The sequence below is a fragment of the Thermobia domestica genome, chromosome 1 (assembly GCF_964235325.1).
Source record: "Thermobia domestica chromosome 1, izTheDome1.hap1.1, whole genome shotgun sequence".
Taxonomy (NCBI): domain Eukaryota; kingdom Metazoa; phylum Arthropoda; class Insecta; order Zygentoma; family Lepismatidae; genus Thermobia; species Thermobia domestica.
In genome coordinates this window covers 157870488-157942576 of record NC_137454.1, presented here as the reverse complement: position 1 = coordinate 157942576, position 72089 = coordinate 157870488, and the positions used below count along the sequence as shown (strand labels likewise).

The following is a 72089-nucleotide window of genomic DNA, read 5'->3' as shown; positions in this document are numbered from 1 at the left end:
AAAATGGCGGCCGGTCAAAACGTACATCCTCATTTCGGTTCTTCGAGCGCATTCGCTTTCCATTTTCCAATAGGCACTTGTTGTCATTGTGAGACACTTGCAGGTATTCGCTCTTCCTGATACAAGAAAATTTTTGTTGGAATCATTTTATACTTGATAATCCAGACAACGAGCATAAGTAGTCTACCACTATAGTACATTTGTCCAAACTATCGATCACTGCACCTCGGTTCGGCTATTGGAGAAACGAATACATAGTCTAGTTTATATTAATAGCCGCTAGATGTCAGTTGTCTTCTGTTTTGCTTGGTAACCGTCATATGTTTAAAATGGCTACTCCGCAGCAGAAATCATTTTGAGTTCTCGAGTTTGCGAAGTGCAATTCCGTGATTACAGTGCAAAGACGTTTCAGGTTGAGGTACCAAATTGATCCTCCGAATGGGTGGAACGTTCGCAGATGGTATCGACAGTTTGTAGATACAGGATGTGCATGTAAAGGAAAGAGTCCTGGCCACCCTCGTGTTCCTGAAGAAAATGTTGCACGAATTCAAACTGCTTTCCAACGTAGTCCTTCAAAATCAACTCGTCATACCAGTCAGGAGTTACAAGTGCCGACAACAGCAATTTGGCGTGTTTTGAGACGTCGGTTGGTTATGAAGCCGTACAAGTTACAGCTGTTACAAGCTCTGCGTCCTGATGACAAACGCAAACGTATGGCATTTTGTAACGAGATTCTGGATGCTATTGGCAATGATAACACTTTTGCACAACGCTTCGTGTTCAGTGATGAAGCGACTTTCCGTGTTAGTGGTCAGGTAAACAAACAAAATGTTAGAATTTGAGGCCTACAGAACCCACATGCAGTCATTGAACATGTACGAGATTCGCCCAAAGTCAATGTGTTTTGTGCGATATCCCGATCATCTGTGTACGGCCCATTCTTCTTTTAATGGAAACACGGTTAACAGTCAGCAGTATATCGCTATGTTACAAAACTGGTTGTTCACGAGGCTGCACGAAGACAACTTCATTTTTCAACAAGACGGGGCATCCCCTCACTTGTGTCGCCAAGTGCGTGAATATCTTAATGAAACTCTACCGAACCGTTGGATTGGTCGTCAAGGAGCTGGCGACTTAGCATGTCTCAGCTGGCCTCCACGGTCACCTGATTTGACACTCTGTGACTTCTTCCTGTGGGGTTTCGTTGAAGACAACGTTTATGTACCACCACTTCCACAAAACCTGGAAGAGTTGAAGAACCGGATCCGTACTGCCATAACATGAGTGACGCAGGACATGCTTGTCCGAGTATGGGAGGAATTTGAGTATCGATGTGATATTGTTCGTGTCGCTGATGGAGGACATATTGAACATCTATAATTTGAACTTTGAACTGTAATTTGAACTTGAGAGGTTCATAAATATGTGTGTAAAATTTCATATTCGTATGTCTTTAAGTTTAATAAATATATGCATTCGAAGTACGTATATTCTTTTTGAAACAAGGTGTACATTATATGTTAACTAGTCAGTTCCATACTTAAAGATGTCAAAGTTATTTCTTTTCTGTTCTTTTCTTTATTTCTTATTTTGTTTTATTTTATTATACTTTTTTTTTTATTTATTTAGACATTATTGGGCCCAAAGAGCAGAATCTCACAGTAGGGGCGTTTTCTTTCTTTCAGTTGAGTACATTATTTAAAGTAAAAACAAACTAAAACCTGACTACAGACAGAATAAAAAGCAAGATGCTTGCACAGTGTTATTGTAGAGCGTCCAGACTTGTTCCATCTGCTTTCATGCAATAACAGCTTTCAAACTATATGCTACTTGATCCCCCTTGCCATTAGAAAATTTTGAGGACCCTGTCTGGGACCCTGCGGAGAACCCTAGGACAAATATTTTTACTTTAAATTGTTGTACTGTTGAAATGATGACAAACGTGTTTTCTTGTTTTGATATCTGTCTCACTTTTTCAGTTTTTTGGGGGGTGGTCATAGACTTTACAATGACGTTTTTGCACAAATTTTAACCGGCCGCGTTTTTGCACAGGGTAATTTTAGAGACTCGAGACTTGTTTCGTTTTCTTTCATTTCTCAACAGCTTTTCAATTCCCTGTGATGTCCGTTATGTTACTACATCCCCTTACCATTTGTAAATTTTGAGTTGGATCCCACCTGGGACCCTGCGGGTGGCCCTGGGACAACACTTTTTGCTTTGGTGCGTTGTACTTTGAAAATGATCAAACATGTGTTTTCCTGTTTTCTCATCTGTCTCACTGTTTGCGATTTCTAGGGGTGATAACGGATTTTCTGGACATCCTGTATATTCATATAACTAGCACAGTTAGGGATGCGTACGAGACGAGTCGAGACAGTATTTTCCTGACAAAATTCGAGTCGAGACAGCTCTTCCAATAGAAAAATATACATTTTTCGAGTCGAGACATCACTTTCACAGCACATTTTCGAGACGAGACAGCCACAAATCTTGTCTCGTGAGCATCCCTAAGCACAGTACGGTATATGCATTCGGGAAATTTTTATTACAATTTCGTGATAGGCGTCATTCGTGCTTTCGATTGGTGTATAAATCATCTTCCACTTCGATATATAATCTCCCTCTCTATCCTTGTTAATTCATTATTGACTATAGAACTATTGTAAAGCGAATATTCTTTCGTGGCTAACTTGCTAATGGTCCTGCTTTCTTTGTATGTGTTTGTAGGTTCAAGAACGAAACCCAAATGATGATTAACATCGCACTTTAAACAATAGCTTTTGTACAATTTACTCCTGATACCGAAAAGGGACAATAAACTCTAATCAATCAACAGGAGTACTCTACATTGTCTACCGGCTAGAGCACGCACTTTTGGTACAAGAGGTCGCGGGTTTGATTCCCGTTGAGAGGACTTTGATTTAAAAATTTGGACTCGCAATAGTAATTTGGATTCCATATTAAACTGTGGATCCACGTCTCTCAAAGCCTCGGAGGTGAAAGGGACGTTAAAATTCAATCTAATAAATGAATCAAATTTATATTACTTTATATCTTGATATTTGTAGTCAATTCTTAGATGCTTTCCCCTCTCCATGATCTTGAAGTCTCCTATTCTGGAATTCCTACTCCTACTCTCTCCCAATCTTAAAATTTTATCCTCAGTTTCAGAAAAAAAAAAGTTGGTATATACTATTTTAACTCCCAATATTTTCTTCTATGAGCTGAAAATCGAGAAACATGGAAGAAACATTTCCAGGTCCAAACTGAAAATAAAGAAGAAAAGAAATAAGATAAAAAGAAGAAAAAAACCTCGCTAGTCCCAGGACCTGCCAAAAGGCAGACTAGCTAATAATAATAATAATAATAATAATAATAATAATAATAATAATAATAATATTAATATACTGTTTATTACACGAGCAATTGAAGTAAAACAACACGAAATTTTTAAACATGACTTTCCCAGGAGAATTCGTAAACTATGAGGAAAAATAATATTGGGAAGTTAAAACATCATAATATGTTTGCTTTATAAAATTAAGTTTCAGAACAATTTGGCAACATTGTCTGAGTAATTTAAATGATTAGAAAGATAATAAAATACATTGAATTTCAACTCAAAATTAGGCACTGTTTGAAACCTTTTCGATGCACCTAAGCACCAAGTGATCAGTTGTGACATTCGCTCTCCTTTCTCCTGTGTATACGCATATAACTGTGACCATTCAAGGGCAATGATTCCAGCATCTTACGTATAATATAGCATGCAAAAGGATTTTGAGTAATGTAATTTCAGTAATTTCGAAACTTTCGAGGCTGGATTTGGTATCGTCTCGAATAACAAGTGTCTGTGTCAGTCTCGTCTCGATCTCGGTAAATACTTTGGTAACAAAGGAACATACACACTGTCCTTATGGAAAAACGACTTCGGTTATGATTATTTTTTGTAAGGATATTTTGATTCTTCAAATATGACTGATCAAAAACTATGATAGGCACCACCTCTGGAAAGACCTAAATCCTGTACTCAATTATTCGGATCACGCAAGTAAGATTATGCTGTTAGTACATTATTCAGCACGGTAACTCTTGAATGAAACCGAAGTTTGAATTCTGTTTTTATTTTTATTAATTTATTTTAGCTAGAGAAATTGTCTCTGCAGTTTGCTAATTGTGTCAATCTCGTTTAGATTAAGGAAATGAGCCCCCACCTTTTTTTTTTTTTTTTTTTTTTTTTTTTACGTCCGTTAATTCATATGGTAACTCTCGACCGAAAGCGAATTTTTCAATTCTGTTGTTTGCAAAAGATAAGTAGAGTAATTATTTCTGCTGAGTTCGTTAATGGAATTAATCCTGTTCAGGTTCAAAACATGGAGACCACTTCTTTACTTCCACGGCGACTTTTTGAATATTTATTGTCTTTCTTACTATCTTCACCACAGTTTATTTATTGCTTTCTCCTATTATTTTGTTAATATGAAGTGGAGAAAGCTTATAGGAATAGATATATAGGCTTGTATTTTGTTGCTATTTTGAAATAATGTTAAACAATTGAATATTTTTTGTTTTCTCGTATTCTTTTTAGAAGAGAGAAAAATATATTTCGTAAAGAATCATACATTAAGGCAATGGTTCCCAATCGGTATCGTGACATCCTACTGTGCCACGTAGTCCCATTGGATGTGTCGCGAAATTTTAGAATTTCAAAATCGTTAATTGCTTAATAACACAGGTCTGCAAAAATAAAATAATGCTAAGCTGTTTCGGTTTAGTTAACTGATTCGTATGTGTTGGGGTGCGCTGAATCCAGGAATGACAACCGTTTTGTCCTGGGACGTCTGGGTTTCGAACAAAGAGGGTAATTGTTTAACAAAAATATGACCACAAATATGCGATTTACAGAATCACCATTAACAGCGTAACACAAATTAATGTACAGAAACACGCACACACGTCAAGACAAAAAAGTAATACCACCCTGAATCAGATTGCTTGTGAAATCGTCTTTTATTAAAGGTCAAACTTCGTTTGGAGCTTGTCCTTTTGTAGGTGGCTGCTGGAAGATCCCTAAACAACATCCAGCAGTAGTCTGCCGTCATCGTAATACTCCAGTTTCCCTGATACTTAATTGGGAGCCCAAACTTTATCTTGGTCACAAAGTTTCATGTTAAAATAACTGAAATATACTTTCCTAACAAAGTCTGTAATATTCAACTGCTGCTTTTTTATCATGAATTCTCCACAGATGTAACAGAAACTGCCAGGCGAATGTCTACACTTTCTTTGAGGCATTGCACTTATTTTGCACCACACAGATAAGTGGGTGACAGGCCTATCAAGCAGATTCAACACTGCAGGGCTTTATTTAGTCCGTGCCCCTATAGTTTATTCTAGATTTCACATAGACTCGATGCCCTATCAAAATGACACTGTGCAATCTAGAAAGTTTACACTAGACACTACGTTCAACAACCGATTCACCACAGTAAAAACAAGTATTTAACGCAAACAACGTCCAGAATCAATGTTTTGTTTACCTCATTTGCCTTCACGACATTACATGACGTTCTTTTGCTCAGTTATTACCACCAGCGAATCGAGCACTACAATAAATCGTGTCGCGTACTAGTTGTATTTGAGCAACAAACAGTGTAGCCAGAACTACTTACCAATGTTTTACAAATCTAAGATGTAATCTTATTAAATTTGTTTTATGAACAGATTTATTGTTTCTGATTTTTCTTTGTAATCTCGTATTCTTATTCATGACACATTATGATATGTGTCAGTGATCCCCATCCGGACCAATATACATGTATTTTCATGTTTCGGGGAACACAAATACATTTAATCTTCCATGTTCATTTTTATTTTCGTGTGATGCATTTGCAGTTTAGCGATTTACAGCTACCTGTTTGACCACGTTACATGTCGATTGTGCAAAAGCTTGACACCCCAGGAAGAAACGGGGATGATTTTCGACTTCGGTGCACCCAGAAGCGTAAAAATCAGCTAAACTTATGCAAACAGCTTTTTGGTTCAGACCTTGTAATTAGTTAAAAATATTTTGAGACAAACTGTCCCAGTCACCGCCTCCAGGGGAAGGAACAATGGTCAGTTCTAAATAGTGCCACTTTCTAATAGGACATTTACCAGTTCCTCATTCCAGTACTACTGTACTGGTTGTTTTGAACCATTTGATTTGTAGCTCTTTCAGCAATGGGCACGAGGTGAACATATAAAAAAAAATACCACAGTTTGCAGATTAGTCACGATAACCAAGGAGGTAGTCCAAGTGGAGATCCAAACTCATCAATATCTTTACCTTGATAATTGTAAAGAGTCTCCCATTCACGAAAGATTTGAATTTTGCGCCATTTGCGCTGTGAGGTGCTACCAACAAAAAAGGAACACAGTGTGACAGTTGACAGTTCAGGATTATTAAAAATAGAGCGCTCCACGAGAGAAATGCGTTTTCTTTAATGAGCAATATTTTTTAAAAAAATAATGAAGGTTTGGCAGGCACATTTCGCAGTTTTCGTACAAAATATGGTCGAAATAGTGATTTAACTTTACCTTCTGTGAAGAGATTAATTGACAAAATTGTCGCATTTGAGGTTCAGAAAATCCACGAATGATTGTTGAGAAACAAATGCAGCTACAACATGTCACTGTTTGCTGCGGAGTTTGGACTGGAGGCATCATCGGACTATTCTTCGAAAATGAGGCTTTTCAGGCAATAACAGTTAATTGTGCTCGCTATTGCGACCAGTATTTTTGTGCCTAAATTGCAAGATATGGATGTGGATGATATGTGATTTCAGCAAGACGGTGCTACATGCCAAGCAACCCAAGAAACAATTCAATTACTGTATGAATCATTTTTATACAAAGTAGAAACTGGATCCAATTAGCTAAGGATAGAAGTCAGTGGAGAGCTTTTGTGAACGCGGCACTGAACCTCCGGGTTCCATAGGCCATAGAGTTAGTTAGTTAGTTATGAATCATTTTTTGGTCGTGTAACTGCCCGTTTTGGTGGTCGAAATTGGCTGCTCAGATCATGCGATTTAACGCCGTTGGACTTCTATCTTTGTTTGCTTTCTTTCTTTTTGAAGTCTAAGGTTTATGCCAACACGACCTGGCATGCCTTGAGGGAGAAAACTGAGCGCTGCATCAACGAAATTCAGGAGCATTTATGCAAAATGGTTATAGAAAATTTCAACAAAAGAGTGTGTATGCTCCAGCAAAGCTGTAGAGGCCGTTTACCCGAATGCTATTCCATACATAATCCTACACTGTATACTTTATGAATCAATGAAAAATTTACAATGCTTAATTATAAACCCGTGTTTTCTATCAAAATTACTTCTTGCGTGAATTTTGGGACACTCGGTATATGGCATATTAGAATAAATCACATGAACTAAATGTCCAAATTTTGAATCTAAAAAGAATGGATTTTTCCTTTATAAAAACTTTACATGACTCATCACACGATGGCCATAGTAGGAAATCAGTGAATCGTCGACGAAAAGTCTATATTGCAGGAAATTGTACAATGGCGAAATTTTCTCAAGTTTCTCTCCTTGCTTCAACTCGGCATTATCCATAACGTGGAAATGTCTTTGCATAGCGAAACTTTTGCATGGGCATTGAAGTTGATGCAATTTATACATTTAGGCCTATATCTTTCACATTCAACCAGCACTTATCTCCTCTTGAGATGCTGTGAAAGTTATTGACTATACGGGATGACTGAAGATTCTTTTTGTGTGTTCCTTCGGTATTAGTTTCATTACAGAGTTTGTTTCGATTGTTCATACGAGATTCCAATGTTCCAATTTGAGAACATAATCTTTCTATTCCTATTTTGAACTAAAAACAACCATAACAGGTCTTAAAGTGGTTTAATATTATTACTTAGAGCCTTATAAAATAGTTCAGCTAAGTTATAAAGTCCTTATCCTATTTAGGTAATGTATAATGTAATAATATTTAAAGTTCGTATTTAGGTACCAAATTACATGTCTTTAAATGAAATCAGAAGGCTCCACATTCACTTGAAGTATATTAAATGTTCTTATAATTGACTTTAGACCTTTATAAAGCATAAATGAAAGATAAACCGCCTTGTTTTTCATTGCATGAGATTCTTGAACATATTATATATACTGTTTCCAACCGGAACATTGGTTCTTTATGAGGGTAAATCACACATCACCCAATCATCTCATTAGGCCATCACCTGGTCATCCTTTATCCATTATTCAATTTTGCAATCATCTACCATTCGAACATCCAATTATATTTTATTCAATTATCCATAATGCAATCGTCTACTTCACACATCAATTAATTTAAACTTTTCCTTAACGTATTGTAACTTTTTGCGAAAGGCACTTTTTTCTCTTCTAAAAAGAATACAAGGAAACAAGAGTATTCAATTCTTTAATATTATTACAAAATAGCAATATATATTCCCATAACCTCTCTTCACTTTATATTAACAAAATAATAGGTAAATAAATAAATAAAATAAACTTTGGAAAATACAGTAAGAATGATGACGCAAAACGTAAATAAGTCGTCAATATATTCTTAATTTTTATAGGACTGACTTCATCAGCAAACTTAACCGAGATAAACGCTCTAATGGAATAAACAAAATTCAAAAATTTGCTTTCGTTCAAGCTATCGGGTGGAGTAATGTTCTAACAGCACAATCACAAGTGTCACTAGTGTGATCCTAACAATTGAGGGCTCGATTAGAGGGCTTAGGAGGTTTTTCCAGACGTTGTGTCCATTATGACTTTTATTCAGTCAGGTGTAAAGAATTGAAATATCACAACTTGTAGTAAACAAATGAATAAAATAGCCGAAGTCGATTTTCATAAGGAAAGTACAGTTCCTTTCCTTCTTGTGTCAAACAGAAGCAAGTCTTTACTGTTAAGGTATCTTGTATGGATTACTTTTGTCTAGGTAAGAACAATGAAGTCCATTCATTAAGGTATCGGATTGGAAATCTCAAATAGTTCTAGCCAAATAGTTCAAAACGTTATTGATTACCATCTTTTTAATATTGCGAGGGATATGGTTTCCAATCAATATTCTAATCAAATACACCTCCTAATTAATTTTATACGAGTTTTTGTGTACTTTCATTGCCATAGAAATGGTAAACCTTAAATTATACAAACAACATTAATTCGTCGACAAGAGCTCTCAAAAGTGTACATTCACAGTTATATTGCCAAGGGCCCCAGAAGGTAGACGTTGACCAATATGTGTAATAGGAAGTACTCGTCACACCCTAACTAGAGATACTGTTATCTTGACCGTAAAGCCTCAGGAAGTTGATCAAAAAGAACAGCAAAGGTAAGGGGGTCATTGGTAATTTAGAGAAACTGAGAGGTTTGAGGAATGAAATCAATATAAGAATAAGATCAGTATGCAACCGCATTTAGCATATGTAAGAAGCATCCATAGAGGATAGCGCTAAGCTGAAATATCGGCATAGGTGAGGGGTCGAAGATTATATCAAAACTAGGTATCTCGAAAGAAAACAAAAGTAGACGAAAAAACAGTATGTGTAGTATAGAACCTTCCAAGAGCTTGCATATGCCATACAATTTGTTTCAAAGAAACTTCGGCAACAGGATAAAACTAATGAGAAATCATTCATCACCATGTAAAAATGCTCCCAAAAGATCCAAATGACGTCGTTATGATGTATAAAAATGTTTTCCTTTATGAGATTGTATTCAAAACTGGATAGACAACACTAACACTGAAAACGAGTGATATTGTATCTATTCCGGGAATAATGTTAACTAATCTGTTCCCCCTGTATCAGTTCAGGAGAAGCAATAACACCATTTAGGAGAAAACAATCCAAAAATGCGACAGGTTCACGAATTTCCGGAAGATGGCGAGCATAGCCAAGAAACCAGACAATACATAACGGGTGCACGCACGTATCTGTGGTGCAGCTACCAGCTTTACAGCTACAGTACTTGGCTTGAATTGACGCATCACTGGTCAAGACACGATCAACGAGCATAAAATTCTAGTGAACTTTGCTCTTGGAGAAGTGAGAAGGCACTCTGGCTCGGACAAGTAACGGTGATTAAAGATTATTGAAGCCTGCATTTGAGTAATCTAAACGAATGTGATCGCGGAGAATCTCAAATCTTCTTTCAACAGTCTGACTTCTGCATAATATAAGGCAATTTGATTGATGTGATATGAGCCGGCGAGATTAGTAATCTCCCGAGGGCGAAGCTCAGGAAGTCCATCTGAGGTTAGAGATTCCATAGAAATGAAAGAACCACCTCGCTGTTTTGTGAGAGGCGCAACCAAGGGCTGAAGAAAATTCCCCTGCGATACCTTGCTCAAAAATCTATGGGTCACTTCAGATTGATCATAAAATGCATAAAGACCCGATCCAAACTCGTTGTTAATAACGCAAACAACTTGAAGATCTTAAGCAAGATATGGGGCATCTATTGTAGGCCTGCAATGTGCAAGATATTTCAATCTCTTGATTTGTGCATTTACAGTCTCTACAACCCAATGTACCATGGTGCAAAGCCCACATTCATTGGCTTCTAAGGCTGAAAGTTGAGACTGCTTGGGGTTCAAAGATGATGGCATATAAACTCGAAATTGTGCTCGTTCTAATGCAGCCCTGTCATCACGAAATCGTTGATCAAGAACAAAGATATCGCCCGGTTTAAATAGCTTCTTGAACCAATCAGACTCTATCAACTCGAATAAGATTTTGTTATCATTTGTGCCTGAGGCCAAAACGGAAATGATTGCATGATCAATCCATTTGTTGAGGTAATCATCATTGGTTTCATGAGTTAGACTTTTCTGCTTGTCCCACGTTTTTCTCTGGAAGAATTACCAGGTTTCTCTAGGTAAATATATGTCCCGTTCCAGAGTGTAATGATTTCTTCGCTCTAAACACTACAGAGAGTGCGTGATCTGTAAAGTATTTTGTCTAATGACATCGCGAGTGATTTTGTCCATGCCAATATGATAGGGGACACAGTGGGATACAATGAACTCTCTAGTTTCTCCAATTCAACGGTTGGGAGATGTGCCATTCAGATGCCAGGTCCTCTTGCGATTGATTGGTATACAATTGAGACAGATATAAACATGTCTTGTCTATCATTTCACATGCAGCATCTGGTTCGGGAGCAATTGTTTCAATATATTGTCGAGAAAGCCCTGTTTGATTTCAAATTCGACGGTCACTCATTGCCTTACAGGACAAATTCCTGCTGCTTGATTCGATAGCACTGTCTCTAAGCGTAAAAATCGGCGGTTCCAACTCTGATGCTGCAAAAGTAGAGGTGACGGCGTGTACAGTTTGAGGCAAAGACTGGAGTGATGCTGAACACAAGAGTTGATCTGGAGTGAGATGATTGCTGCAGCACCGAGTCTTTTCAGGAATGAGAATCTTTGTGATTATGAATGCATGAGTTCATCCTTTGGAACACAGACGAAGAATTGAGAATTTTCGCAGTGAAAACCACAAGAGTGATGTGACTTACCGATGCGCAAATTCCCAATGCAAGTGAGGTTTTTGCGTCGTTGGATAATGATTCTAGATTAGAAGAGGCAGATGAAGGTGACCTTGATTGCTGACATTGCTTGTATCGATTGTTCCAGCGATACCCGTCCGATACTTTATGATACTATCCACTAGTCAATTTGGTGAGGTCTTTGGAGCAGTAAAAGCACAACCTTTTGGCAGGTGGTTCCACTTTGACTAATTGGGAAGCGTGCCTAATTAGAAAGCTTTCAAGCGAAGACTTGATTAGTGGATAATTTAAAGAAAGTTGAACCTATACTAACCTATGCAAACAAATGTCAACAAACCGCTTTCTGGAAAATGCACACAACTGTAAACAAAGTATTTTTTTTTTTTTTTTAATCAGAGCAACGAACCTCTTTCATTGAAAGTCTACTGAAGGCAACCTTTCTTTGATCCATCTTGGGGTACACTATCACGCAAGCACCGCAAAGGACATGCACTGCCATCGCTACGAAGGTGGAAATGCCCTCCCTGCTGGTCTAGTGGCTAGCATTCGCGCCTTTGATATAAAGGGTCCCGGGTTCGATTCCCCGTGGGAGAGCATATTGCAAGGGTAGTTCCGAATTTACTTTAAGCTGTAGTTCCATGTTTCATATAGCCTCGCTGCTGAAAAGGGAAGTTAAACCATTGTCAATCAAGTGAGCAACGAACATGGAAATATGAATAAATTTTTAAAATAATTTGTCAGCAGTTTTCATATGGTGAAAAATGATCTCTCACTAGTTGCACCCTGTTACTGAAGTTTCCTTGAAATAAATTGCATGCCATATGCAAACTCTTGGAAGGTTCTATACTAGACATACCTTTTTCTTGTCTACCTTTCTTTTCTTTCGAGATATCTAGGTTTGAAATAATCTTCGACCCATCACCTGTGCCAATATTTCAGCTTAGCGCTATCCTCTATGGATGCTTCTCACATATGCTAAATGCGGTTGCATACTGATCTTATTCTTATATTGATTTCATTCCTCAAACCTCTCAGTTTCTCTAAATTACCAATGACCCCCCTACCTTTGCTGTTCTTTTTGATTAACTTCCTGAGGCTTTAGGTCAAAATAACAATGCTCCTAGATAGGGCTTGACGAGTACTTCCTATACACCTATTGGTCAACGCCTACTTTCTGAAGCACTTGGCAACAGAACTGTGAATTAACTTAGACAATCTAATTTATAAATAGGTTCCAACTTTGATCCTATAGTGTATATTTAGTACATCACTTAATAATTTTAATAGAAAGAATAGAATGCTAAGTTTAAAATATGCAAATAATCATACTGCAGTGATGATAACTATTAAAACTTGTATGAATAAAGAGAAAAGAGCAATCGGGGGTGTTTTCAAGTCATATTAATCATTGATTAATATTTTTATTATCGAATTTAACTCTTACGGAAATATCTTATCGTGATTTAAAAGTTAAGTTAATCATAAGCTCATCTTGAGATCAACCAATTTAGTCTGGTCCAAAATTGGCGATTATTTGCTCGAAATCTGTAAAGTTAATCTTATTTACTGACTGGTCTTCATTCAAAATGTTTAAGTACTGCAATTTTCTAGAAATCTTGTTTGGGCACTGCAAAACATACGAGCGTTAGATTATGCAACTATATCAGTGATTATTTATTTTCATTTTTCTTCTAACTAAATATTACAAACTGCGGTGGCTCAGTAAGAGAGTACTGACCTTTGGTGCGTGGGGTGCTTGGTTTGACCCCGCCAAGTGGACTTTGTGGTGGACAAACACTGTGTAAGTGGGTTTTCTCGGGATTCTGCCGTTTCCTCCCACTGTCTTCATTCTCATCCATATCATTGTCACAGTCTCCCTTTGCTGCCGAGCATAATCCTCGGACGTTAAACTGAAATACGTTAGACATGAATGTGGATTATTGATTATATCCGTAAACGTATAGTGGCAATACTAATCACAATAATAATAATAATAATAATAATAATAATAATAATAATAATAATAATAATAATAATAATAATAAAGTACCTATAGTTCCAAAACATGAGTACGTAATGGACATCAGCAGGGTCCACATCACGTAATCAACAGCTGTACTATTTCCAAAGTGATGTCAGAGAAGGGAATGGACAGTTGTTACCCAAATTACGTAAAAGAATGCGTCCACACTATCTATTAATGTAACTCTGTATGCAAGAAATGTACGACAGTTCTCTCGAAGACTTAATTGTGATCTTCCTTATTTTCCGTTGGCGCAGCAGCAAATGTTACTTCTTATGCTGTAAACCTTTAACAGGATCACAAGCTTTGGTTGCAAGAAAACATCAATTTCATTTTCAATGTACAGGGTGTCCTGGAAGGAAGTAGCATTATTTTGGAAAATGGTAGTATGAGTGATTCTAAGCAAGAAAGTAAGAATATAAACATGGGTCCTATTCTCAACGGTTTGAAAGCTATATGTTGTAAACCATTTTTGACCTAATATTGCTTATTGTTCACCTTGTAGTTACTCTACAGAGGTGAGATAGAGCACATTTGAAAGGTTGTGGAATGTCCTTCCCAACAGTATTTGGAAGAAAAGTTATTAAGGAAAATGTAGGAATTAATGTTGCCCATCTAATTTCTTTAATTAATCTTCACTTTCCCAAATTTCCTTACAGGTTAACTACAGGGTAGGCAATAAACAACATGTCAAAAATGGTTCACAACCTGCAGCTCAAACCGTTGAGATTAGGCCCAAGTTCATATAAAGTTTTTTGCTTTAGAATCACCTATATTACCATTTCTCAAACCGTTGCTACTTCCTCTGAGAACATCCTGTAGCGTTTGCTCATTAAATTGGAAATGTGTTTACATCATGTGCAGCTTTAAATCATGGATGTAACATGTCTGCAACAGAAATTTTGTAATGTGTCAATATAAAAGTACAACGATATTGTATATCTGACATCTGTGAATTACTTCCATTTCTAATTGTAGCTATTTTGGGCAATGGTGCTTAAAAGTGCACAATATGTTATGAAGAAGAAGAAGAAAAAGTGTAGAATATATGAGGCGTATAGTTTCTAAATCCGCCATCTCCAATTTTCAAAAAAAATGAGATAAGTAGATTTACTGGTATTCCTTTCCATGCCCGACAGGATGAGAGAGATTTTTATCATTTGGTAGTTATAATGAATGTCCAGAAAGCAGGAAAGTCTTTCTAAAAAGAAAATTTTATCTCACATAATCTCTGAGTTATCAGTTTTTCCTGTTTTTCTCGAAACATTTTATGAAGGAGATGGCGGATTTAGAAACTATACGCCTCAATGTTAAGATAGATCGATGTTCATGTAATGGTAGTTGCTGTAACTAGAGATAGTTATTTGTTTCGTGTTGCTATGGCAACAGAAAGATTATTCATGAAATTTTGAAAATAAAAAGTTAGTTGTGCTATGCATTTGATGTGCCTAGCTTTGAAGGTATGCAGTTATTAGAATTTGCAATTACTTATAAAAATTAAAGTGCTGAATCGTGTTGACTTATCTAGTGATTCGAATTGTGGGCAATATATGTAACATAAAGATAACTAAAAGTAAATAAACAACGTTACAAAAGACATCTCTGTTAAAGAATGTTAAGGGTCAATAAGGAAAATGAAAGCATCTAAATCTAGTAAACCCGATGGCATTCCTTCTTACATTTTTAAAGGTTGTGACGATATTCTTTAATATCCAGTAACTTTAATATATAGTATCATATTAACTACTGGTATTTATCCTTATGTCCGTGATTTTTGGAAGGAGAGAACTATCGTTTCTTCACATATTCTGACTCCACCAATTCTTCCATAATCACTAACTTCCATTAACAACCTGTCTCCTTTTAGTCCACAAAGCATGGTTCTGGGACGTTAAAAAATATCTTATTTAATTTAATTCTATATGCTACAGTTACCACTTTTCAACTATGCACAAAACACCAAAAATATTTTGCCATGTTAATCATGTTCAAAATATCAATATTTTGTCAACGAATTTTTGTTATGTGCTTGGACATCATTCCACCTTTCCTGAATGAATATTCGGGAATTTCTTACTTCCTTAGGGGAATTCCTTGCGCCGCCACTAAAAGATTTTAAATCATATATATATATATATATATATATATATATATATATATATATATATATATATATATATATATATATATATATATATATATATATTGGATAGAACAGATTATAACTCTAACTGTAAGACAATAACATGCCATTTCAGCTGAATGGTTAGTAGTTTTCGAGATATCCAATTCCCCCATATTTTTTTTTCGGCAGCCTGTAACTATGAAGCAAAACGATTTCGAACAAATATTTACTGGATTGTTTTCATATTTATATGAGAAGAATTGCCTGCCATGTGTTGTAATAGTATTTTGCAGCACCCTGTATCCAAAGAGAAGTCAGAAAGTACGGTTCCCTAATGACTACATTTTGCACTATCGCAGGTAAGAAGTTGCTATTTGGCCGGGCTGAAGTTCAGATCTTGACAGTTTTGTGGCAGAAGAATAAGACGTATACAAAATATTTCTCTGTAGGGTATTATCTACGGACATTTAGAATGCAGGAAAGTGTGCAGCAGGTGGGTTCTGCGACAAACTACAGACGATCACAAGAAAATCCATAGGAGCATCCCTCTCACACATTCTCGGCTTTAATGAGCATGGAGAGTATTTTCCGAGCTAAATCATTACTAGGGAAGGAACCTTGGTGTAGCAATGTTACCTGGAGTCAAAAACGCAATAATATGAAAACATCCAGAATATCCAACAGTAAAGAAGCTCAAGTCATAATCAATCCTTAGAAAACGATGGCAATTGTCTTTTGGGATATTCATGATGTGCTTCTGGTGGATTCTTGTGCCTCTAATATGTAGCGAATGCTATTACGCATCAGATAGCATCCTGGAACTTGAAGAGATCTGTTCAACGCACGTACGTAAACTGTTAGGCAAAATGGTGCAGTTACTCTAGAACAACGCGCACCCGTAAACATTTCATGCGACAAGGAATATCTTGCTACTTTGGGGATAGGAGATTCTTTTGTTCCCACTCTCGTAAAGCGGGAGTGTAAAGCAGGAATCTGGTCCAGGCCGATTTACATCTTTTCTCCAAACTGAAACAAGATCTGCGTGGGAAAAGATTCAAACCATACGGTGACATCAAACATGAGATCCAAGCATGGCTTCGTCTTTAGGATCCCATCTTCTATCACCAGAGTTTTGACAGATGGATATTCCGCTTAGTCACGTGCCTCAACAGAAAAGGTAACTACCTCGAAAAATAGGGGAAGGATGTATAATATGTTGTATTTTCATTCTACATGTAAATATTTCCGTTTATACTTAGTATCAATAGTATACCAGAGTTTGAAAGCTTATTTTCTGGTTTCCTCTTGAATGTCTCTTAATAGACATAAGTGAGCAAAAGAAATTGGCATAATACCACTGCTCATAGTTACTTGTCAATGCACAAGATAAACACCTAAATTTGAATAGACCAATTTCAAATTAAATGTTTTCTGACGTCAAAGTTTTCTTCTCCAATTCTCAGTGAACCATGTGGAAAGGAGAAGGAGCTGACAGGTAAGTTGATGCTTTTTGAGGTCAAAGTTTTCTGCTCCAATTATCAGTAAATCATATGGAGAGGAGAAGGAGTTGACAGGTAAGATTATGCTTTCTAAAGTCCAAGTTTTCTTCTCCAATTCTCAGTGAACCATGTGGAAAGGAGAAGGAGCTGACAGGTAAGTTGATGCTTTCTGACGTCAAACTTTACTGCTTCAATTCTCAGTAAACCATATGCAGAGGAGCTGACAGGTAAGATTATGCTTTCTAATGTCGAAGTTTACTGTTCCAATTCTCAGTAAATTATATGGAGAGGAGAAGGAGTTGACAGATAAACTGATGCTTTCTGACGTCAAAGTCTTCTGCGCCAATTCTTAGTAAACCATAAAGGAAACGAGAAGGAGCTGACAGGTAAGCTGATGCTTTCTAATGTCAAAGTTTTCTGTTCCAATTCTCAGTGAAGCATATGGAGATGAGAAGGAGCTGACAGGTAAGCTGATGTTAATGGATGCCAGTGACGATAGACAAAGAAGATCGCCGATAATGTAGTTGATGACACTGCAGGCGAACTAGTCGTGTGTGCAGCGCCGAACACTTATTTCATTTCATTACTCTTCATCGTTCCTTCCATTCCGTTCCTCATTGCAAGTATTTCTACTTTTCTCAGATCGTAAAAACGTGCTCATATGTCAAACATCGATCAGTTGGAACTGACTAGAATAGACAAACATGATTACGACTCTCGACACAAATTTCCAAAATTTAGTAGCAATACATTACTAAGCTCAGTAAGATAGCTGATGTTACTTACCCTAAGGACACCACCACCATTTTTGATGCTCAGTTCCACAAAGGACTCGAGCTTCAGGCAAGGACCAGACAATCACATCCAGACCGTGTACCCTAGTGTCCAGCGTCATCAGAAGCTGAGCAAGTGGATCTTTACAAACATATCGCATGACTTCAGGAAATGAAAATGTCTTCGCCATCTGCGAGAGGAATACTTGAATGTTGAATACCGAAGATATGTGCTTGGGACAATACAAACAAGAGGATATAGAAACCATCCAAAAATTTAGTAAAAACCAAGAACAAATTTGGAGGATGGAGTATAAAGGAGTGGATTGGAGAACAAGGATCGAGACCGATGCGACAACAATAGGACCTTCTGCGGGTGCAGTGCTGCTTCCCTAGAGAATTTCTATGAGCACTGTTTTGTAGATACCGTAATAAAATTAAGATCTTGATTCATTATTGTTCTTGATTATAGTGGAAAATCTCAAGTTTTGCTTGTAAAATAGTTGGGGCACCCAGATTTTCAGACTAAAAGCTAGGTTCCGGACGCTCCATGAAAGTTTACATGAAAACAGGAACACACTATGAATAATTACTTACTTCGTTTTTGCTGAAAAATCAAAGCCAACAATCACCAAACGTGAGTGGCAGAGTAAATTATTCCTAATAGTTAAATATAAATGACTAATGAAACCGGAATATTTTGAAATATCGCAGGAATGATATTAACTTATATTTTCCAGAAAAAACGGGATATTTGGAGTTTTAAACAATTATTGGGAAAACAGATTATATAAATTCAGAATTGTTTCGGCTAAACTGAAATATCTGGGTCAATAGTATCAAAATTGAACACACTACCTCTCATATCAGGGTTTCACGTTTTTCATTAGAGTATTACTACAAGAATAAATCTTAAATCTTGCAATATTATAACATACAATATATCTATATTTATAACAGGACAATGAAAGCAGATTAACATTTAAAGCAGGGGCGTCATTTGGGGGAAGGAGGGGGCAATTCCCCCCCCCCCCCAAGAGTTTGAGGAATACATATACTTTAATAGATTGCAGTGGCGGCCGGTGGTTTGTGGTTTCGGGTGTTGCAGTACGAACGATCGGAGACAGAAGATATAAAGTGGACTCATTGACTAATCAGCATAAATTTAGATGCAAATGCTATGTGACATGTTAAATTAAATAAAAATCTGCTTTTAAAAAATAAAAAATGCAGAACATTTAATCCGATTAATCACCTTATTTAATTAGTAAGTTCATTCTTCTCTCTTTGATTGGAACAAATCTGTCTAATACGTGCTGGTTGAAGTCTAGTATTCTTATTGTCAGGTCTTTTTCGATGGAAAGCATAACCAATGGTGATAACCTTTCTTGGGACATTCAATTCCTTGAAAGTGTCAATTCTTTCTCATGTGGAAAAAAACTTTTCGTCTTTTGCTGACGCCATACGTACAGTTAATATTAATTGCAGAAGCTTTGTAGATTCACTAAATATTTTTTCTAGATTTTTGTGAACAATTCATTCTAGCAAACTCAGTCCCTGACAGTGATCCGAATTCCTCTTCAGTGTAGACTGAAGAGAGTTCGTAGCAGAGATTAATGTTTTTAAAAAAAAATGTACATTGAACACGCTTTATTCACAATTTACCTAAGAAAATTTCAAATAAATTGTGGAAATGTACCTAGTGCATACAACATTACTGCCATAAAGTGTCCTGTAAACTTAAACCTTTTTTTTTTTTTTTTTTTTTTTTTTGCAAACTCTCTCCTGAATTGCACTTTGCTTGTTTCGTCTAAGACTTAATTGTAAGTTTTTCCTCAGTTGAAAGCTGGGCAATTTTTTGTGTAAGTTATTTACAGAAGTCATGATATGCAATTCATTCAGAATTTGTAGGTTATGTACAGAATTAAAGCACACACAATAAAATTAAATCTAATAACTAATAACCAAAACAGCTGATACAAGAGAGATACTAGTATATGAGTTGCGAATGTCACATATCCATACATAGGGCTGTAAACTGGCCGGCTTTTCATTGGCCTGGCCGGAAAAATTGATGTTCTTTTGATTCAAGCCGGTGACGGGTACAAACTTCTCACCAGCTCCTTTATAACCGTTTTTTTTTTTTTTTTTTTTTTTCAAATTTGTATCTAGTTCAAAGTATAGATATTAAAAAGTAGCTGTCATTCTGTAAACTCAAAACTGTTACCTTTCACCATGTATCAACGATTAATATATTTTGTTCACCTGTTTGGAAAAATTTTAGAGATGACAGGGACTGTATCAGGGAAAATTTGAAATTTACTTTCAAGGAATTTTATACATTTATTAAGAGTGGAAAAGGACTTCTTAAAGCAATTTGCCATAGTTGAAGTAGAGACTATATGTTTAAAGAGTGAATTTCATTTTCCAAATCCAAAATTGTCACGTAAAGATTATTATACTTTTGTAAATCTGTTTCGATAATTTTAAAGGAATGGTAGTTACTGGTAAATACAATAAATTGATCAATTTCAGTTTCTCATTTATAGCACAATGTATCTATTAAGGTTATTAGTGAATGTTCTAAGGACATACAGAATATATGTGTTAATGCACTTTCGTTCACGATAGTACATTTCCTTTCCATGGATAGATCCGAACAGAGATACTTCACGCTGAGACCTATATCACAGAGAATTTTGAGGAAGTGTCGGTTCTTTTTATTTTACAGAGTTGGCAACCCTATTCATATATCCACACACACACACACCCACACACCCACACACACACACACACACACACACACACACACACACACACACACACACACACACACACACTTGTGCGAAAAGAAAAAAAGAACTACATTCCAAATCATCCGTCTTGGTTGTTACGCAATGCACGATGAACACAATATACTTCCACATGAGGCGAAACAATGTTTATCAACGTTCTGGAAAGCAACCTTGAAACCCGCCAGATATAGGAACAACATGTTAGCTGGGAGGGGTCCAAAGTATTTGAGGAAGGTCCAATACGTCTACGTAATAACGAACCTGTCTTTTACTGTACCCGGAAAGATAAATAATTCTTAATTACTGTCACCTATATTTTTAGAAAAAATGATAGAACGATTATTTCTATAAGAAAAGAAAGTACATGATGAGGCGTAAAATAAAATATTTAGCTTACATAAATAATTTCTCTGTTAAACAAGTATAGTTCGTTAAAGTCTACAAATGCTAGTCGAGTTTCGAAATTTTGGGGAGGTCCGGACCCGGTGGACCCCCCTCGTGGCTACGCCTCTGAGCATTGCTAACTAGTCCCAAATTCAATGTGGCGTTCCCCACCATACAGTTCTATCAAGAGTATAAAATATACTTATTTCATAAAAGAAATATGTATATACTAAAATACTATCCACAGAAGGGGGGGGGGGGTTTCTGCATATTGACTTATTAATATTTGGTTCACAAATTACTGTAGAAGAAATTTTCATTATCTATATAAGCTAGAATTAACTTGTAAATGCGGATCTACTTTCGTTTGATTTCTGCTCTACTATATATATTTTCTTTTTTATTTTGTAATTCTGCTATCACTTCTTTAAAATTGTCATTATATTGATTTGCTTCAGTATTAGTACCGTAATATAAAAATATGAATGCATAAAAACAAATTCCATTTGTTAACTGCTAGTGAAATAAAATTTAGAAATCTTATTTAGCGCGAAAAACTTTCTCGTTCACTGGAAACCGTGCTGTGTTGCAGAAGCACTGCAACGACCAGACCCTTTAACTTCTGAGATAGGGGAAAGGAGACTTAACATTTGCTCCAATTCCCGCGCTGAAGGAATCTGGTCGTTGCATGCTCGCTGCAACACAATATAAATTAGAGACTCTGTGACGGATTATTTTTCGCTTTTTAAAACGGATTAACGAAACGGACAGTTAGAGAAGTAAAAAAATATGTTATTTAAAGTATATATGGGAGTATTAGAAAGTATTTTTTCTGTTTTTTACTACTATTGCTAATAATATTTTTTTCTTGAAATACTTTGGTCGTTGCGCAACGCTGCAACACTAACATTAGCCGCCACTGATAGATCGCCTACTAATATACTAGTACAAAACGTGAAAGTCTTATGTCGGTGGTGTTCTTTCCCCTCCCCCCAAGCGAAGTCAAATGACGCCCCTGATTTAAAGTATCCCCTCGTGATCGACTGTCTGCTGCCACCTTCTTGCCAGCTCCTTGTTTCCCTGTGTATACCACAATTTGTTCTGAGAGGCAAGGAAGTCAGTCACTACTGGTCCCACCTCCTGGTTGCTGAAGCATTGTGGTTTCAGGAAGTGCACCATGGACTGAAACAGGTAGCAATCCGAATTAATACGGCCAGGACTATATTTCGGGTGTGGCATCAGTTGGATGTCATACCTCATTCTCTTCAGAATAGAACAGCCTTTGAAACGGTAACATTCACATTTCCCTATCATGTCCCTGAAGCGGGGAATTTTGAGAGAAAATGGGACTTTTCTGATTTTTTTTTTTTTTTTTTTTCAAATTTGATCCCCTCTAGACTTCCTTGTGTTAACGCACATATCACAAAATCAACTGGGAAATACTAAGGGGTGTACTAAATGTGTGTATAAAAATTCAAGCTATCTTGAATAGTAAGGGCGGGGAAAATATTTAACAATGAGCTAAGAACATCACCCACAATGCCCCAGATAACCCGCATGTAATATACAAATTTACTCAGACATCCTTATTTATCCTAGGGTCGTGATTTGTACATTATTCTCTTCAGAATAAAAGATTTTCAATCGTACCATTCAAATGTCTCCATCGTGTATCTGGGGCGGAAAAATCTCTCTCTCACACACACACACACAAAAAAAAGAGATTTTCTGTTAAAAATATCCTTTTTTACTTTTTACCCCACTGGACCAACCCGCTGTTTTAAGGAAGAGATCTGAAACACTGAAAAATACTAAGGGGTGTATTGAATAAATGTGCAAAATTTCATTCATCTAGGTGCAAAGGCGCGAAATATAATATCCCCCAAATACCCCAGATTCCCGTATAAAACAGGATCTCAGGTAACAGTTTCCTGAAACATTCCTATTTATCCTAGGATTATGGTTCGTACATTATTCTCTTCAGAATCAGTGATGCCAATTTAGCCTATTTGGATAGTCATTTAGCCATACAAATCTACGAAATGCTTATAGCCTTAAATATACCTTATTTTATGAAAATCTTTTGCCATTTTTGGCTTTTTTATTAGCCGTTAAATTAATTCTAAAATACTTTTTCTTCGAAAATACAGTGATTTTTTAAAATTATTCTATTTGCCAATATATATTATCGTATTAATTGATTTCTCTAAAGAGAGGGTGTTTTATTATGCAACAAACACTTGTTTCCCATTCTTCTTTCTCCCCACCCACAGATTTACAACTATTTAACAATACTTATGGACTCAGAATTTTAATGTCGTTCCAGTAACAGTCCTGTGTTATTTTAATTTTGCATTTCTTTGCAAGAATGCGTTTGCTAATACAAATTTAGTAAACTGTTCGGTTCTTCAAAACACAGATAGTTTTTGTTTATTAAAGGAAACAAATAGAATATCTAATTAGCTTTAAAACTCTCAATGCAATCATGATGATTCATGTGGGTGTACGGAAAAATAAGATGTGTTTGTAAGAACTATGATCTACCGAAAGAAGTACTACTGATAGAGAGTAACAGTCTACACAAACACAACCAATTCACAATCCAACTTAAATTCAAATGACTTATTTCAATTCAACTGATGATACGGCTGTTGACTTTCACAAATCAGATGAGTTGCTAATGGATTTTATTATAATTTAAAGTGATGTATGTTCCTCGTTACTCTTCAGCGAATAAAATTCAACGTTTCAAATTTTACTACAACTCACTTTAAAACTCTACACACAAAAAAGGTTTTTAAATCTACAATGTGTGTTATAGGTTAGCAATTCAAAATCTAGCTATTTTTTGCCTATTTTCTTCAGAGGCTCTTGGCAACATTGTTCAGAATAGAACCGCCTTTCGAACGGTACAATTCATATGTCTCCATCTGAATTGCGAAAAAAGCTATTTTGTTAAAAATATCCTCTTTTACATTTTCCCCTCTGGACTACCCTGTTTTTACACAGAGATCTGAAAACATCTGAAAAATACTAAGGGGTGCACTGAACGAAAAAATAAAAATAATAGGCATAACAAAAATATCTTTTTTTAATTTATGATACACACTATGTCTCGACGCAGAAAGGCGTGAAAACATATTTAACATGTTCTGCAATGCCTCCAAGTCTTGAACAAACAAACAAAAAACCGTAGTACAAAGGTTATTAGTACTTTTTTATTCGAATAATGAAGATTCGATTTTTAATAGAATAAAAATAGGTAATGTAATTTAAAAGGTTAAGCATTAAGGAAAATGTATAGCAACGTTTATCAAAATGACATTTTTTTTTCACAAGTTACTGATATTTGGTAGGGGCACATTTTTTAAAAAATTGGAACTAGCTTGAGGTATGAAATACTTAAATTTCGCCTAAAGTTATAAATCTTATATATATATATATATATATATATATATATATATATATATATATAAAATCGGAGAGGGGATGGGACCCCTCTAAATACGCCCTATTATCTGGGAACAAACAAGCAGACGCGCACACAAAAGAATTAAGAATTTTCGTCTTGAATGGCGATGGTGATTTCCTTGTTGCAATAGTTAACGATTTAAAAACCCAAACCCATTGTTACGAAGAGAAGAAAGCAGGATTGCTCAGTTACCCGTTCAAAACGGGATTTTCCCTAATCATCCTGTGTATGCTATCATCATCCTTGTTTTCATACATGCTGTATATACTGTACATTTGAGTCTCATGGTATTATGATTAACTTCCGTAACCGAAATAACAGAACAGGAACGGATTTTACTTATGTTCACTTTAAATTATTTTATTTTGGAATTTGATTTAAATCAACGATTTTTATTAAAAAATCAAGTGATTTAAATCAGACTGATTTAAATCAATTCACCCTGGTTTCCACTGAAGAAGATGGCACCTACTATATTAAAAATGTTTTGCTTACAGTTTATCAATTACCAGAAGAGGAAAATGGTATGAAGGCACTTAATTTAAGAGCTAAGTGTTGAAGAAAAATAGCTGCAGGTGCGAGGGAGAATTTTTCTTATTGATTACATACCCAAAGCATCAATTAATAATTTTAAATGCTGAAGTAATCCTCTCAAAATAAATAAATAAATAAATAAAAATAAATGAATGAATGCAGTCCAGCAGTCCAGAGAAATAAACCTCCTGGATAAACCATACTGAAGTTTGTGAAGCATTGCAGCAAAATACAAGTAAACGACGCATCACACACGTGACAATGTTTGCTGTTATGCAGTGCGTTCGGAAAGTATTTATGCACTTGCACGACTGCAAAATGAACACGATTATACGATGAGATATTTATCCAACTTTCCAAACTGGTATTCATGACTTCAGTAAGAACATTCCACTGGCACAACTTGTCAGCGTCTTCGAGTACATGAAGAGGCGTGTGAACACACCAACAATTACTGTGAGGGTGCATAGTTACTTTCCGAACGCACTGTATAATTTAGTGTGTTAAAATGCTTATGTTAAGCTATTGTTTAAATTGTCGGATGGACTGAAGTAATTCACTGCTAATACAAAACAAATACCATACAACAGTAATTCATGTAAATAAATAATCTACTTACGTCAGAGGTACTTCAATATTACGAAATATTAAGAATTGGATACAAAAACAATTTCTCAGAAAATAATTTTCATATTTTGTTTTTACTTTTGAACTAAAAAAAAAAAGTACACATTTACTTTAACAACAGTTCATCTTAGAAATTGTTGTAAAACATTTTTTGCAACACAAAATAATCACTTTGGTAATCTATAAAAACTACTCGATACTTTAAAACGAGAAATAATAATAATCCATTTTTATTAGTTTTGGCATTATTTAACAACTGTTTATACACCAACTGGGAAATATGAAAAATAATATACAACCCTGTGCAAACGTAGCTGACGGGTACTTACAGCTGTGCTTGTAAGATATCAACAATTTTTTTAAATTAATATTTTCAATTATATTTTTACACATTAAACTAACACAGTGTTGAATAATTCAAATAGTTGGTCCATTCACCATATAACTGGTACGTGGACATTCGTCTGGCACGAACTTGTTTAGACTTGAATTTTTTTTTTTTTCTTTTTTGACTTGTTCTATTCGAAGAACGGAGGATGCATACTACGAAGTGCACCGCAGAGTGGAATGCACATCCTTTTATTTTATGCACCTACAAAACAAAAATATCCTTTTCGACGTACGCTAAACTACAATCATTCTCAATCTCATTCGCACTATTCTGCACGCGTTAAAAGAAAAAAAAATCCACGTTCCTCGACACTAATCACACGTTAGACAAAATATATGTATGCATCCAACTCATTCATGCAAGTCACTTGAACAACAAACTATACATACACCTAAGGAATCACTATTACACGTGTTCAGTTCTTTTCTTTTCGCTCTTGCTTCTCCCTTTCTTCCTCTGTTTGGCCAGTCTCGCTACTAGTACTTGAGGCGCCACTAGCACCTTGGTCACGCTCGGCTGCCATCTACGGAGAAAAAACATACATAGATTGTAATTTTATTTTCAATAATAATAAATATGAAATATATTAGATGTAAAGTATCCATTTGGAATTGTAAATATAAATAATTTACTATTCTCAAAATACAAAAATTGCTATGGACACGAGTGCTAACAACTGTTAACAAAATACTGGAAAAAAGCTTATTTTGATTTCTTGGGTTTATATACATCCTTGATACTTTCAACGAACTTGCAGAAGGAAATTTTAATGGAACAAAATTAAAACTATGAGGAAAGCTAAACAACTATAAAATCCATATAATGTATTGAACTTTGAAAACAAAACTATTCCAGTCATAACTACTAGGCCAAAATAAGTTTTTCAGATTTTTCTAGACTCTACAAGGTGATAAGCAGCATAGTGTTGATTACTTTCCTCAAAAGCTCATTAAAGTTCCCTTTGAAGTTCTCCATTCAGATCAATACACACATGGAGATGAAGATAAATGTAGAACAATTTGACATAAATGCACTAGCGTTATATTACAACAGTAACTATCTTGTGGGTAACCAACGTTTTGTTTCAATGTGTCTGATTTCTCTGACATTACATACGAAAACTAGTAGAGAGTACTAAGCATTACTGTTCAAGTTCTTGACAAGAGTGTGGGCAACCGCTAACAAAAATCAAAGCTCTCCTTCAAAATATATAGCAACTTATTACTTAGTATACACGAAGTTACATGCTCTGTGTATTTTCTGGAATACCTAGCCTGTATGATAACTGCTGACTTCCAGAAAGTAGGAAATAATCTAATGTGTAGAAAATACACACATATACATTTATGATTATCAAAATAATGGAAACGTATCGTGGGTCATAAATACTGATACTCTTAGCAGCCTTTAAAGTACATAGTCTCTCACATTTATCATGAATATATTTACCAACGTTTTTGGATATTATATTCGTTCTCTGAAACAGCGTTCATTAATACTGAATACTATTTTTTGTTTGTTTTTTTACAGGTTAAAATGAACAAGCAAAATAGTCTAACTGCTGTTTTATGAATTACGTTGAGCTATATGCGGCAAAAGCTACTAGAAATGCAAAAGGACAGGGTGTTATGAGTCATGTTACGACAAAAAGAATGGTTCTCAAACTTTAGATTTCAAAGGTAAGGCATTGTGCGTCACCTTCAGTTGCTAGCAAACACGAACTGAAGGTCCTGAGTTCTACAGCATGCTTTGATTCCACACAACCCCAGCGACGTGTGGATGTTTTTCGTTTGCTGCTACAAAACCCTTGTGATAATAAGTTTTTACGTAGGCTTTTACCTCAGATGAAAAATTTTCTACCGTAATCCAGAAAAAATATTAAAATCGTCAGATCATACTCAGGTATCCGGAACCAGTAGCCAAAGGTAGAAGGTTTGAATACAAAGCGAAGGTATGCGTAGGTGGAACTGTGAAGGAATACTAGATCATGAATTCGTTCCAAATGGCCGTGATATCACAGCTGAGCTTTATTTTGAACAATTCCAGAGAATCAACGTTACATTGTCATAGAAACATCCAATTTTGATAAACTTTTTTTTTTTTTTTTTTTTCTTCTGTGTTACATTACACGTGGCACAATCAGCCCTTTCAAAAATACAGGAACTTGATTGTGTGGAACTTTTATCTAACACCCGGCTTATAGCCTCGGTTTTGCTCCTAATGGGTTTCGGAAATGAGGAGATGGAAATGGGTGAGTTCTTTTCCTTCGAACTGAAGGCCTGGTATCAATACCAGAAGTTTGTTCAACGTTGATTACATACCATTGAACATGACTAATTTGAAGATTGATAATCTTTGCCTGTTTAGATATTTTCTAATAAAGCAGAATATATACCACAGGAAGTATCAACATTTACGGCTCATTCTTTCTGGTTTGCACTAAGGTAATGACACCAATGTGAATTGTAGCGCCTGGCCGTTATTATTGGTGTACTACGTGATCGTCTGTAGTGTGTCAGGCAGGGCAAAATTGAGGTGTGTTGAAGTAAGCAGATGGTGACGATGCAAAATGTAAGACTTCTTTCAATTTCAAAGAGGCCAAGTTGTTAGTGCGTGGTTGGTTAGCGCAACTATCTACGATGCCTGGAGTGTTCGAGTAGTTCAGAACTGAAGGCGAAACATCGTCGAGAAGTACTAATGGATGAAAGGGAAGCTTCAGTGACCAGCGCTTAGCATCACCACAGGACTTCCCACTCTACCCCACCTCATGTACGAAAGATATCACTTTCCCATGTGCCGCACATTCTCAGTGTTACTCCTAACACATCTTACATGTTGCAAACTACAAGTGTTTCCACTATTTTGATTCGAAATGAGTGCTTTACAGGGACTGCATATACATGAACAACAGAACCTTGTAAGCAAGAATAAGTATACCCTGGGACATAGGTGAGGTGATCCAGTGACTCATCGGGACTCAAAAATTTCAAATGTAAACACTATTAAGCGAAATTCCAAACGAAAGTTTGAAACACGTAAAACAAGTAGTATTATGGCTTAATTTGATCCCAACTGAGACTGGTGGTGAAAATTTTATTTCCTGTAGCAAATATTTATCCAAAGTGCTTGAAATTGAATGTTACAGAGGGACTGCATAGACATACACGATCTGTGGATGTCTCACGTAATTTCAAATACTCTTAATCTGGTGCTCTCATCTGAAATTTCAGATTTATGGTGGGCCACTAGACGAATGAGGCCCTAGACCCTACCTGTTCTTGCGGGCAAAATAAGGGATTTTTGTTACTGCATATTGACTCAAAACTTCAATTTCTCTTGCTGTTCTTACTTTGCAATCAGCATGAAATATTAAATTTCTAGTAACCGGGAGAAACGAATTGCTATAGGAGATACACTTTTTGTAGCCAGTTACAATAGGACCAAACAGCAAAAATACTGCTTAATTGTTTCTTCCGATATGGCAAGCTTTTGTTTGAAATATTACTCATCTAGAGCACTTATTTGAAATCTTTGAATTTCAGTGGAATACCGGGTCATCAGGACTTATCTTTAGTAGCTAGAAAAATAGAGCATTTTAATTAATCCATTTTAGTGCTCGAGAGAAATTTGTTACCAGTTTTACCCGAATGGGTACTTAGAATGTATTTATTTATTTACAACATACATTTCGGATCACCAGTTCCAAATGCGCCCAAAATAATGACACGTAAACTCTTTCCATGTGTGCACAGGCTTTAGTTTGAGCTAGGTGAGTCACTAGGCCACCGGGGCCCTACTTGTTCTTGCGTTAAAATATGTGCCATTTGTGATAATCCATATTGGTACTCCGACACGATTTTTACTGTTATCCATGTCTGTGTAATCCCTTCGAAACATTCTATCTGAATTACTCCAGTATTTCAACCTTAAAGACACTCATTGACTGCTTTGATATTTTCCTAGTTTAACCGTATTAACGGATCCTGGTGAACTATACCTGTGGTTCTTAACCGATGTGACATGACACTGGTGTGTCACACAGCCCCCTAAGGAGTGTCGCGAAATTCTGGAATTTAAAAATCATGAAGAATTCAATAATAATTAGTTAAAATCCAAACAGACTGTAGCAGTCCAGTGGTAGCAATGCTCAATGCTATATAGTCATTATAAAAATTAACAGGTTTCACTATTATAATACAGGCTGTTCAGTATACAATGCAACCTGGAAAAAAATAAAATGAAATCTTCGAGTTTTACGTCCCACAGTTATGCCGGTTAGGCTAAAGGAGACTGTGATTATGAGAAATGAATGAAATGGTGGAATGAAGAAAGTGGGAGGAAAAGGAAGAACCCCGAGAAAACCACGAGCACAGTGTTTGTCCACCACAAAGTCCACACGGCGCGAGCTGGGTTCGAACCAGGGACCCCAAACACCGGAGGTGAACGCTCTACCACTGAGCCACTGTGCCCGCAATGCAACCTGGAGTTTGGGATAGTATAACTTTTGAACCTGAAGCAATACACAAATAATGGTTATATCAAAATAAAACTTTGTTCATGCATATATTTTTAAACTAGGAAGCAACGATTGAAGTACCCTAGAAACTACACAGTATTGCCAGATGTAACCGAAGATGTATTTTTTTTTTCTGCAGAACATGTAAATTGACTCATATGTATGGGTTTTCTGTTAATTTTCAGTTTGTTTAGTTGGAGTAGCTTGGAAACTATGGAGCAGAGAAAAGAATTTTTCATTTCCACCGATAATCGGATGAGGCCTCTGTAAGGGGGAACTAGGAAAATCGTAGTTTACATAAATTAACACTGAATTGGCAACACTGTTCATGTTTCAGTGCATCAAAAGGTGTGTTAAGGAACTGTCTACATTATGCAATTCCTGAAAACAACGAAAAAGAAACTTTGAAATTATCATGATAAAACTTTTACTTACATGCATCCGGCAACACTGCTACTATCACGAAATGAGTTATCAGCTCTACAGCAGATGCTGGAAGTGCCCTTGTTTTGATTCAAACACTGGTTTACACGTTTCACCATGTTCGCAGCAACTTTACGAAAAACAGAAATGTAAATCTTCTCAATAGCACTGCGAACGTTCGTTTCCAGGTCTTGTCTAGTCCGAGAATTGTTCTTGTATTGCTTTAAGTAGCCCCATAAAAATGAATAGCAGTATTGCCGGGTGTAAGTAAAGGTTTTATCATGATAACTTCAAAGTTTCTTTCTCGTTGTTTTCAGGAATTGCATAATGTAGACAGATCCTTAACACACCTTTTGATGCACTGAAACATCAGCAGCGTTGCCAATTCAGAGTATTAATTTATGAAAACTGCAATTTTCCTAGTTTCCCCTTACAGAGGCCTCATCCATTTAATTATCGGCGGAAATGAAGAATGCTTTTCTCTGCCCCATAGTTTCCAAGCTACTCCAACTAAACTGAAAATTAACGACAGAACACCCATACATACGAGTTATGAGTTAATTTACGTATTTTGCAAAAAAAGATTTACAACTTCGGTTGCATCTGGCAACACTGTGTGGTTCCTAGTGTACTTCAATCGTTGTTTCCTTGTTTAAAAATATGTACACGAACAAAGCTTCATTTTGGTATAACCATTATTTGTGTATCGCTTCAGGTTCAAAAGTACTACTATTCCAAAGCCGAGGTTGCATTGTATATTGGATACTCTGTAGATACTATTTATAATAAAAATATTATGCAAGTGTGTCCTGTACATTCAGTAAAGTATGGCGTGCTGAGAACCACTACTACAGACTATGGTCAAAACGTTGGTGGTGGACAGTTAAATATTACGGAAAAAATATTGGCAGAAAGCAGTTATATATTACACAGAACATAAGTGTAAGCTGCTAACGATTTGTAAAATAACTAAACAGCAAGCATCAGTAACACTGTACCATTACAATGACAAATCCGTTTTCTTGCAAGGAATGATGATCGAAAAAAAAAAAAAAAAAAAAAAAAATGAAAGCGGTTAAGAAAGTTACATTCATACCTTCTTGTAAGCCATTTCGAATAACTTAAGGGATGCCTGTTGAAGCTGATTTGTTACTTTTCTAATTTCTTCTGGATCCTTCTCATCCTTTTGTGCCAAAACATCACGAACCTCGCTGATCTGTTTCTTCAAATTGTCACACTAAAAAAAGAAAGAAAGCAATTATTAACGAAGAAATTTTTAATAATAATAATAATAATAATAATAATAATAATAATAATGAAATACGTTTGAAATATACAACTTCTATCAAACACAAGTCAACGAAATTAATTAGCTATAAATTGCTTTTGCATATTTTGCATCACATAATTTATTCTTGAAAGTATCTTAATTGTTAAAACATTCTTTTATAGCGCATTCAAAATGTCAAGCAACTTTATTTCGAAGCATTAGCGCAGACTACATGGTAAGAAACGTACCTCATTGTGCTGAAAGCAAATCTATTAATGAAAAAATTGCTGCATCAACGAAGTAATATCATTCTTCATTTAATGAATTGAGGTTGAAAATGTTACCAGAGTTGGAAAGCAAACATTCTTTTTAAAAAGTGAGTATATTTTTTATGTAAAACCATGTATGAATTTATTACAACATTTCGAAATATAACTGAAGAGCCTGGTTGATCATAATATATATATATATATATATATATATATAAAAGCTGAACCTGCGCTCTCTACACAGCGCATCATTCGCATATGAGCATAAATCTCCTCATTCCTCACAACATATGTGCATGTCCCTTTACAGACACAAGTGAAAGAAGTCTTTATTTTAAAAAATCGGCAAGGGGTATCATAAAGTGGAGATTTTTTCGATTATTTTTTCTCAATATCTCGCACCGTTTGCAAGATTTGAGCCTACTTCCGGTTGGAGTTTCTAATTTATGTATAACCAGTGTTTTATTTCTTCTTGCATGCAGTATGTAATAAGCAAATACATTACATATACAATTAGTTATAATGTCAGTTATATATGGTGTTCATTGGACAAAACACTCAAAAAATAAAGATTTATCTTAAGACTCAAGAAATGGTTATCCTTCCATTTTCACTATTATTTGGCCATGGAACAAACGCCTGAGACATACACAACCCCAATATACAACATTGTGGTGTTGGGATGTATAACGCATAGGATATGATGCTTTAGTTTTTTTTTTTTTTTTTTAATTTCAGCACTTCCACTGTACCCTAAAAAAATGTAATAAAGAAATAATGGCCGTTTTTTTTTTAAATATTCAATTAGAACTGGACAATCTACGCAAAATTTCCAATCGATCAGTTAAAACGTCATCTTTCTAGAGCCTGTAGTTTCCGAGATCTCATTGTCGAAAGGATTGACCACAAACATATAAATATAGTTTAAAAGAACTCGGAAGATGGAAGCACAATTTAGATGCATTGATTTTAGAGAAGGCTTATTAAAATACAAAGGCTTTGAACAATAATTTTATATCATAAACTTTATGAAAAAGATATAGTTAATTAATTTGGACTATTTTAAGTACACATACTTAAAATGTTTGTCTCTGTTAAACGTGAAATCACACACAACCACAAATGAAAGACTTGAAAGCCAAAGTTATAGGTTGGAGCTCAGGTGCTCTTAATTGCTATTATAGCATTTTAATAGATAGATATATATAACATACTGTAAGCTCTCTCTATATAAAAATCAGAATTATAAGAACATGTAGTGCGAAAATCCATGTTTTCCAGTGAGAAAGAACACCGCTAACATCGCTGCTGCTAGGTGTCACTAACTGATGCGTTCCATTTCTGGCTACATAATTATGACATGTTTAAAGATAAAGGACAAGCTGGAAACATTTTTTCACGTACGTACATTTGGCAATTCTAAATGTCAAGTGTGATTCGAATACCAAAGTACAGCTGGATAAGGTGGTGAAAATGGACCTTTCATCGAATTTGCAGTGTCACATTCTGCTCTTTATTAGAGCTTTTAACCATGACATTTAAACTCTTGATATATTCAAATTGAAAGCAACTACAAAGGCAACTACCCTCATAAACTTTCTTCATTCCCGCCGAGTTTTCACTAAGCGCTCCGAGACTATATTTTTTGTGTCTTATTGTCTAAACAGTGAATATGTATCAGAACAAGTCAAAATTTAGCCGCGCCATGCGCTACATTGGCAACCAACCGAGCTGGAAATTTCTACACTTGTTCCCACAGTTACACGCAATATCCATCACCACCAAAATCTTCCGTGCCCAAACTAACTTCGTATCAAGAAAATCAGTATCACTCTTGCCCGATACCGGAGATTCTTTTATTAAATTTATAACGAATCTCAATTTTTAAGGTGGGGAAAATTCATCCCCCTCCTTTTGACCAATTTCAACACCAAGTAAAGGACGATTATGACAAAGAAAGTACGTCATTAAATTATTTCTAATAATTTTTACTCGAGTTATCACAGAAAATTTAACACATTTACGAATCTCCAACTTGAGATTAATTTTATCTCTTTACACTTCACGGATTTCAAATCTCCTTACCTTCATTACAGATTATTCTATTTTCAAAGCTTGAAAGAAATAATTTAAAATTCACTCAGTAGATCATACACAGAAAACGGAAGAAAGACGGAATAATGAACCGTATATGCTATTACCAGCCAGCGACAGAATTCTAATTAAGTTAATACGTTCAATACAACAGTGGCTCTTCGTAATTAACGAATAAACAAACAAAAACAAACAAACAAACAAACAAACTTGCCTCCTCTTGTGGTAGTTGAGCCTTAAACTCTTCCATTTTGGATTCAGTGTCGTGAATAATTCCTTCAGCTTGATTTACAGCTTCTACACGGTCCTTCTTAATTCTGTCTTGAGCTGCATACTGCTCAGCATTACGAACCATATTTTCTATTTCATCCTTGCTCAGACCTCCTGATGATTGGATTACAACTGCAGAGAAAACAAACGTTAAACTATAGCGTTATTATACTAAAAAGTGCTAATTAGCTTTGCCCATACACACATTTTTAGTATCGAGGGATAGCTTCATTTTTATCTAGTAATTTCTTTTCCAATCCCGCTCTGAAAATGGTTTCTTCAGACAACTATCTGAAGACTTTTTCAAATCTACTTACCTACCACAGATAGGGCTTCCACTTAATTGGCGAGCACGAATTCTTGTCACGATTTACAAATTTCCTGGCTACATATAATGTAAAAAAGCAAGTATGTTTTCCCGACCATGGGGTTCCTCATTACTGTGCACGACCACGTATACATAGTGTATACAGGTGGAGAAATTCTGCAATACAATTTTATAAAAAATTCCCTATCAAATAAATGGGTACGGCAGAAAGAGAAATGGGTTTCGAGAAGTAAAAATTCGTACCTAAAATAGTAAATAATTCCTAAAATAAAATAATAAATTCGTAAAGTTTAAAAAGCTTTTCATGAAATTCCTTGACTTTTCAGGCTTTCCAGGTTGGTGTGATCTTTGACAAAACAGTGAATCCTTTCTTCAAACAACTACTTATTTGAGGGCTTCTAAGTTTAATTATTTACTACCCTCGTAAAATAGTGAACACATTATAATGCAACAGTGTATTAGCGTTCTACAAGAGCTTTTACTAAGCGCTTAATCAAATAACAACGAACAGAGAGGTAGATATAAAGCTTACAATTTCTAAAGAATTAGATTTAAGAAAAAATGCCTTGATGAAGTTTTATTATAACATTTAAAGGATAAGGTATTACTATCATCTATCTGAATAAAATAAAATTAAAAAGCAAATTAAAATCAAGGTTTGTGACAATGCGGGAAGCGCATTGTTTCCATACATTAACGAACACTTACTTTGTTGTTCCTTTCCGGTTCCCTTGTCCCTCGCTGATACATGAACTATACCGTTGGCGTCAATGTCGAAAGTAACTTCGATTTGAGGTACTCCGCGCGGCGCTGGTGGAATTCCAACCAATGTAAACTGGCCTAATAATTTATTATCGGCTGCCATCTCTCGTTCTCCTTGGTGAACTTTGATTTCTACCTGGGTCTGACCATCAGCAGCAGTTGAAAATACCTATTTCAAAAATAATTAGATTTAAGAAATGATATTCACATTATTCCGAATTATTATTAACCATCAATTTCAGTCTATGGATACCGGTACTAAACCATATACTTCATTTTCATGATACTAGCATTCAATTGCTCAATTCTTTCCTGTTCAATATTCTGCTACCTAAGCATTCAAACTACATAAGACGAGCAGCGATCAGTAAGTTTTTCTATATGTATAATAAATGTGCCCATAACTTGAGATGCTAATGTGAATTTTTATATTTTAGGTACAAAAGGTTTGAAGGTATGAAGTCTAAAATGAGTCAAATTGTTCAGTTGTATTTTTTATTTTTTAAAAATTTATTTACTTATTTATTTTTATTTATCTTTGAAACAAGTTAAATTGTGCAATCAGTGTTGACCCTCTTTGTATCCAACGAGAATGATTTCTTCGATCATTATGTGACTATGGACAAATGCTGGATATATATATATATATATATATATATTACCATAATCCAGAGACTAAAGTTACAAGTACAGTTGCAACATTCCCACTCACCACTACTAAAGGCTTCTGTACAGCCGTTTGCTGTCAGTTTTCTGGGGTTGCAAGGGCGTGCCTCTTTCTGACTAACCTATGGTCACGTCGTAATTGGGACTATTACACGGATCTATTGCAATAACTCCATGATGCTCTGAAGAGAAAGCACTGTGGCATAGTCAACGAAGATATCCTCTCGGTATTCGACAATGCTTCCGCTCTCGGAACTTTGAATGTTGTGTTAAGCTTCTGCTACTAGTTACTTCCCATCCGCTAATTTCCTCTGACCTCGTACCGTTAGACTACTTTTTGTTTCTAAAAATAAAGTAGTCCCTTAAAGTAAGGCCTTTTACTTCGGATACTGAGGTCGTTTCACTGTTGAGCTCTGGTTTGCTAGCCAATGTGACACCTTCTATAAAGTTGAAGGTCTGTAGAAGTTGAAAGACCGTTTTGAAAAATGTGTTACGTTGCGCGGTGACTATGTAAAAAACGATAAAAAATTATTTATAGTCCCTCGAATTTCATAAAATCGGATTATTCAGTGCAAATGAGCAATTTAAAAACAAATACCATTGAAGAACTATCGAATTTTTCGGATAAAGTGTCGAAAATAATTTCTCTGCTACAACAAGACCCCATTGTATATTATTTCACCAGTACTATAATAATTTCATCATATACTTTTCTCTGTTTCCATTAGTCTACGTATCAGAACTTACGAAAGTTATGGTTAAACTCTCTACAGTACCAAAGCTATATGAAACATTAGCCTAATGCTTGAGATAAGATCTATATTGAACCAAACATGCGACAAGAGGAAGTAGAAAAATTGTCTAAAGAATATTCCAGTCATTTTATTCTAAATTTGGTACCTTGCATTACAGTTTTGTAACGGGGAGTGTTTTATTTCTTTCTTGTCAATTTGCAATTATGAAACTGGAAAACTTATTGCAGTCAAATCAACTGACGTTTCCAAGTAATTAGTACACATATGCCGGTTTCAGTTAGAAGAAGCCTGTATTTCCGGTAACAGTCAAAATTGTGGTCCAAATGTCCTTAATTTTAAATATTTTCCTTAACCACGCCTGCATTTCTTGAATAGTAAGTTCATATTCACACCAATTCACTTTACTTGAAACCTTACGAGAACGGCTAGAAATCTTAAGTTATCTTTCATAATTCTGACCTAATCTTATTTATTAATTTAAAGTAACATTAATTAACCGTAAGTTGAAACAATAGAAAATAAATAAGCTCACCTGACTCTTCTTCGTAGGAATGGTAGTGTTTCTAGCTATTAACCTAGTAAACACTCCTCCCAAGGTCTCAATACCCAAAGATAGAGGAGTCACATCCAACAACAAAACATCTGTAACGTCACCAGCGAGAACACCACCTTGAACAGCAGCACCAACAGCAACCGCTTCATCTGGATTCACAGATCTGCTAGGTTGACGACCGAATATCTCCTGTACTGTGCTTTGGACCTGGAATTAAGAGAAAAAGATTATAAGAGTGAATCCGTAAAATAGAGAATAGATTCATATCTTATAGTCTTCAATGCACTTCAGCTTCTGATATTGAGTGACAAAGCTCTTTCATCTTCTGTATTTATTTACGTATTCAAAACAAGAGGTGTTCGCAAGAAAATGTACAATTGCCAGGAGAAATATACCTAGTTATATCATAAATATTATCACAAGTTTGAATGTGAAAAACACAGAGAGTATTAACACCAAGGAAATTTATTTTGGGCATGTTTTATATTGATATGTTGTACACCTGACGCACGAATCATGTTTCGAAATGTTCCCCCTTGCAGGCACGAAGTCTGTCCAGCCACTGGCATTACACACCACGTCCATGGGAAAATTGTTCACTGCTCGGGTCAAGGATTGTTTCAGACTGTCGACAGATGGATGCCGTTTATGGCAGAACTTTGCCTGAAGGACTGCCCAAAGTTTGTAGTTCAACGGGTTAAGGTCCGGGCTGTTAGAAGGCCAATCTGTGGTAGAAATGAAGTCGGGGACGTTCCGTGCCAGCCACTCCTGGGTTGTTTTCGCTTTGTGGCCTGGAGCGGAATCCTATTGGAAGGTCCACCTTTTTCCAGGAAACATGGTAGCAGACAGTGGTTTCACTATAGGTGTTAGCTGGGTTGTACCTGAGTAGCTCATTCCTCACCAAACCATTACTGAGGCAGGATGATGTGCCCTCTGAACCCTTGGAGCTGCCTCAGCAGCTGCAGTAGATGATGTGGCATACACACTGTCATTTTGAGCGTTGTAGGCCTGCTCAATTGTGAACACCTTTTCGTCAGAATCTTTCTGTGCAGATTGTTGGCGTTAAGCCGCAACAGTCTCTTTGATTTAAGGACCCTCTGCGACTTAATGTTTGGGTCAGAAAGTGGCCTGCCGCCTCTTATACGCCTGTAGATGTAGGTCACTCCTGAGAACACGAGACATGGAATTTCTGCTTATGTTCATCTCAGCAGCCATCACACTGTGTTCGAACAGGATTTCTTCGAATTTTTGCTGCGACTGCTTTCTGGACCTGCGGGGTTCGTACCATTCGTGGTCTGCCACTCCTTGCGCGGTCAGCTGCCGTTCCAGTCTCGGTATATCGCTGTATGGCGCGATACACGAATCTCTTGCTGATTTGTAGGGGTTTCAGGAGGTTGAAAATCTTACCTGCTGTCTTCCCACAACTCAGTATAATATCAACGTGTGTCATGAACAGTCACACACTACATGCATCTTCCGCTTAATGCACAGATGGCAGCACTGTGCCACTCCGGATGCCTACAGCGCCACTCCAAACTTTGTGACAGTATTTATGATATAACTAGGTAAATACGATCCCTTTTCTCTTAATGGAATTTTTAATTTACTTCTAATTGAAGAGACTTAAGTAGGTACTTCTGTAGGATAAAGAGAAAAATATCTGTTTTCACATTACCTAAAATTGTAGTCAAATCGGCCTGAAGTTACAAGAGGTATACAAATCATTTATAATCGGAACTTTCTTTATTTCTCTAGAACAAATCACCTTTGTATGATACTACCAGCATAAATATTAGTACTTAAAATCAGACTTTTTCCAACTACTTAACACATGTCCCTTCCACACCTGTTTTAAATATGTGTATATAAACACCGAAACAGTTACAAAAGATGGCTTAAGACAAAAATATCTGTTACTGGAAGAAATCACTAGGAACAGGAAAAAAAAATCACTACGTTATACTAACAATGTTAAATATGATTTTGTTCTTGTTCATATATATAGAAAAGTAAAAACTTAATGGGGGTCAAGCTACATCACAGCTCATAACAATGACATTGCAGTTAAGTAAGTATACAAGAAAATTACGAAACTTAAGACTGTACGGAGGAACGTTTCGAAATATTACTCATCACTTCGAAGTGAATAATTCTTACACTTTTACGCTTTTGACTTTTCCCTGATGCTTAGGTAAGTATATACAAATAGAAGGAAAAAATCAGATTATTCTAGGGAATTGTTTTACCGGGGAAGTGAAATGAAATACCTGTCCATGCAGTTGCTGAAGGTCAGTTTCAGTGTATATGGGTCTTATTGGAATGGGAAAGTCAGATTATATATTCATTTGAAAAATACATATTACCAACTCGTGTTAATCTTCCTGCTGTAGCAGCACTGAAAACTTATTTCATCACTGTTTTCCCAATTGTTAACCAAGCTTTAGTTAAGCCTTTGCCGCTTGAAAAGAATAAGCAGACTTTCTAAAACAGTCTCTGGGTTTTATTTTCGACTCCTATACATTAAAATACTTGAATCTATAATTCCTCCCATTCTTCGAACGATATGAAACCAGACCTTCAGATAATCTTCGGTGCATATTTTTAGATCTCTCTTAAAACCTCCGGAAACTTTACACAAAAGTATTAGCTACGAGCTGTTATCCAGATTGAATGGAGCATCCGGATATATGAAATAAAATACAGTTATTAGGAAGACTACTTACATAAAATAACTGAAAGATCATTTTAAGGATGCACAAACAGAATATGCCAGTCCGTAATGCTTCAGGTCTTTCATAGAATTTGAAAGAACCAACAGAACACAGTATTACAAATTCAAGAACTTTATTCGGAGAAAAAAAAAGACACTTCTGAAACCGGCTTATTCTCTTGAAATAGGGAAGACAGCATTTAAGAAACAAAAAAATGACACTGATTCGAAAATGCATTGAATAACTCACAACAAAAATACCAACCTGAGCTAGCAAATCTTCACTTGCAAAAAAAAACTTTTACACTAAGCCATACTATTTGTAAAATTTCAAAAACTAGGCAATGTTGCATACATAAATCCCAGATTTACATGGGGCTTTTCTTTTTCTTTCCGACTATGTAATCGTCAACAAAACCTCTATTACTTGGATTGATGCTTTCCTGTTACCTAATTCATCCTACATAAAATAAGACTGCTCTGCTAGATGAGAACAACTGTATTTCAGGTATATTATACGAGGACCATTATTTATATTTTAAGTCTAACAACGAAAAAACAGTAATTTGTCACTGAAAACTGATTTATTGTTTTTCGAAATATTCTTTATGATCAATACACTTTTGCATTCGTTCGAACCATTTGTCAAAGCATTTTTTCCAATCTTCTTGAGACACCTCCATAATGTTTTTTGAACACATCAACGGCTCGTTGTCCACGCAATTTATTTTTGACATTCGGGAACAAGAAGTCATTGGTTGTCAAATCAGGACTGTACGGCGGATGACTCATCAATTCGATTTTTTGAGTGTTCAAATCGTCGGTTGTTAGACGAGATGTGTGAGAGCTTGCATCGTCTTGATGATGAATGATCCGACGGCGCTTGTTTGTTTTCCGTATTTGACCGAAGACCTCCGGCAAACAAATTATTGTGTACCATTCAGAGTTGACCGTTCCACGTTCCTCTTAAGGCACAGTTGCTACATGACTAGTTTTCCCGAAGAAGAAAGAAAGAAAGAAAGAAAAAAGGCGACCATTTGTTTTGATGTGCTTCGAGCGCGAACAACTTTGTTGGATTTGATTCATCTTGAAACACCCATACAGTCGACTGCTGTTTACGTTCCGGCTCATAAGCATATATCCATGATTCGTCATCTGTTACAATCTTGTATACGTCTTTTGAAGCACCACCATTGTATTTATTGATCATTTATGTGCACCAATCGACGTGTGCTTCTTTTAGAGTTTTTGTCAAATTATGAGATCCAACGAGAACAAACCTTTCTCACAGCTAAACGATCACGTAACATTTTATATATAGTGGTGGAATAGAGGTCTGCACGGGCTCGGGCCTACAAAGCATATATAACTTGGGGCTCGGGTCGTAAATTTTTAAATATACAACCATACGAGTATTTCTCGGACCTAACTTTGTAAATATACTGTACAATGATGTTTATTGGACCGTTCTTTCTGGAGAACTTTTAAAGCACAACTGCAAAATTAAACCTCTAATTGCTGTAAATAAAAATACTATTTTGCGTTAATTATTAAGTTTCTGTAATTTTGGCTTATTTCGAGCTCATTTGATTATCACACAAGCTTAGGCCGGGCTCGGGCCTAAATGCTAAAACATATTTCGGACTCGGGTCGGGCCTCACATTGTAAATTCACGGACCGGGCCGGGTCAGGCTAAGAATTCCGGCCCGTGCAGACCTCTATGGTGGAACAAAGCATAGGGTTGCCTCTATCTCACAGTATGTCACATGACAATCTTGCAGTATTAGGTTTCGTACAGCATCAATGTTTTCTTGAATAACAACTGATTTTGGACGATCTTCGCGAATTTCGGCAGGGAGCGAATGGCGGCCACAAGTAAAATCGTTATACCAGAGTTTCACAGTGGCATAAGATGGGGTTTCATCGCCAAATGTGGAAGTAAGTTTATCGATGCACTCTTGTCTTGATAATCCACGTCAAAAATCGTAATAAATCATCGCATGAAAATTTTCACGAGTTCATTCCATTTTTCTGTTGTCACGCATTCTTCAAGTCAACGTAAACAACACAAATAAAGCTACTGACAAAACATTTGAAGTACGTAATGGTCAACAATGTCAGACATTTCTATGCAAACAAAAACTAGCGCCTAACTACAATCAAGGCTCAAAATATAAATAGTGGCCCTCGTATCGTAGCCATATTAGCTGTTCAACTTTTCCTGTATATTTGTTACTTTCTGTGGAACTAGCTAACTTTCAATGAGCGTTACCTGTCTATAATGTTTACAATAAAAAGTAATACGCATTTTTTTTTTTTTTTTTTTAAATCTAGAAAAAGAAGTAAACCACTACTCAAAATAAGGTTGTGTTGTATGCAAACAAACAGCTATTTCAAAGTAGAGATGCAAAAAAGCCGGCTTTTTTGAATCGATGGTTTTTTGCACATAAAAAGCCGGCTTTTTTGGGAAAAAAAACGAGAATTTTGGAAATTTTGGCTTTTTTCATTTTCATGATTTTTCTATTTGAATAGCTTTCTTATAGTATACTCTAAAGTTAAATAAGATTTCATGACCTATATACCATATTTCGCTCTGGAATTCACCATCATGATGGATGGAGCACATGTTTTATGAATTAAAGTAAACATACAGTACGTAGTATTTGAGGGCAATTGCAGAGGTTATTTAACTTTATTTTAACTTCTGAGTTATCGACATTTTTTCTTATCTACGTCATTTCTTTTTCAGTCATCCTTAAAGATTTCTTAAAGATTAGCAGGCCTACTCTAGCTCCAGCACATAAGTTAAACTTATGTTTTTCAATATATCCGTCAGAGCGTACGTTTGTCAGTATATCTGTCAGAGCGTACTTCCACATTTTTGTTACACTGTAGCTGTGCAATGATTTAGCAATAATCTTCCGGATACAACCATGAATACAGTTTTATAGAAATAATCAGTAGCGGATTCAGAAAAGTATTTTGGGAGGTGTTTCTCTGCTTAATGTTTGCTTTTTCTAAAATTTCCTAATTTTTATTTGGGAGGAGCTTGAAGTTTATGAGTATAGGCATAACTAATATTACGTATTGTTTGTATTCAGCAATAATCTTCCGGATACAACCTTGAAGATCATTTTATACTGATAATTAGTGGCGGATTTAGAAAAGTATTTTGGGAGGGTTTTTCCATATTAATGTTTAGTTTTTTTAAAAATACCAAATTTTTATTTGAGGAGAGCTTTTCGATTCTTTTAGAAATTCCGTAATTTCGGGATACAGGCTTCAATCTGTAAGACATCCCCGCCCTAACCCCCTTCGCAAATCCGTCACTGCTGGTAATTAGTAATAACAACGATTTAAAAACGATAAAGGAAGTCGGCCAGGATTCACAGTACATGCACTATCTCTACATACACAGATTTTTTTTAAGTTTTGTCAAAATGCTCAAATTCGGGGTTGAATCTTGGACTTCCCGATAGAAGTGCAAAAACTAACCACTCACTCACTCATGGTTGTTGTGCAGTTGTGCTTAACTTAAATATATTCTCTCTATATATTGCTTATGGAATCCGAAAGTTCAATGCCGCGTTCACAAAAGCTCTCCACTGACATCTATCCTTAGCCAACTGGATCAAGTTTTTACTTTCTATTCCTATTTCTGTGAGGTCCATCTTACTGCCCTCCCATCTGCGCCTAGGTCTTCCTAATGCACGTTTTCCGATTGGATTCCCAGTTAAAACTTTGAAGCGTTGAAGCGTTCCTACCTTCTTTCATTCTGGCTACATGACCTACCAACCTGAGCCTCCTAGACTCGATGACCGTAACGATGTTTGGTAAACCGTATAAATTATGCAGTTCTTCGTTATGAAGTTTCCCCCATTCCCGTTCCTCTTGTGTCCGAATATTCGTCTCAGGATTTTATTTTCAAATACTCTCATTCTGCGTTCTTCCCTCATCGCAAACGACCATGTTACACAACCATACAGAACAACAGGCATGATTATCGTTTTATATATTTTAAGCTTTAAATTCATCGACAGAATTCCCGACGACAAAATACTTTGAACTGAATAATAACACGAATTTCCTGATTCCAGTCGACATTTAATTTCTTTGTGAATATGATTTGGTCTGTTAATATTGATCCTAAATATTTGAAAGTATCCGCTTTGTTGAAAGTATTGTTTGATATTTTAGCGCATCCACAATTTGCCGTATTATGATCCCGGTGAACTTCCATGTATTTAGTTTTCTCTGCATTTACTTCTAAACCAATGTCGCTGCAAGCGTTTAGTAAGGCCTATGCATTTCTTTCTATTGTTCTCCCATCATCCCCTATTAAATTTACATCATCAGCATACGCCATAGCCTGGTGAATACCATTAAGCTCTAGGGCCTGGTTGCTATCTTTAATTTTCCTTATAGCGTGCTCCGGAACAATGCTGAATGATAATGGCGATAGCTCATCTCCTTGTTTCAAACCATTCTCGTCGACATTGAAGCTCATGGACAAGAATTTTTCTACTCGGACTTTACTCTGGGATTCATTTAAACACATTTTAATTAATCTAACTAGCTTTTTCGGTATTCTGAATTCTGTAAGAACTGTACAATACTTCCCTCCTGTCCGAGTCTTAAACCTTTTTAAAATCAATAAACAGCTGATATACTGGGTAATATATTCCCATTTCTTTTCAAGTATTTATCAAATAGTAAATAACTGGTCGACAGTTGATCGATTTCCCTAAATCCACACTGATAATCTCCAATAATTTCATCTGCATATGGAATCAATCTTGTTAATATAATGTTAAGGGAAATGCCTCGCTAATTATTACAGTAAGTTTTGTCGCCTTTCTTGTGAATTGAAACAGTTATTGATTCTTTCCACTCTTCTTAAATGTATTCCATAGTTTAAAAAAGTTGAATTCCTGTCCTTAAAAATTCAGAAACCTTCAGGATTGGGTAAACTGTGATGGTCTTTATAAGCCTAGGAAACCACACGATAAGATGAACAGTCTATTACTCATATGATCCATGAACAGAAAATTCGGTACTTGCCCGATTCTAAACAAGCTTAAGGAACAGTCAGTGCATTATAGAATTCGAAATTTTACCAATTTTGCAGATCCGAAGCACCTAATAGGTGGTAACAGATTATTACGTATGTGATCAATGATGAAATATTTGTTCGAAATATCCATACAATGTATATGAAAGTTAAAACTTAAAGTTTCAAGAATGTGCAGAACCATCCGAAACCAAGCTCTTAATGTGCAGCCTTTAAGATTATCATATAAATGTATTTCTCTCATGTTTAATTTTATTTTGTTTCAAAAAGAGGGTGTGTGATATTTTGAAGTAGATATACTACATACAATTTTGCTAATTATCTGTGTATCATTTTTTAAAATAAAAGTACTTACTTTTGTGTATAAGAGGTTGAAAAATTATTACATTTATTGGTTAATCCTTAGGAATTTATAATGTAAATTTGTTAAGAATTTAAAAAAAAAATCTTTTCGAAATTCAATGTTTATTTTAGGTTTTATATTATTACTAGAGCAATGCAAAAGCATAAAAAGCATAATAGCAATTTAGACATATGGTCGGTACCTTGAACATGCTTGTGGTTATTTAAGGGTCCATAAGAAACTAATTTTAAAAGCATAATAAAGCATAATTTTAGAAAATAAAACAAAGCATAATTTAAAATATATAGCACAATTCTTGGAAAATACTGTTTAACTGCAAGTTTAACACAGGCCTACTATATTATTTTTAAAACCAATATTTACAAAGCAAAATCATTGAGAACGTAACAATGCAACAATGAAAAGCTAATTTTTATTTCTGTAAACTTTTCGGTATAATCCTCTGATGTGGAGGAAAAAAAAAAAAAGAAAATGAATAAAACGTTCCTCCAACAACGAATTGTACACAAGAACTCCACTCTATATTGTTATGTGTACCTCTTGAACTTGAGCACTTTCTGTATTTTTGGTGATATCTTTTACTTTGCCTTTCTGTATATACGATGCACCTCTAAGGCGCACACAAGTGAAACAAAAACTGACTCGAGTAAAGCATATCTCTTTACAATGCATTAAGTAGAAATTTCATTAAATATGAAATAAACTGGTTGCATAAAATATTAATAAATAGATCAAAATATTTAGAATATTTAATGTATAGTAAATATTTTACATTACACACGATTAATATAAAACAATGAATGAAATTAACAGTAAAGCATAAAAAAGCATAATTTGGAAGAAAAATAAAACATAATTACACAAAAAATAAAGCATAATGTGGGTTGCTCTAATTATTACCTACACCAACCACTAACTAAATGAGTTTTTGTGTTGTAGAGAAGCGAAACAAAGTCTGCTTTATCAATTTAAAGCACAATTTTGAAAAAAGCCCAAAATTTCCCAAGCAAAAAAGCGAAGCAGAAAAAACCGAGTTTTTTTTCCAAAAAAGCCGGTTTTTTTCCGAGGCCTTGCATATCTATTTCAAAGTAACACATATTTTCATAAATCGGAAAGCATTTTAAATTATTTCAGTTCTCGATATGCATTTGTTGTGCTGCATAAAATATTTAACACCTACTCACCTTCATATCAAAGTACCTTTTAAGCTGTGATAAACTGTTTGCTTCACTGAAGTATCTTCACTAACACGGGTGGTACAAAAATTTCACAAAATGTCGCTAGTATTATTAAAACTATTTTTCAATTTGATGCCTATGTAGCTGAATATCGAGTGAATTGGCTCCTTCCCTTCTTTCTTTTCCTGAAGCATTTTCTCTTACAGTTTTCATACTTAGAGCTTCAGCATTCCAAACTAATCTTGATTTTAGAAATAGAGATGATAATACTGTTCCAAAAACGAATGATTGTCGCTTACCTTTGGCATTCTTGTCATTCCACCGACCAAAATAACTTCTCCAATATCTGATTTGTTAACTTCTGCATCTTGCAAAGCCTTCTGGCATGGAGAAACAGTCTTTTTGATCAAGTCACCAACTAAGCTTTCGAATTTTGCTCTACTTAACTGAAAATTAAAAAACAATATTAAAATGCAATAAGGTAAAATAAACACAAAGACCGAATAAGTTTGAAGTTTACATAGTTATAGCAAATTCCTTTCGAAATCACGTTTAGAAATAGCCTAGTTTCTTCAATACTATAAAATAGTATTAATCAACAAATAAAATAGCAATGAAATTTACTTTTATACATTTAAAATACCACATAAACATAAAAAAATATTAGAAATTGGCTGATTGGACTAGGCTAAATAAGATGGGACTTATTGTTTGAAGTGAAAATGTGGGATCTAAATCACTACTTGGGTTTGTATCCGAGACACGTACTTCCTACTGGGAATCTAAAAGGAGACCACGCACAAAGAAAGTTTATTTACTAGCCACTTAACCAGAGAGGAACCTAAGAAGTAATTTCACAAACGATACATTCTAAGGAATCAGGAACTTCAATGCTGCATTCACAAAAGCTTTAAATTGACTTCTGTCCTTAGCAAACTGGATCTCGTTTCCACTTTCTATCTCTCCGAGATTAATACTGTCTCCTCATCTGCGTCTAGGCCTTCCTAATGGTCTAAAATAGGAACAGTAAAAAAAGAAAACCTCTTTGCTTGAAATTGAAAGGAAGTAAATATCTAAGGGCGCCACTATCTTACAGAATTCAAAGTAAAGAATGTGCTGAATTGAGATTTAAGCACTGGCAACTTTAACGGAATACTGTTTTTGTAAGCACTAAAAAATTACATTTTTTTCTTTGCAATATTATGATCCTGAAACGTACGTTCTCAATTCGAAAGGACATTTTCTTTTTTCTGTCTCCTTCGTTAAATATGAATGATATAAATATGCTCTCTCTTAAAAATATTCAATACAACATCGAAAAAAAAAAAAAAAAAAAAAAAAAAAAAAAAACCAACGAAAAATCTAATTTTTATAACCTGTGATATATAAGTTAATCGTTTCCTGAAGAAAACTCCACTTAAAACACGAAAAATCGATTCACAAGAAATATATAGGGAAAAAATTTCTTTACTTCCTTTTTAAAACCAACTATGATAATGAAGTCTAGGAACAAATGGGTAAGACATCATTATTTTTTAATCAGATTCTACTCTGACCAACTATGATTATGAAAAGGAACCATGTTACACGTAAAGTTATTACAAACCACATCAATGCAAATCTAGTGGGCAGTTTTTGCCACCCCCTTAAATGCTGGCGTTAGCAAATTACGTTTCGGTATTCCTAAGCCTCATGACCATATACCCAATGCCATTATTAAAGTATAAATAATTCGGTTTCTACTGAGTACTAAATAGTTCTATTTGGGACTGGATTACTATCTCCATACTTTCAGTAACACGCATACACAAAAGCAAATCTGGAACATTTATTATTATTGAAAACAATAGCTTCTTCAGAGTTTTCACGAAGATTTCATATGATACCTTAGATATTACACTTACTTTAAGATTCATATGTTTAGGCCCCGAAGAATCCATTGTTAGGTATGGCAAGTTAATATCAGTCTGAAGAGAGGAGGAGAGTTCAATTTTGGCTTTTTCTGCTGCTTCCTTTAATCGCTGCATGGCCATAGGATCCTTCGTCACATCAATACCTTGCTGCAAAACAAAGAAAATTTTGGTATTCTTCCTTGCATAATTTACAGAGTATGATATACACTAAACAATTATTTTTAATAGTAGAAAGTAAAGTTAAACTGTATTATTTCATAGCGTGTTGAATGCTTAAAAATCCATAACGGCTGTTGGACAAGTTATAGTGAACAACGTTATATATATATATATATATATATATATAGTGAGCCAGACAGTATCTACAAAACCAATTATAAGGACTAATAATGGTTTCCAAGGTCCTCTGTATAATGTAAAAATTTGGGTGCCCAACAATTGTCAAACTGCACATCCAAATTTCTGGCCTATAAGAAAAGGTTTTGAAACGGTTATTAGTTTATTTAATAGCATTTTGTAGATATTACCTGCTCACATTCCATACTCTTATGTTTTTTATTGTATAAGTTATTCACCAAATTTCCAAAAAGCGGGGATGAGCTTAGCGAAGAGCCTTAAACAAACAATCGAAGAAATTTAAACGCCTATTATTCTGAATTTTACCAGTAGTGTCACTGGTCACTGTTAGTAATAGCTTGCAAAAAGGTTTCCAACAACCCTCGTATCGTGTATTTTCTAAAAATCCAAACAACTAAATGAGGGATTATCTGTGTGTGGAAGGGGGGAGGGGGGGGGGGCTACGAAGTCCTGTAGTGAGATTTTAGAAATACGTCATGATCACAATGATCACATGCCATAAAAGGAAAATAGTAATAATTTTAACAAAATGGAACTTTGTATTCGAAGTTAAGTTGCTGCTTATGATTTCGGCTACTTGTGCTGTACTCTTCAACGGAATACTCATAGCTATACAATGGACTAATAAATAAAAAGGATATATCCTATCTAGTTAACAGTATAATCAACTTCAATTAAACACCAACACTAGCACATCTAGTCATTTCATCATCACTGCGTTGTATAATTTCATTTTTTTATAGCGTCAAACCATAAGTCCTAATAATATTTATGTTATTGCTTAATTCAAAATTCATATAATTACGTAGGGAACATCCATTTTTATTTATTAGACTATTATAATGCGTAAAACTTTCGTATTCAGTGTATCGAAGGCTACACCACAAAGACATTAAATTATACGCTGGAAATACAACTTTAAACATGAAACTTGGTAACACTCATCATTAATGAGAGTCCTTTGCGCGATTATTAGTGGTGCTAACAGTACTTCGATAGCTTTAAGAAGGAAACAAATTTTTCAATTTTTATGTGCTTCTAACAATAATAGATCGAAGTACTGACAGGAATATATGTAAAATAAAACTGGTTCATTGCCTGAAGACAATCCCAAAACTGCAACTATCTACTTAATGTGGATCTACATTACTGTACAAGTCGAGTTCTTAACTTAGTGCCACTTACACAGGTTACAAACTTCTAAAAACAGAACTTACCTCCTTTTTGAATTCGGAAACCAAGTAGTTCACGAGATAATTGTCAAAATCCTCTCCGCCAAGGAATGTATCTCCATTGGTAGACTTTACTTCAAATACACCTTTCTGAATTTCTAAGATTGATATATCAAACGTTCCGCCTCCTAAATCATAAACCGCAATACTGAAAGCAAGAACAATAATCAGTTAATTTTGTCATTAATAGCACAAAGCAATCTACTAAAATCATTAACTACCTTGAAATACACGCACTACTTAAGTACCTGCCTCAGATGGCACTGTTCAACATACAAAATGTCACAGAAATAAAGATAGCTAAATTTTACTTTGGGGCAGTTGAATTCGAGGGTTAGGGTTAGGAATTAGATTTCTGGGCTTTCGGCATCTACGGCCATGTTAATATTTCATGTGTGAAGGATGACGTCTCTCGGTAATCACTGGGAACTGGTAAGGAAGAAAAAAAGAGTTGGGAAGGAAGGAAAGAGTCTGGGGCATTTATGTTAGGTACTAATCCGACATTTGCGAAAAAGCTATCACACCTCGACCGAGTATCCCCACTGGGAATCGAACCTGGGGCCGCTCACAACGAAGGTGAAAGCGTTAACAATATACTACGCGTAGCTACTCAGATAAATTCGAAAAAGACATTAAAATCTGAAGTTCAGCTCTGGCTTTCGAGTTACAGTCATCGACTTAAATTACTGTTTTTGAACTAAATTTTATGTTTTCCACACAACCAGTTGGCAACCCTGCAAAAGTGTACCACATTTTTCATAATGCAAGTATCTTCACGTTATCGGTATTCTCGCTGCGCATGTGTTTAGCACGTGATACGTTGCATTTTCAATTGAAAGATTTTCAGTTTGTAATTGTGATAATGTGGCTTGTAGTGTTGCTATGTGCTTTATTGATGATTGCATTGTGATAAGTTTCAGCTGGCATTCTTGTGCTATAGAAAATTAAAAAATATTACGAAGTATTTAATTTTCCGAACATTTTTTTGTATATTAGTGGTGGAGTAACATTTGCTTTGAGAAAGTGTTCGGTTTTCACCGTCTATAAAAATACGCTGTGTGTGTGTCTGTTTTAGCCAGAGGATCGAGACAAAATAGACCAAGTGTACTACATTGATTTTCGTCGAAACTCAACGCGTGAATTAGTCAAAAAAACACGTTGTATGCCATCTGTTGTATCCATGGTTTAGTGGGAGTACAGCATTCATATTACTGATTAAGTCTCTATGTGGTTCCTCCTGTGAAGAAAATATATATATTCACGAAGACAAAATGAAAAACCATGTACTCTAATATTCCCTCTGTGATTCGGCCTTCGGCCTTGGCACATGCCGGCTATTTCTGAACTTAAGAAAATGTTTTCATGAACGCTGACGAAAATAAGTCTCTCCTCAAGTTGTGAATGCAAAACTCGCCTTCCCTCAACATTTTTTTTTTCCTTTTAAATCACGAAAAACTTCCTCAATGCAAATAATACATTTGAAGCGAATAAAACAGTTTCAGAGATGTTTTTTGAACTAGCTGGGAGTATTACAGATTTCAGTAAATATAGAGTTGAAATGCCGATTAAATACCAAGTGTACCCATTTCATGTTTTCAAATTTCAGATAAGGTGAGTTTTGCATTCGTACTCAATTGCTAGTTTTTACGACTGTCTTAAATGAGGCTGAATCTGAATATAATCATTTTAAGTTTAGAACTACGTTTACACTAAATACGTAACTGTCAGAACTACTTACACTACACTGCAATGTGTGACTCGAACATATATTTTATTCCTTTAGGTAAATATCTAGACACTAATATTCATAACAATATAATTTGCTTTTGTAATTTTTCTGTTACATAAATTCCTTGTGAAAACATTTTGATGAAAGAATTCTCAAATTGGTACCTCTTCAAAGAAACAATCTACATGAGGCATCTGAGTTAAAGATGGGAAAACGTCTCTCGTAAGTTCGTCGACTGATTTCGCATACTTTACGGGTCACTTACTATAGCATGTTCAAAAAGTTACGCAGCCTACTGGGGATTATTATTATTATTAACAGCATCTATGGGCTATATGCTGCAAAAGCGTATATTCATTCTGACTGTACATCCACAGGTAGTGTAGTGGACACATCAAGCGTCTGACCAAGGCTGTTAACACAAGAACAGTTGATCGATGTGTAATCTGCATATGTAGTGAAAGTTAAAATGTACATTCGTGCGACCACTCTCGAGCCAGTTCGGGCTTTCCATTGGCAGTGCGCATACCATTGCGCTTTCCACTGGCCTTGCGCATGTGTTTGAAACTGTACTCCTGTAAAGATAAGAGCGGTTCAGCAACTGCTGCCTTAAGACACAGATATCTGAAAAGACTATTATCGTTGGTTCAAGGCATCTGTAACGCCAGAAGGGAACACGATAATTGATACCGGAGTGGTGAAGTATGATTCAATCTAGATGGATACATTAATACCCAAATTCTCAGGTATGGCCCACTGACAACCCATACGTGCTGATAAAATAACTGCGATCACTTCCGAAGAAAGAAAGAAAAAAAAAAAAGTTTTTCTATAATGCTGCCTACCATTTTGAACACAGTATACTTTACGTAATATATGCTAAGACAATGATGCCTTATTAACAAGCACAGTTTTTGAACACTACCCGAAAACTGTTTACAACTAACTAAGAAGAAGGGTAAAATAAGACATACATTCTATCTTCTGATTTGTCCATTCCATATGCCAAAGCTGCAGCTGTCGGTTCATTGATTACTCTTAGAACATTAAGTCCTGCTATCTGCCCTGCATCTTTTGTTGCCTGAAATAGGAAAAAAAAAAAAAAAAAAAAAAAAAAAAAAAAAAAAATTGTTTCACACTCACGAAAAGCAAATGAAGTACAAAATGACCAAAGGAAGGAAATGTAAAATGAAACTAATAAAACAGTTAAAATGTACACAAAGCAAAATACTGAAATTAAATAATAGCAAAATATTGAATTTATCTATCAGAATGTTAACGCACTTGAAACAATTACGTAGTTTTGTTCCAAGTAAGTTAATTTCTTCTATTTAGGACACTATATCCGCATCTTAAAACTAAACACACATTAACCCTCTTGGGATTTCCACTTTTTGAGGTAAATTTTAGACTTTCAAAGAGCTACTGCTTCCTTACTATTTATCGTTAGATTATGTTCATACCTCGTTTATTTATTTATTTATTTTTATTTTTTTAATAATAGAGCAACCTTTCCAACGGTACCACTCGCTTGTCCGTATTATGCACCAGAAACGGGAATATCGGGAGTTTTCCCGAAAACAATATTTTTTTTTTAAACACTTGTGCGCCCCTCTGGTCCGGCTTGGGTTCACGTAGTGATCTGAAAATTTCTTGAAAAATACGTAGTTATGTATACAATACGTGTGCAAAATTTCAATTTGATATCTTGAAAACAAAGGGCAGAAAAAATTCTGACCCATTCAGGTGACCCATTATTGCTTCCTTATTGTTGCAAACTATTTCGTAACTTGAAAATTTAAAATATCATTCAATCCTTTCGACAAATTACCTACATTTGTGTTTTAAAAGTAAAAGAGATTGATTTGTTTGTTCGTTATTTAGTGATCTTCCTTCTTAGTAAAAGGTTGGATACAGTTTTTAAAAAGAAAGGTTATTTTTAGAAACCTGAGTCCAATATGTCATTGCAATTGTTTTTATTACAAAAAATACCACTGTGTTTTATATTTACAATTTTTTTTCTTTCTTCCAAATATATCATCTTTAAAGGATTATAGCCCATATGTGTATCCGATTTGACGTCCCCTGCTTTCTTCCTGTGGGGTTACCTTACTTTTAAGGCATATAATAACTAGCTACACTGGAGGAACTGAAGTTGAATATAACAAATGAGATCAACATCGGTGTACACGTGCTCGACGAAGTGGCCTTAAATGGTAAAACGAGTTCGTACTTGCATTACTGAAAATATATAATACTACATCAAATAGTACTAAGTAGTATTAGTTAATGTTGTCTATTATTATTATTATTTTAATGTGTGCGACTTTTGGATCACCCGTTACATACAAAATAGATTACTGACATATTCAGCAAAACTGTGCCTCATTTGACAAAAGCAAATGCATTATCTATTTCGTAATATACTTCAGTGTAAACATTCACTCCAATTTCTTCAAAATCTATTTAGATGGTCGGCATTGTTTGAGTTGATGAAATCCAGTACTAGTCATTTATTATTAATACGTGAAAACATTACTTAATTGAAGTAATTTTGCATCTTACCTGTCTCTGCGAATCGTTGAAATAAGCAGGAACTGTAATTACAGCGTTCTTCACTGAAGTACCTAGATAGCTTTCGGCCGTCTCTTTCATCTTCATAAGCACGAAGGCTCCAATTTGACTAGGGGAGTACATTTTTCCATCACTGCCTTGAACCCATGCATCACCGTTCGATGCTCGGACAATTTTGTACGAGACAGTCTTCCTATTAAATAAAGCAAGTAAGCATTTCGTCCATATAATAGTACCACATTTGAAGTCAGAATACAGACTACGAGTTAGCACGTTTTATCTAGTGTTTCGAAATTTTAAGAATTCTTGAAGTACCTGAAATAAAACTCCGTAATATCATATATAAAAACAATTACCCGCTGGAGCAACAGGAGATCGGTGTTCGAGTAAGTTTCCATAGGACCGAAGTTTCCATTCATCTACCACTTTTCTATATCGCTCACAATCTAACAGCAACTCCCGATTAAGTTTATATGATGACTTAGAATTACTGTAAATGCTCACACCACTTCCGCTTTCAAAGATACATACTAGAGCACATGTAAACTTCAGTTTTCGATGATTAACGTGCCAAGTGCATATTGTTGAATGATTACAATGTAATGCAAGGAAACAATGCCTAAATATCTGACACTGTATTGTGCAGAAGTGCTATTATTTTTAATTACTAATAATTTTGTTGAAATTTCATTAAATCTACTTACACGATTCATCAATTAGTGTTTTAGTTAGTAACAACTTTTCAATTATTAAAACCTGCTCTTACTGGATTAATATCTCCAATATATTATTCACAACATTTTACGGTATATATAAACAAATGCAATGTTAAGTAGCAGCCTGTAATTCTACCTAACTACACTGTACAATTTGGAGGAAAACCCTTTTACGTCTTAACACTGAATTTCTATATTTTCGTAAACTATTCGCTTTTTCTCGACACTTGCTGTAAGTTCAGTATCAGTAACAAATGACCATACCTACTTCAACGAACTGAATCTCCGCTAAATCTAACTTGTTCAGTATTGCTTGCATATGGCATAGCTACTAGGGACGTTCAGTATGTAAGTTTCCCTGAGCTGAAGAAAATTAAAAAAAAAAAAAAAAATTGTAAGCTTTACATACATGTGTAGATGGATCCTTCCTCACTTCTCCACATAATTCCTATTGAGATTCAGGCATTCGTCCCACCGTTGCACCAAGTTGTCCAAACCCTTTGCAAAAATATATCAGGGCTCTGGCTATTTGGGCTAGAACATTGGTAGGGTGGATGAACTTGCTCAAGAAAAGCGTCGAATTTAAGATATGTAAAGTTGCAAAAAGGTCGGACATTTCTGTTGGAACAGCCCATCACATCATTCACGAGAAACTGCAATACCGCAAAATGTGTGTACGATGGGTTCCTCAACTGAGTGGCGATAATCGACAGATGAGAACAGGTTGCAGTCTTGAAGGTTAATGCGATACCAACAAGATGGCAATGCATTACTCATGCGCATTATGACAGGGGATGAGATATCGGCCCATCATTACACTTCCGATGGACGATGAATGTTTCGGAACAGATTAAGAAGAGAAGCGGAATGTGAGGAGTGTGCTAAATAGCCAGAGCCCTGATTTTTTTGCAAACAGTTTGGAAAAATTAGTAGAACGGTGGAACAAATGCCTGAATCTCAATAGGAATTATGTGGAGAAGTAAGGAAGGACCCACCTATAAATGTATATATAGTTTACACATCTGTTTTTCAGCTTAGGGAAATTTTCATATATTGAAAGATCCAAGTACTTACAAATTTCTAAGAACTACTTCCATTTCTCTAACATTATATTGCTTTTCTCGCAATGCATTACAATTGAAAAACACTTATACATAACACATACGCATCTACTATAACGCCGGATACTGATTTATATATACACATTTCGAATAAGTTGCAAAAATATTCCCCAAGTACTTACATATCTTTCTTAACTTCAGGATCTTCAAATCTTCTGCCAATAAGTCGTTTCGTCGCGTAAAATGTATTTGCTGAATTCGTAACTGCTTGACGTTTAGCAGGCATACCAACCAATCGTTCATTATCTAGTTATAAACAATAGAAAAGTCTGCTATCAATTTTACTATCTTCTATAATACATTAAATATATAGATTGCATTTATAATAATAATAATATTTCATACTATCTAAATATAATTTTTGTTTATCTAAACCAAAGGTCATTTTATTTAATACACAGTTGCGTTTAAACTAGCAGTTTTTCAGTATTGAGTAGGTATAGATTATGAAATCAGGAAGTTTAATTACATAAGAATGTTTTAAACCTTACTTTCTCGAAACATAAATTAACATGTGTAAAATGTAAGCACGTACAAATGCTACTACGACGAAGAAATGTGAACCTTAACACAAATCACTGCTATTTTAAAAAGTTATTGTTTATATGCTTTCTTCATGTCTAATCAATTATCGTAAACAACACCAAGCATGCTCAGATTTTTCTTTCCACAAGTACGCATTAAGAGACGAAAAATAGTAACATCATAGCATGAAAGGTGTATAATACAACTCTTGGGGCGCGCGTTAGCAGAAAAAATTCTGTTCGAAGCACAGTGTCCACTGGATATACAACTGAATACTGGATCAGATCTCATCCTTTAAGCCTTGATTCTTGAGGAGATAACATTCCCTAAACATACGCCTCCCTTTCCCGCCTTGTCTTGAGTTTCATAAGCAATTTTAACAAACAAATATTTTACATCAAAGTTTCATTTTTGGAGACAAATGATTAATCAGCAACTCGTACGAATAAATTCACACTACTAGGTATGATTCTTACGAACATGGTCATCCTTATCACATAAATGAATCAAAACTTAATAAATTAATGCCCTTTTCAAGGGTTTTAGTTAAATTATAGACTGAACAAATTTCAAAGGTGCTGTATTCTTCTTCACACAACCAAAAACTCCGTTCTTTACAATAAGTTCAAGTAAAATACACAAATAAAATTTTTCGGTTGATATTGGATCGAATTAAGATAATCACTGCCATCTAGTAATTACGCTACAACGACGCGCCTGCTGTTGTGAGCAGTGTGTTTGAAGTAGGTGGGTGACGCGCGTGACTGTCGTCAAATGGCGCCTAAGTTAGACCGTTACTGGAAAGGGACAATAGCCCTTTTTCCCTCTATATGTGTAGTAAAGTAGTATCGGGGAAATACGTTCACAGTCGAGGTGACTATTGCGAAAGCTATTACAAAACTAGAAGCCCGTGGCGAAACAATCGCCTACGAAAAGCACCACGAAATGGGCTCCAAGGAAAGTGATACACGCAGTATTGCAGAAAATCCGTCAATTGGCTTGCCAGAAAAATCTATTGACTCAACGTGCGATAGGTCAGTGATTCCAGTTGACATCTTTAACTGTGAACATTCACATTCCTAAGGACCTTCCGCAGAGGTGCGTCTCTAAGGACCGCGTACATCACCTGCTTTCCTGCCAAACTGCAGAACAATAAAAAAAATCTGCAGGAAATTATGAAAAGCACCAAACCTACGGAGTCCAAATGGCAGACAGTCGTCACAACAGGTAGCTGATGGGGAGAACGATGCCAAGGGCCACTGAACTTGTCAGTGCCAGGAAAGTTTCCGCGGTGGGTTTTTATGGACATTACGGGTTTTAGTTATGGGAAAAGTTGCTAATATGAAAGGTTGATTAAACAAAACAAAAGAATACAAAAGATTGCATGGTACTTTCAGATATCCATCGTAACACTATATTTCGGATCAGCATTTCATATTATTATTATTATTATTATTATTATTATTATTATTATTATTATTATTAGGAAGTGGAACGGGAATTAGAAATTTCTATCACTCTGTTCCAAGACATTCGTGTAAATAGTCCTAATGCCAGTGCAATTATTTTTTTTTTCCGGCTTTCGCCTGTTGGAAAGACATCTCCAACATCGGCGAACTTGGCTAGTCTTGGATTGCTTGTACGTAGGAGTGGGACCCGTCTTGCCCGTGCTTCATCGGTTTGCTGCAATAAAAATTTCGATGTCTGGCGAGTCCAACAAAATATCAGTGGTGGCGACGAGGTTTCTTTGAAGGTGAGTACCTCCAAAATCGGTACGATATAAACCGAACAATGTTCTGTATAATGATTATTCATTCAAATCAAAAGCTATGTACATCTTTGAAATAGCGTTCAGCTAGGTGTTTTCCACGGAATTTTAGGATTTAAATATGTTTATCCATCTTTTTGCTCTAAAAGCACTTCCCAAAAACATACAGGATATGTGAGCAAAATGTTCATACTGTAAGTACGTACGAACACTACAACTACGAATTGTGAATCTTAAATCATAGTCACAACTTTCAAACTTAATTCTGGCTACGCTTCTTTCAACTTACTATACATTATTATATAGAAATATATCGAACATGCTCAGATTTGTCTTTCCACACAGTACATATTAAGAAACGAAAAATAGCTACATCATTGTATAAAAGGTATGTACAATAAAACTTATATCATGCCTAGGCCATTTGTCCTATTCGAAGCACAGTGTACCTTGGATGCATAAAAGAATACTTGGTTTCGATTCCTTTATAGCCTCGCTATTACTTAGGGACGCAGAGTACAAAACATATTTCTTCAACATGCACATCTTTCTGCCGTGTCTTGACGAATCTGATAAAGAATTTCAACAAAGGAACATACTAAATCACATTTCCTTTTTCGATGGGCAGTGATTAATCAGTAGCCTGTATAACCGAGATGTTGATAACAGAGTTCGTAATTAGAGATGCAAGGGCTCGGAAAAAAACCGGCTTTTTTGGAAAAAAACTCGGTTTTTTCTGCTTTGCTTTTTTGCTTGGGAAATTTTGGGCTTTTTTCAAAATACTGCTTTAAATTGATAAAACAGACTTTGTATCGCTTCTCTATAACACAAAAAATCATTTAATTGGTGGTTGATGCTGATAATAATATAAAACATCGAAAATGAACTATGAATTTCGAAAAAATATTTCAAACAATTTTTCTTCAACATATTTACATTATGAATTTTACAGGATTAACCAATGTATATAATAAGAATTTTTTAACCTCCTATATACAAAAGTAAGCAGAGTTGGCAAGAACCGTGGTTGTTTTTGAAAATGCCAAAAACCCGTTTTTTGGAGGATGTTTAAACCAGACTTTTTTGGTTTAAACCAGGCTTTTTTGACTTAGATTTTTTGCTTTATGTATTTATATTACATATTCACAGAAATAAGTTTGTTTCGCCTTGATGTTATTATACAACAGCGGGCTTATGCCGGAAGAACTCCCATAAGCTTAAAGAAGTGCGGTCAGTAAATTTCTTAAGTTGAGAATCTCCCGCCCTAGCCATTGGGAAAATCCCGTCATTACTTGAAATGAAAGACAATAACGGGAAAATCATGTTATTGCTTTACATGTAAAATTTAAAGGTCAACGTACCATAATCAGCACGCTAAAACTGGTGTTAAATTACAAATTTAGTACCGGTACGTAGATATCATTGAAAGTCCAATCCAAGCTAATGTTGGAAGCTACGTAGGCAATCGATAAATTTTGCTAATTTCTATCAATATATTTAAGCAATATTGGCTTCTTTATAAAACAACACGCATTTAGGCATGTAGAAAAATACAATTTGGTTTGTTTCGTATATTTAGGCTTAACATCCTTACGAAGTACCGAGGTTATCAAGGAGAAGACTTTCGCTTAAACTGACATCCGAACCGCTACTTGGGTTACGCATGAAAGAAGGTTTGTGGTTCGACCGAGAATTGAACATGGGACACCTTGATTAAAAGGTGAAAGGGAAATAAAACTATTGCAGGTGGTTTGATATCTGGAAACGTCACCATGAAGTTCACACGATTCGCATTTTTCATTCTTTTTATTTTTGTGGTTTAAACCAGTTATTAAAAAAAAAGGTTGGTGTAAACCAGCCAACCCTAAAAGTAAACACTTCTTTTTAAAGAATACACAAATAACTAGCAAAATAGTATGTAGTATTTTTACTTCAAAATATTCCATACCCTCTTTTTGAAACAAAATAAAATTAAAATAAAACATAAGAGAAATACTTAGATTCATATGATACACTTAAAGGCTGCACATCTAGAGCTTTTGGTTCTGTATATTCTTGAAATTCTACAGTTAAGTTTTATAGAACCACCATCACAGTTTACCCAATCCTCAAGTTTTCTGAATTTTTAACAAGAGGGATTCAACATATCATTACGGAACTTCCCCCCCCCAAAAAAGACTACGGAATATATTTAAGTTAAGCTAAATACAACTGCACAACAAACATGACTGAGTGATTAGCTTCTGACAAAGCTTTTCTTCATTCCATCTGTGAATGTAGAAATAGTGCGTGTACTGTGAGTTGGGCGACTTCCTTTTTTATTGTTTTTAAATCGTTATTATTACTAATTACCAGCAGTGACGGTTTTGCGAAGGTTAGGGGGGCGGTCTTTCGGACTGAAGCCCGTTCCCCAAAGTTACGGAATGTCTGCAACAAACGAAATATCTATTATACTCATAAACTCCTTTACTCATAAACTTTAAGCTCCCGTCAAATAAAAATTACGAATGTTTAAAAAAACTAAACATTAGTAAGAAACCCTTCCCAAAATACTTTTCTAAATCCGTCACTGATTCTCAGTATAAAATGATTTTTAAAGTTGTATCCGGAAGATTATTGCTAAACATATAAACGAAACGAAATATTAGTTATGCCTGTACTCATAAACTTCAAGCACTTCCCAAATAAAATTAGGACTTTTTAGGAAACGAAACAATCAGAAAAAACCCTCCTAAAGTACTTTTCTAAATCCGCTACTGATTATTTGTATAAATTGGTATTCAAGGTTGTGTCCGGAAAATTATTGCTAAATCACTTCACAGCTACAGTATAACAGAAATGTGGAAGTACGGTTTGACGGATATATTGAAAAACGTACGCTTTGACGGATAAATAGAAAAACGGGCAAGTTTAACTTTTGCGCTAGAAGCTAGAGTACTAAAAGCTCTTAGAAATAAAACACGGATGACAAACTAGAGAAGAAAAAGATGTCGATAACTCAAAAGTTAAAATAAAGTTAAATAGCCTCTAAAATTACCCTCAAATACTACATTCTTCATGTTAACTTTAATTCGTAAAACATGTGCTCCATCCATCTTGATGGTGAATTTCAGAGCGAAATATCACATTCAGGTCATGGAATTCTTATCTAACTATAGAATATACTATGAGAAAGCTATTTAGATAGAAAAATCATGAAGTTGAAAAAAGCCAAAATTTCCAAAATTCTCGTTTTTTTCCCAAAAAAGCCGGCTTTTTATGTGAAAAAAACCATCGATTCAAAAAAGCCGGCTTTTTTGCATCTCTATTCGTAATACTATTGATGGACCAACTCATACTACTAGGTACGATTTCTGTAGATATGGTCATGTTCACCACAAATAAAACAAAACCTGAATTCAAAATTTTCTTTTAAATTAAACTGAAAAGCAAATTGCAAGATGTAATAATACTCTACATGATTTCAAATTATGCAAAGAGGAATTTAATTCTATGAAATCGATACCTTGACCTAAAGTACATCAATATATCCCATGAAGTCGGCCAGATACTTTAAACGTAAGCTGTGACCGATCAACCAAACTCACCTTTCGAGAAAGCCACAACTGAGGGTGTAGTTCTAGATCCTTCTGCATTTTCTATAACTTTAGCCTGCTTGCCTTCCATAACAGCAACGCACGAGTTGGTTGTTCCCAAATCAATACCAATTACTGCTCCCTTCACTCCTTCTGATCTATAGTAAACACGAAATAATTACACACATACCCTTTATAGCCACCAAAAAAATATGTGCACTATACATTTCAATCTTACCCAACCCCGACCTCATCTGATGAAGCAAAATATGAAAATTATCTTAATATTTTTACTTTTATTCTAGTATCTGACAGTTTCTTGTCCACTTCGGATTCCTTTGTTCCAATTCCAACCATATAAATGAGAAACTATAATTGCAAGATCTACGAACCAAGTTTCCATGACATAAATCTAGTTGGGTGAGGACAAACACTATAAATTTAAAAACCCCGTTGTGTTACTTCAATCTTACGATGCTATTTCCAATAGTTTTATATCTGACACTGAAATATCTCACCAAGTAATAAGCCGCTCATAGCATATAGTACCACCTATAGAAGAAATAACGTACGAGCTTCATTTGTTTAGCTGCGACTGCTCGCTGGAGGTCGTTATTTGAACCACTGCTATGGGTTAAGCTCATATACTGCATCACAACGCTCTAGTTCACAGATTGCTCTTACCAAGGCTGCAGTGAAAGACTGGCTTCAAGCACCCATCTTATAGCTCAGATTTAGCTGCAGCTTTGACAAGAACAGTCATGTAATCCAGTATGCGAGTTTAATACACAACAACTGATACAATTCTTCCATAGATGGCATTATATGAATGACTTATTAGCAACGGCGCGAGATTTCAGTGCCGGCTGGGACTTTTGGAAATGAGTTGATTTTGAGTTTAACGTCCCTTTTAGCAGTGAGGCTATAAGACGGGACCTACTGATTAACGTTGAATCCGAACCACATACGCTCCCGCCGAGAAACGAACCCGACTTTTGGAAATACTATCGTAATTCATTACTCATTTGATGTAACGTGTTTCTGCTTAAAATTCATCTCGAATTATCACCAACATGCTCAGATTTTTCATTCCACACAGTAAGGATTAAGAGACGAAAAATAACCACATCATTGCATGAAGGCGAAAAATCATTGTAAAACACACTGCCTATTTAATTTGGTTGAATATTTGTGGAACCAAGTAAGACGTATTACAGACAACTTTCATAGTTAAAGAACAGAAAATGAAAGTTTTCACTGTATTTGGAATTTAGTTAGAATACTTTCAAGGAAGACACATCTACAGAAATACTTGCAAATTCTTTACTTATTACGGTATAACAGTATTTTAGTAAGAACAATACTTACTTATTTCTGACGTAGATATTATGTTGTTGTGCATGTGTAAGGAAAGCTGCTGGTGATGTCTGAAACGAAAGGGAAAAAAGATATTAACGAATAAATTATTTTAAAAAGCAAGTAACAAAATTAACTTAGTTTTATTTATGTCTAGTATTGAAATTATAGAAAATCCCACAAGAAATAATTTGTAACAGCTTTATCAAGTACCCTAGCTGTTTAGGCTAAACAGATTTTTTTCAGCAACTTAGATATTGTCTTTAACAGGGAGTATGCTACGATCGAGGGAGCGTGTTACGTTGGTAAAATTTAAGTTGAAAAGATGCTTCGAAATAAACTTAATAAATTACGACTGTAGAACAATCGAGCAATACTGAGGTAGAAACATCTCTATTTTGATCTGACTACGATATTTTAAACTATTGTATAATATGGATATATGTCAGGCCATAGTATTTGCAAACTACAACGGCCATTCCATATATTTTGCAATACGCGCAAACTATAAGAGATAAAGCTATGCTTTTTTTTTTTTATTTTTTATTTTATTTTATTTTTTTTAACGAGACATCAAGAAGATTAAAGACAACAGGAACATCATCGCGCGATCTCTGATTTTTGTATGGACGTGCCATTTGTGATAGAAAATGTGGATATTGTCGTTGTGGCAATGGAGTTGTCACGCGAAGCATTTCGAGTCATGATTTACTGTAAGTTTCACGTCGGCCTAAGACTGTCCTGAGAGGTTGAGGTCAACGTTTGGTGATACCGTTCCAGCATATAAGAGTGATTATATGTCACAAGGACTTTCATACGAGTCGGAAGCAGCTGCAAGATGAAACCAATGAAGGAAGACCTCCGTGTTTAACAATGCCGCAATTAGCGACTGTTGTGCAAGATATGGTCTCTAAAGACCCAAAATGTATGTAATTATAGAAGAAGCTTTAGGCATCACCTCAAGGTCTTGAGTACCTAAAAATCCGAGGTTTAATCTTCCACCAGGATAATGCCTCCCCGCACACTGCAAAGCCATGCCAAAATACTTCAGCATCCTTCCTATTCCCTTAAATTAACCATGAGACTTCTGGTTGTTTTTTAACACTTTGAAAGCCGGAGTGTTTGTTTTACAAGGTACTCAGAAAACCAGCCATTTTTGGTATTTTTCAATAAAGAATTAAATAATATTCTACAGGTTAATATGTGTGTTTATCACACCACATGAAAGATCAGTGCTTCCTCTACATTCACAAACAAACATTACAAGCATACATGTGTCATAAGGCGAGCGATAATGGTTTATCTTGGATATGAATTTCGATATAGGAAAAAAGTCCGTACCTAGCCTTGGTATGATAAACACGGAAACATTCTGGCATGCAGAGACCCACATCACAATCAGGACACATCCAGTTGTGTTCTTTTGCTTCCGTTTGCCATCATATACCTTTCCTACATCAAAACAGACCTTACAATATCTAGTAGGTCTCTATTTTCTTTCCGTACGGGAACCTTCTTTGCAAAATGTCTCCCGGTCAATCTGTTGGTTTCAGTTGAGATTTGAGGAACTTGTTGAGCTTCGACACATGCTTTTTCACTCAAAGCTTCCCCCACTTTCTGCAGAAAGTCTGCTAAATGCACATTGTTCTTCTCTTCTAGTTTTCTTGTATAGTATCCATGCATTTGCTCATGACATATTGAACAATTGGAAGAATAGTTTCTTCCACCACTTCAGTTGCTTCCGATTGAAGGGGTAATACGCCACTAATTGATCACTTTTGTCCACACCAACTTTGTTTATATTGTAGTCTAACACTACGTTCTGTTTTATCTTCCCTACAGGCCCGTTCTTTGATTTTACGGTAACTTCAGTGGATGTAGCTTGATGTTTAGTTGAAAGCATCAAGACATCCCTTGTGTCTTTCCATTTCACACAAAAAAGATGATCTTTACGCTGAAACACCATATCACCTTATTGTTCTCCCTTCCTGCCTACAACGGACTTCATTTTTTGCCGACCAGGGTATAGCAGCATGCAGAGGTATCCCTACAGATTCTGCAAAATCATCTTGCACGTCTCTGGCATGCAATAAGGAATCCTATATAATAACATTTGCTTGCACGTCCATAGCACGTGCATGGCCAGCTTGGCCAAAATACCGTGCACGTGCTATGCACGCGCATGGCTTTCAATGTGTTAACCTTATAATAAATAAATAAATTTAAAAAAAAACAAAAACGATGGACCCCGTTATCACTCAGAAGACGAAACTAAGACAACACTCATGAACTTTTTGAACACTATTACAAGATAAAAATGTAACAGGCTTTTGATTTATGGCAAGAGAAATTCTAAACATATGTAACAAAAGTTTATTCAAAAGACGTATCGCTTCCCCGCATTGTAGAACTTATGGAGTAGTCCTCTTTTATATATATATATATATATATATATATATATATATATAAAAGCTACTCGTATTTTAACTAAATGAATTTATACGAAAATCAGATGTTGAGGTGTTAATGTCCATAATGCCCCATGTACATTCTTGCATTCTAATTTTTATGTTCCTTCTAGACATCTCTACGTGTCATCACATTCACACATGCACAACGTATATTTTTCGGAGAAGTAAATGAAACCTTTCAATAACTTTTCGAGAATTAATTGGTAGTTTTACTGCCAGTTCAAGTTTCATTTCTAGGTTTTAGTCTGTAGGAGACTATTGGGAATTGCGAGAGTAGATTTTCCCCCATTTCCATGCTTGAATCAATAAATTTTCCCCTACCCGCTGCACTATTATTTATGGTAATTAGAAAAAAATAATAGTAATTCTTTTAATCGGTCTCCTCTATCCCCATAGCCCTCCAAATGCTCTCCCTTTTAGGTATTAACTTACTTCCTTGTTTTAAACACTTATCAGTCAAAATTCCTGTGCTTGGAATACAATAAAACGCTAATACCAAAAATAATTACAAACCAACAATATCTTTTAATATTTCAGCATTCTGAATACTCTCACATAAGAAAACATACATCATAATTTGGCCTATCTGATTATCTATAATTGAAAAAACCTCGCTATTTTCTTCCGTACTATTTGAATTTCAAGGTCAGTTATGAACTTTGAATGAAGGAAATTACTATCATCTTCTTACATTAATAGGTGCGAATTCTGTGATATTAAAAGACTGAGAAATTTCACTACTGTACAGGGAACCGGGTTCACCGATCCGGTACGTTACTATTAATACACGTTACCCAGTCAATACTTGCTTCCACTTTTGAGGTTTGTACTCAACTCATCGGGGACCATACGAAATGTACCACAAACCCTGATGGGCTTAAGAGAACCCAGTCTATATTACAAAGCATCTCTGATGGTTGAAGGGTCTTTTATATTCGATAGGCAGCCTGAACTTCGGAGAAAATAATGTATTTTTACTACTATCAATTTCTCTATAGATGCAAATTCAATGATGAGTGGCTTAGCACCGACCTCAAGAATTACAAAAGGTATGGTTGATTAGAAAACAGACTGAGTAGCGTAATGGTTAACGCACCAGCACGGTTAAGGCAGAGATTCAGGTTCGATTTTCAGTTCAGTCATGCATTTTTCAATCTTTGAGTATTACTGAATAATCATTCGAGAGCTTTTTTTATTCCGAATAAAGGGATGGCTTGGAAACATTCAATACTAATCAATACCATAATAATAATAATAATAATAATAATAATAATGAAAATCCTTGTCCGAGATACAGGGCGCCATTTCTCACGTGCGATATTCGGTAAAATATTAAAATCCTGTAACTCTGGAACAGTTCAAGGCATTTTGTTGCTTTTTGTTTTACGTTGAAGATAAACTTACTGATGCAAATGATATTCTCCGTTTGGAGTAGTGTCCTAGTACTCGTACTACAGTGTACTGAAACTTTTTTTTCTTTTTAATCAAAAATAATTTGTTTTAAAAATGCCAATTAAAAAAAAAAAAATACCTGTTGATCAGTACCATACAGTACTACATTCCCGAAAAGAACTTCCACTCTTGAGATTAACAGGTTTTATAAACAATGTTCACGTTCTAACTTCCATTGCTGATGTCTTGATTGTAGTTTCCTCTTATTATTATTATTATTTTGTCTCAACACAAATTCAAAAATTCTTAGAATTTTTAGTAGTTGCATATCTAAAGGCGCCAAAATGAGAACATGCTATTTTGGTTCTGGAATTTTTCATAATGGTTTTGTAAAAAACAAATCCACTCTCGGATCAATGTGATGAAATAAAAACGATAAATTAAACGAAGTTGGACCTGGTGAAATGTTTCTAAAATTCTTCTGGATTTTCTACACATAAAATTTTCCAAATCATAAAAGGGCGTCTGGAACCATCTAGATATTTTTTTAAGTTTGGTCTTGCATATAAAAGGGAGGACACACGAACTTATAATTCAGTTGTCAACACATGCTAACAAAGAGCAGTTCACAACATTTAAGGTCCAACAGTACCTGTAAGCTTGTATGAGGATTGAGTTGTAGGGAGTTTTGTGAAAAGGGCAGAGTTTAAAATTTTTTCTGACTGGGCCACAAGAGTGAGGCGCGCTGAATATTTGCCTATCCATATCCATAAAAGAGTGATAAATAAGACTAGAAGAAAACAGACTTTCTTCAGGTTGGAATAAGAGCACTCATTTCAAGATACTTTCAAAGCCAGGATGTTATTTATGATTACTAAGTTCTAAATACCGACAGAACATCAACAATGACACTAATTGTACAGTCAGAAATTAAATACAGGTTGGAGGTATAAGAAATGATAGCTCCAACCTATTAAATATTGTTTCTGACTTACAAGAAGTTTCTTATTCTTATAGTGTGAATGATGATGATTTCGTATCTGCTGAAGAAGAGTTGCATTCCCTGAATTAGTCAGCTATATAAGTTGGTGTTAATTCTACAATCCCTGAAGATGAATGCAATGTCTGAATTCGAAACGTAGCAAGTCAATACATTCACCTGGTTGACAGCCCGAGTAGACAATCTTGTGTCTGATTCTTCCACGATTTTTATTTCAATTCTGTCATACTTCACTCCTCATAAAGCTCAGAAATTATACCTAATTGCCATGAACTTGAAAATGTATCTCAGATAGCGGATTTAGTTTGTTATGCAGAAGAATTACTTTCCTTCAGAAAGAATGGAAAAGTAATAAAATATGCTTTTAATGTGATCATCTTGAATAGCCTATCTCATATTGCATTTATCTGAACAAGGTAGTATTACTGCATTTCATAAAATAAAACAAAGATTTATGTTACACGGTGTCTACTGCAGTTACTTGGATATTTCCAGTGTCCTGCTAGAAAAAATTCCAATACATTACTGTGAACTTAAAAAATCTGAGTGAAGACATATTTAATCGGTTGCATTGTTTTAGTCACTAATGAGTAGTATGTACTTTGCAACACTGAACAGTTCCAAGGTACTAACTTTGCACAGTAATACTACACTGATGTATACGGGTGAGAAAGAGCAAAACAAGCGTGAAAATAAGAAATATTTGTGATTAATAGTGAATAGTAAAGGCCAGAAATGAAAGAGGGGAACTGTAGGTAAGATATATGAAAGAAAGAACGGATAAGTTTTAATGCAATGTTGAAAACAGATTTATGTGGGTTTTTATCCGGGACCGCCATCTGTGGCAATTTAGCCTTTTATTCTAACAGTGTACTATTATTAGTATGAAACCATTACAAGTGTTATAGAACCTCATTTCACTTCAAAATCTCACATTACTGTTTTGTGTGTAAATGCAACATACAAGAGTCCGTACGCTACGATCTGCAACGATAAAGTTCTCGGGCAAGCAAGGTATCTATAAACATAAGAAAAACAATACGCTCCAATATCCTTACGTGCCTGTTCTTTATGGATGCCTCCTTCCCTGTGCGAGTTCACTAGGTTTGCCCTGCCCTGCCTCGTTTAGATAGATTAGTGCTTCATACGCGAATCGTCAGAAATCTGCAATTTTCTTAATTATTTATGATTACCCCATTGAATTTCATCTATTGGAGTATTGTCATGTCGCCCACCGAAAATATTTTGGAACAACAATTTATTTCGAGTGGCGTACCTAAATTATATCTGCACTCTTCACGCAAAAAAAAGACTTTTGAAATGACACACGAGGTTCTGAAAGTGACTAGTGAGAATGCCATTTCACTGCCTAACACGACCACTTCGTTTCCGATCAGGCGTTAAGTGCCGCAGACTCAGTCCGGTTATCTTTAGGCTGAAAAACTTTTTTTTTTTTGTCATTTACGAGAAATTCATTGTAATTACCTTAGAAAGTATTCGTTAAGAATTCCTCGGTACACACTCATTTTAAGAAGACTTCACCGTATTGCGTGTAAATACTGCGTCTGGATATATGCCACTGAAACTAGTTTAAAAAACACAAACCAACCTGCGTTAGGTGGCCACTAAAACGCACGAATATTACCAAACCGAGGCAGTGCAGGAGTGCAGCAGAGTGGACCGAGTGGTAGGGAAGGTGTGCCTCAGTAAGGAGCTGACGCGTCAGCGATGGTGAGTACCGGTATGTGTCTAACGAAAACTAATACAATTGAAATACGACAGTGTTCTCCAATGTAATTATGTTCTCTTAAATGATTTAAATTGCAACAAAGAATAATCAGTTTCTCCAATCAAATTAAGTAGTGCCATCAACAAGAACAGTAAGTTCAAACAACGTTCACAGTGCTAATAAACGACGTAATAGGCTGATAAAACAATTAGTATGCTCTTTTATATAATTATTCTAATATTTTACACGTAATGAATATCGATTAGCTACATTTATAACAATGATAGCTATTCTTCTTGAATCTCAGCCAGTTACATGATTATGTCAACTGTAATATCATTTCGGAATTGTGAAACTCAACATGACTACAGCACATTGTACGACCCTATCATTTCAGAAAAGCATTTTTACTCACCTTCCTAAATAAAGTACTGAAATTTCTCGTATTCATATCAGACACTAAGCTAGTGTAGTCACAAGCCCTTCGGCAAACAAATCGTGCGGCGTGTAACATCTTCACCATTGTATTTTGTTAATAATTTTACACTACCAATAATCTTCCACCCTCACGTGGTGATGTAACTTCTGCACCGACAACCACCTTTGTTTCGCGCAGTTGTTCTGCGCATGCATAAGGAGAGAAGGTTCTGGTAATAAAAGAGCAATTGTATTTTATCATATATGATATGCTCAGAATAATAATAAAATATTTAAATTTATTTAAGCTTTTATTAAAATACATATCGAACATTTCAAATGACAATAGTAAATACAGGAAATGCCGCATAGTATTTCAATGCACCATGAGCAAGACCAAATGAAAATGAGAAATATACGTTCCAAATCGAAGGAATGTGTTCGTAGTTTTGGGAAGTTTCCCAAATCTAGGAAATTTCGTAGGTAAATTTAGCAAAAAGGGAAAAGGGAATATTTCGATAAAACGTGAAAATCTAGGGAATTTCTCGCGCTGATTGATTGACGAATATAAATGCTTAATTTTTTTATTTGTTCTTCAGAAATAAACGAATGCAATAGCAATAGTTTGTGTGTCTGTCTTCGATGTAGCAACATTTGCATGGACATCTCTGTTGGGGGGGGGGGGGGGGGAGAGACAAGAGGGACGCGTCCTGCCCAATATTTTGAAGTACAAAATAATATTTTATCCTAATTTAGTTTATTTACTAACGACAGAATAGCATACAAATAATTATTATTATATTT

At 35.3% G+C, this 72089-nt stretch overlaps 1 protein-coding gene across 1 annotated transcript; it reads right to left on the bottom strand.

Annotated features, from left to right (window-relative positions):
* Positions 1 to 25845: 25845 nt before the first annotated feature.
* Hsc70-5 (Heat shock protein 70 cognate 5) lies at positions 25846 to 71484 on the bottom strand. Its single transcript, XM_081765068.1, has 14 exons — positions 71284 to 71484; positions 64289 to 64347; positions 62933 to 63078; positions 57175 to 57298; positions 55207 to 55408; positions 53616 to 53722; positions 50898 to 51060; positions 49315 to 49470; positions 47710 to 47856; positions 38067 to 38294; positions 36060 to 36282; positions 34968 to 35155; positions 32217 to 32357; positions 25846 to 26704 (listed from the first exon to the last, which is right to left on the bottom strand). The coding sequence occupies exons 1-14, from the start codon at positions 71389 to 71391 to the stop codon at positions 26597 to 26599; spliced, it is 2100 nt and encodes a 699-aa protein (XP_081621194.1). The 5' UTR covers positions 71392 to 71484; the 3' UTR covers positions 25846 to 26596.
* Positions 71485 to 72089: the final 605 nt, after the last annotated feature.

Bases quoted from the DNA above. Each gene is read 5' to 3' on its own strand.
- Hsc70-5 (XM_081765068.1), bottom strand. From the start codon at position 71,391: ATGGTGAAGATGTTACACGCCGCACGATTTGTTTGCCGAAGGGCTTGT. The intron at 63,079-64,288 runs GTAAGTATTGTT...TGTTTACTATAG, and splicing joins AATATCTACGTCAGAAATAA to ATCAGAAGGAGTGAAGGGAG. The intron at 47,857-49,314 runs GTAAGTGTAATA...TTTAATTTTCAG, and splicing joins CTAAACATATGAATCTTAAA to TTAAGTAGAGCAAAATTCGA.